Source organism: Gigantopelta aegis, unplaced genomic scaffold, assembly GCF_016097555.1.
Source record: "Gigantopelta aegis isolate Gae_Host unplaced genomic scaffold, Gae_host_genome ctg2707_pilon_pilon, whole genome shotgun sequence".
Classification (NCBI taxonomy): domain Eukaryota; kingdom Metazoa; phylum Mollusca; class Gastropoda; order Neomphalida; family Peltospiridae; genus Gigantopelta; species Gigantopelta aegis.
In genome coordinates this window covers 8,051-80,139 of record NW_024533004.1, presented here as the reverse complement: position 1 = coordinate 80,139, position 72,089 = coordinate 8,051, and the positions used below count along the sequence as shown (strand labels likewise).

Here is a 72,089-nt window from a genome sequence, read left to right as displayed (position 1 = left end):
GATGATGATTTTATTTATGATATTTAGATGATGTGAAAAGATTCACTAACCATGTTGCCTCCTTGATTGAGAAAAGAGTATGGTGTGTTTGCGCATGCGCAGATGGGTCACACGTGTTTCACCTCTAATGATGCGAAGAAAGGGCGCCATTCTCAACCCCCCAAGCCACTGCCTATACTAACTTCAGTAAGTAATCAGGCAACACATTCTAGTCTAGTTGTAATGCTTGGAGAAGAAGACGTTCATCTAACAAATGGAACTACAGCTGAAAAAACAGATTCCAGTTCCTTGAAGGCCATGTTAGTAATAATATGAAAAATGGATAAGTATAATTGATACTAAACAAGTATAATCAATGATTGCTTGCCTTTTTCATGTAAGATACCACACCAGCTTGCTTATTTCTGCCAATTTAAGTGTACTAAGTTCAAAGTACACATTGATGTGGCAGTGTACATGTGTACTAAATGTATATGGACATATGTAATAGGATGGTACATGTGTACTAAATGTATATGGACATATGCAATAGGATGGTATATATGTACTAAATGTATATGGACATATGCATAGGATGTACATGTGGGTAGTAAATGTATATGGACATGTATAATAGGATGGTATATATGTACTAAATGTATATGGACATATGCAATAGGATGGTATATATGTACTAAATGTATATGGACATATGCAATAGGATGGTATATATGTACTAAATGTATATGGACATATGCTAGGATGGTATATATGTACTAAATGTATACCATGTGTAATAGGATGGTATATGTGTACTAAATGTATATGGACATATGCAATAGGATGGTATATATGTACTAAATGTATATGGACATATGCAATAGGATGGTATATATGTACTAAATGTATATGGACATGTGTAATAGGATGGTATATGTGTACTAAATGTACATGGACATATGCAATAGGATGGTATATATGTACTAAATGTATATGGAACATGTTAATAGGATGGTACATGTTGTAGTAAATGTATATGGACATATGGCAATAGGATGGTATATGTGTACTAAATGTATATGGACATGGACATATGTAATAGGATGTGTATCTATACATAATGGGTATGTTACTTGTATGTCACTTTATAGAACACTTTCTAATGACAATGATGATTCTATGAAGTGTCTGATAGTCCAGTGACTAAACAGCCAAAGCTAAGAGAAGATCTTCATCTAATACTGCAGGCAGTACTAGCAAAGTATCTAAATCTCAAGGGAATTCAAGGCAGCTTGATATTTCAGGATATTTTAAGGGGTATAGCTATTTTTGTTCTGTTTATTTTATAACTATTGCTATTTTATTATAATATTAGTCCTCAGAAACGTAAACAACCTGATTTTGATGACGAGGTTGATAATGAAGGGAGTCTCTCTACATCTACAGTCAGTATATAATAAACCTATTTTGTATCAATATAATAACTACTGTGATATTAGTAACATTTAATTGCTGAATCTATGAATAACAGAATTTAAAATGCATTAAAATTTATCATAATTTAGTGCTTTATAATAAAGCTTCTTTGTCCATAGAATAAAATTTTAAAATTTTATCCTCTTTAGTCTACTGATCCAGAGACCAAAAAATCTAAAAGTGAAGAGACGACAGAAAATTCAGAGTCATGTGAAGTAGTTAATGATGTTGCCCCAGCGGTATAAACATATCTAACATAATGTACATGAATAAGAGGTCTTGTATTATTACAGGTTCCTATTCAGCCCCCCCAAATCATGTTGTTATTGTAGGCAACATTTGGATGATCCAAAATTAAAAGTTTTCATCGGTGACCCACCTAATGCTGTAAGTTCAAATCATGTTATTAATATTAACAATTATCTCTTTTGCTAGAATGAAGAATTTATCACACTAGCTGATTCTAGCCTATCTTTATTAAGTGGTGATCAGGAGAGTGCATTAGATGATATACCACAACACAAGATAACAGATTTTACGTATGTTATATAATACACATTATTGTTAATAAGGAACCTCTTTACTGAGAAATAGAAATAGCGTCTATCTGCTGTGGTTTTAAGGCCTAATTTTCCTAGAATTTGAAAAGTACATTTTTTTTCTTTTAGGCAACCACATTACCACATTAAAAAGATTATGTTATGACAATTTTATAACTCAGCACATAATAAATATTAGGACTTGAGGCATTTGATAATGTCTGCATTAATACATCATATTTATTACATATGTCAATGATTATTATTGTGATTTTATTTTGTGTAGTGTTTATGATCAAAATCATCATTTGTGTCCATTTGATACTGGGCTGGTTGAAAAAAATGTCGAGCTTTTTTTTCAGTGGAACTGTCAAACCAATTTACGACGAAAACCCTGACCCTTCAGGTAACAACATTTAAATTCATGTATACAAGTAATCCATAGCTTAGTCAGCATGCTCAACTAGTAACTGTGTTATGTAGTGAGTGTGTGTTACTGCTATGGTATATCATACCAGTGCAATACTGATTTTAAAATGGGTGGAGCTTTGGATCAAAACCCCACCTACTTTGATGACTTGTATACACGATTTCAGATTTTGTATACTTTAATGTACATTTATTAAAATTGTACAGTTCATTTTTATTTTAATAATTTATACATTGTATGTAGATGGTATACCTACTAAAGAACTAGGTCCTATCAATTCATGGTGGATTGCTGGTTTTGATGGAGGAGAAAAAGCTCTTGTTGGATTTACTACAGGTAATTACTAATTATAAACAGTGTTAATGTCTTAATATGATTTTGTTCACTTCAGCTTATGCTGAGTATATATTAATGGAATCCTCTCAAGACTACAGTGAAATAATGGCCTCTGTACAAGAGAAAATCTACCTTAGTAAAGTATAGTCACTACACATACACAGTACATGTATATACGCACATATTAATTAGTGTATGAATGTTTGTACATGCATTTTATTTCTGGTTCTATAGATTGTAATAGAGTATCTTGAAGAGTTTCCTGTAGCTACTTATGAGGATCTATTAAATAAAATAGAGACTACAGTCCCTCCTCAATCTATTGCTGTACCTCCTTTACTGAGGATGCTCTCCTAAGACATGCACAGTTCATTGTGGAGCAGGTATTACATAATACTATGGATGTGATGAAATTTGGCAACTGTAGGCAAGATTGTAAAATAGTTATATAATCTTTTTCTCTTACCTTTGATTAGTCTACTATATAATAATATTTGAAAGCATGTAGTTTCCATTAAGTGTCTCTGTTTATTTTCTTGGTTTAGTTGATTACATTAAGAACAAGTCAAAAATCATTTCATTAATTATTATCATATTCATAATGACAGGGTTCTACTTTATTTAGGTTGAAAGTTATGATCAATATAGTGATGAAGATGAAGATCTATTACTAGTATCTCCTTGTATGAGAGCTTTAATAAAACTATCAGGAGTCACATTAGGAAAACAGTTAGTTCTTACACTATTTATAATAGCTTTAATACATAATAAGTTAATGTTGCTCTCACAATTGATGTAACACAAGTTACATAAGTACACGTACACATAGGGGACAAATTGATAAATCTGCTCATTTTAACATTACTTTATCTGTAGTTGTTTTTCTTAGAAGATAGTTATAATTGTCTCTATTAACAGTACTTACATGTCAAATACAATAGAACATATTTCTAGCTATTTCTATCCTTGCTGTTGTTGATAGTTCTATTTTTTTTGATTAAGATTATTTGTTCTGATGTGTTGTTCTCATAGTGACCTTTCTATTGCTCTGTGAATTATAAACAGTGTTCATGTAAATAATTATTGGAAGCAAGAACTTAGCTATATATTATTAGCATATGTGGAAATTGATTATTGGCATATTACTCCTTTGTAGGAAATCTGCCAGGAGGTCAGCTAAGCAGCCCAAAGTGAAGGCATCCAAACATACTAAGGTATTCATATCACTGATTTCTGTTTTGTTGATATCTTGTAATAGGCTACTACAACTCCATTGGTTCGTAATATTTTTGAGATGTTTTTCAAGAACCAGATTGACGGCAAGTCGTCTAATTCAGCTCCTAGACGACGTCGTTGTGGTGTTTGTGAAGTATGTCAACTAACTGATTGTGGGAAATGTAATGCTTGTAAAGATATGATTAAATTTGGAGGAACTGGACGATCAAAACAAGCTTGTGTCCACAGACGGTAAGTTCCGTAACATATAGTTAACCAGTTAAGTATGAATGTATCAGCTTTTAACAATGGAGTAGTCTTTATTGTTTATTAGCACACAGTATCTTTATTGTATGATTTAGTCTCAGAATATCAACTGTCAAAGTGTCAACTTACATTAAACCAGCTCCCACTATATCAGCTCCCAAATTGACAACTCAAGCTCTTTCTTTCTCCCTAGACTTTAGACCCTAAACCTAAAAAAGAGTTGGTATCAAAGAATTGTCATTTAGTTGACATTGAATACCCTTACTGTAGATACACTATATAATATATTGTATTCATTATTTTGTCATTATTTAGTTGTCCTTATATGGCTATACAAACAGCTGATGAAAATGAGGAGATGGATAGTGACCTGACTTGAAAAATGCAGTAAGTACATCATATTGTAAATATGCACATTATAATTGGATATTACAGTTAAGAGTTAGAGGTTGTGATAGATGGGGTTTATAAATATGTACTTACATTGATATTTCTTCTTGTAGAAAGACATTAGATCTCCAAGTAAGAAAATTAAAGAAGAGAAGAAGATAAAGGTAAGTTCCTGCTATTATTGTAGTAATTAGTTGTATATTGTTTTAGACCAAAGTTGAGTGGATAGGTGAACCAGATTGGATTGAGGGACATCGCAAGTATTACTCACAAGTCCTTATTAACAAAGAAAAGGTAATACACAATGACATATGTCAATAGCAATACTTTATATGGAAACAATTTTGAATTAGAAATGACTGATGTAGTTGTTGTATAATCCATACTAACAAAATATGATTTAAAAATTAAAATATGAAATGTAGAGGTTTTATAGTTTTATTTCATTTATTTTAATCGTCTCCTTGTATTCTAACAGGTGTTGGTACATGATGTAGTGTCAGTGTGTCCTGAAGTACCTGATGATCCACTCTATATAGTACGTATTATGTCAATGTGGGAAGATAATAATGGAAAGAAAATGTTCCATGGATGGTGGTTTAAGTAAGTGTAGATATATTATTAATGGTGGTATAAATGGATACCATGTAGATATAGTGGTTAAATGTAAGTAAGTGTAGATATATTATTAATGGTGGTATAAATGTACCATGGATAGTGGTTTAAGTAAGTGTAGATATATTGTTATTATAATGGTGGTATAAAAGTGTACCATGGATAAGTACCATGGTTTAAGTAAGTGTAGATATATTATTAATGGTGGTATAGATATACCATGGATAGTGGTTTAAGTAAGTGTAGATTATATTATTAATGGTGGTATAGATGCACCATGGATAGGTGGTGAGTGATAGTGAGTGTACATGTAGATGTATTAATGTTTTATAATTGATGTACATTGACATGTGTACATGTAATCATTCACAATCATGTGAGTTTAAAAGTTAACATAATACTGAACTCACTAATGGAGCTGCTCTTCTTAATTGTAAGAAATTGACTTTAAACTTTAATATAAATTTATGTTTTTTAAAGTTGTTTTATATATTTTCCAATCTAGTCGATCTAGTGAGACAGCCCTCGGAGAGACTGGTGATCCTCGAGAACTGTGTTTCTCCTGGATGAATGTGATGATAATCCATTGGGAGCTATTATAGATAAAGTTCAAGTTAGTTATTACAAACTAGTACTCCCTCTTATAATAGGACACTTGTTCTAGTCCATACTAATACTTTAGTGTATTATGCAACCTCTATATTGAGGACACTTGTTCTAGTCCCATACTAATACTTTAATGTATTATGCAACCTCTATATTGAGGACACTTGTTCTAGTCCCATACTAATACTTTAGTGTATTATGCAACCTCTATATTGAGGACACTTGTTCTAGTCCCATACTAATACTTTAATGTATTATGCAACCTCTATATTGAGGACACTTGTTCTAGTCCCATACTAATACTTTAGTGTATTATGCAACCTCTATATTGAGGACACTTGTTCTAGTCCCATACTAATACTTCAGTGTATTATTCAATCAACTACTGATTACACACAGGTGGAGTTTCAATATCCTCCTAATAACTGGTTTATGATGGGAGGTGAGGAAGTCACTGAGGAGGAAGAAATAGAGGAAGATGGCAGGACATTCTTTTGTCAGAAATGGTATGATGTTACAACAGCTCGTTTTGAAGACATCCCTAGCAATTGTCGTGATTTTCAATCAAAGGAAGGACAAAGAATATTCTGTCCATCTTGTGATCGAAGGAAGACAGCTGAATTAGTAGGTTGCTTCCTTTTGTATAATGACTAAATCCTTGATCATGATTAGATCATGACTAGATATGATTAGATCATGACTAGATATGATTAGGTTATGACTAGATATGAATAGATTATGATTAGATATGATTAGATTATGACTAGATGTACATTGTACAGTAGACATTATTTTAATGATACTTGTTACATTTTTTAACGTAGAGCAAAATTGCTGTTGCAAAAGATAAAATCGAGTCCTCAAACAATTCTAAACATACTCTCTTTAAGTATGTAATGTATAGTGGATGCATTATATTGTGATTGTAACTCTTTGTAGCTCTTTTGTTCTTGACTATCAAACATATTCTGTTGGAGATTGTATCTGTTTATTACCAGACACTTACACCTTTTCTGTTAAAAAAACTACAACATTATCAAAGAAACAACCAAAAAAAGATGAATCTGTAAGTTGAATAATCACTAATTCTTGTTAAATAGTTTATTAGTGCCATTAATTAAGGAGAGACTCCTATATTATAGCCTGTAAATGTACTGTTTATTCACACACACACATACATGGAGTGTTATACCATATGTTGATATGACTAATGTTTTCATTATTAGATTGATGAAGAAATGTATCCTGAAAAATATCGTAAAATGTCAGATTATGTCAAGGGCAGTAACTCTGATTCTTCACCTCCATTTCAAATAGGTTAGTAAAATAATAATGAACTTACCATCTATTATAATTTACAGGTCAAATATTGGAGATATTTACCAAGTCCTCTATTAGTAAACTTATTGATGATGTTAAGGTTTACCTTAAAGTGAGAATGTTCTACAGGTAATGAGTTTGAACATGTACATGAATATTACATAATATAGGTAATTGTTGTACTTGTGTACATGTTATTATTGTACATGTTTTCATGTTATTATCATACTTGTTTACATGTAATTATTGTACATGTATGCATGTAATTATTATTGTACTTGTATACATGTTATTGTTATACATGTCTACATGCAGACCACAAGACACACACAAGAAGACAATGCTACAGATCAAGCTGATCTTAATCTTGTCTATTGGAGTAATGAAGGTGTGTTACTTTGAAGTACTTTGCTTATATTAACTGATGTTTTTATAGAGACTACTGTAGAGGCTAATATTGTATGTGGTAAATGTACTGTACAAACATGGGGAAGATATTGAAGGGGATATTGACTCCTACTTCCTGGGAGGACCTGATAGGTTTTACTTTTTAGAGGTTAATGGGTGTAGTGTCTAGACATGTTTGATGTGGTCTTTTATTGAAGGCTTACTGTGCAAAGACTGGAGAATTTGAAGACCCTCCCCTACAGGCCAGATCTAAGGGGAAAGGAAAGGTAATGAAATATCACAGATTTTAAATGATGCTCTCTCTCTTCTCTCTCTCTCTCTCTCCCTCTCCCTCTCTCCCTCCCTTTCTCCCCCCCTCTCTCTCTCTTTCTCTCTCTCCCTCCCTCTCCCCCCCCTCTCTCTCTCTTCTCTCTCTCTCTCTCTCCCTCTCCCTCTCCCTCTCCTCTCTCTCCTCCCTTTCTCCCTCCCTCTCTCTCTTTCTCTCTCTCTCCCTCCCTCTCCCCCCCCCCCCCCTCCTCTCTCTCTCTCTCTCTCTCTCTCTCTCTCTCTCTCAGGGTAAAGGCAAGGGTAAAAATAAAGGTAAAGGACCAGCTCATGACACACCAGTTAGTACTGAACAAGAAGAAACTCAACCTCCACCATCCTTTCATAAATTGAGAACTCTAGATGTCTTTGCGGGATGTGGAGGTAAATAGACTAGTTGTATTTTAATATGTCAGTGGTTACCTAGTTTTATTATTATTACATATATATAATGTTATTATTACATATATAATGTTCTTGTTCACAGGTTTGACAGAAGGATTTCATCAGTCAGGTGTAGCTGAGGCATGTTGGGCCATTGAAAAAGACGAGCCAGCAGCACAGGCATTTAGATTGAACTATACAAAGGCATCTGTCTTCACTGATGACTGTAACGCTCTACTTAAACTTGTAATGGAGGTATGATATGATACCACTATTTTACAATGAAACATAGACACTTTAACAATTTCATGTGACTAGATAAGAGTATAGGCAATGTCCTTTAATAAAGGGTTGTTCTATACAATTCAGTACTGTCATATGTATTGAGTGCTGTCTACTGTTAGAAAGATGCATTTATATAACATTACTTCTACCAAAGTCCTGCTCTATTTCTCTATATAAAGGGTGTAGAGACTGCTAAAGGGCAACGTTTACCACAAAAAGGTGACGTTGAGATGTTATGTGGAGGACCACCTTGTCAAGGATTTAGTGGAATGAACAGATTCAATTCTAGAGAATACTCACAGTTTAAGGTATGATCTCCTACTTTGTATGTTTTTGTAGGACTCCAATTTAAGACTAAAATCTAAGCTCATATTAAACGCTAATAACAGATAACTGATAACTTTATGATAAGTTGTCTTTGTATAATTTATATTACATATTATAATTTCATTCATAGTTTCTCTTCCTTTGTTTTAGAATTCACTTGTTATCTCTTATTTGAGTTTTTGTGAGTATTATCGTCCTCGTTTCTTTCTTTTGGAGAATGTTCGTAATTTTGTATCATTCAAACGAAGTATGGTCCTCAAACTAACACTACGTTGTCTAGTTAAAATGGGATATCAAGTAAGAACACTTATATAGTAAGTTATAATATACTTGTATTATTATAGTGTACATTTGGTGTATTACAAGCTGGTCAATATGGTGTCCCTCAAACAAGAAGAAGGTAATGAAATGATCTATATCATTACTCATGAAGTAATGTTTATTTTCAGAGCTATTGTTTTTGGCAGCAGCTCCTGGAGAGAAACTACCAACTTTCCTAACCCCACTCATGTATTTAGTCCTAGAGCTTGTCAGTTAACAATAGTTGTTGATGATACTAAGGTGAGAATGTCTGACATGATACTTATGATGTAATAAACCATAGTCCTCTAACTGTTTGTATGATTCTATCAGTAACAATATCATAGAGCTTTCTAATAAAACATAGTCCTCTCTCTAACTGTTTATATGACTCCATCACTAACAATATCATAGAACTTTCTAGAATTGTGCTCAATCTGTTGTCTACCAGTTATAGTGTGACGCTCTTAATTTTAAATATATTGCACATTGTTGCTTTCTTGAACATGATAGAATGTAATTTCTTGTTTTTTCTAGTTTGAGACATCCATCAGATTAGACTCTGCTCCATTTCGTACCATCACTGTCAAAGATGCCATGTCAGATTTACCTGATATACTATGGGTCATCAGCTCTTAACATGAACTACAATGGAGAACCACATTGTCACTTCCAACGTCTAGTAAGTCCCTTATTTTAATAATTGATAATAGTTTGTTTACTTTCTTAGCTTCGAGGTAAACAACATCAACCCTATTCTTCGTGATCATATATGTAAGGAAATGAACCCACTTGTTGCTGCTCGTATGAGATATATACCTGTTGCTCCTGGAGCTGATTGGAGAGATCTACCAAATATTGTTGTTAGATTATCAGATGGAACGTATGCTCCTAAATTGTAAGTTTACACTTGTTGTATATAATAGTTTGTACAAGTGTTGTTCTTTTAATAATATACTGAGTTATTGAATATTTTCAGTTTATTCATAGTGTTTTGTACTTGGATTAGTAATAAAGTATGGGGCACTGTTTGTGTCAAAATGGGAATATTATCATGATATGATGAATAAGTCATTATTTATTAAATAACACTCAATTTACTTCTTAATTATTTAATAAAATTATGTATTATTTAATAAATCAAGTGTTATTTAATAAATCACAAGTTATTTAACAGATAATGAGCATTAAAAAGTAAATCATAACATGTTAACTATACCATTGAATGCATTCAATTTTGGCACAAATGGCACCCCATAATAAAGTGTCTAAACATGATATTCCTTGGAGTTTGACAGGTTTTATACCAAAACATTCTCAGTCTTCATTGTTAAACTATTTATTCTAAATACAATATCATTTCTATTGTTAGGAGATACACTCATGATGACAAGAAGAATGGACGTGGTAAAAAATAAGTCTCTCCGAGGTGTATGTTCATGTGCTGAAAACAGACAATGTGATCCAGCAGATAGACAGTATGGTACATTAGTCCCATGGTGTTTACCTCATACAGGTTAATATAGATATCTGTTATATATATCTTAGTACATTGTTTATCTTACTATTAACTAGGTAAATTACATTCTTATTACTGTGATATATTTATAGGCAATCGACACAATCATTGGGCAGGTTTGTATGGTCGACTTGAATGGGATGGTTTCTTCAGTACAACTGTTACTAATCCTGAACCTATGGGCAAACAGGTTAGTTATCATTACAATAATATCATGTCCCCGTTTCACTACAAGACAATTTTAATTTTTTAAAATATTATTTCAATATTACTTTAGTGAAATTAGAGCAGTTAATTATGTAATCTTGTTATGTGTATATTTAGGGTCGTGTTTCTTCATCCTGAACAACATCGTGTAGTTAGTGTTAGAGAGTGTGCTCGTTCTCAAGGGTTCCCAGATACATTTAGATTTTTCGGTACTATATTAGACAAACATAGACAAGTATGTACATCAATATATCTGGTAGACTTACTATATTACTGACATATAGGTTGGAAATGCTGTTCCTCCTTTATTAGCAAAAGCTATTGGGTTAGAAATAAAGAAGGCTATCGAGGAGAAAAATAAATTTTCCACTCTATAACCTCTCAACTATAAATAAAATTAACTATTGATAAATTAAAGTGCACCTGTTTCAAAGAAAATATTGTTTTATTTTTGTATAACTAGATATGTGGGCCTTGTGACCATAGAGTAGAAAGAGTTAATAATAGCTTACTAGGTATAATTCTATTATTTTGGTTGGTATATATATGCCTAACTTATACACTTTAATCCTCAACTATTTGTACTGGTTACACACTACCTGCTCAGTGTAGTTCATTTCATGAGTATTCTTACAATAGAGTTTCCTATAACTGTTCTACAGATTTGATAGGTCAAGAAGAGCTTGTGTTGTGAACTATTTTGCTCTTCTAATACAAATGATAAATGGGATATATTTCAGAGATGAAGAAGAGATGATTCAGAATATTGCTGGGGAGTGGAGTACATTTATATAATAGATCATGGTTGGCACTCTAGTACAAGCCTACTAGATCAGTAGTCCTCTAATACTAGTATTACTTTAACTGATATTACTTATATGAATTGACAGAAATTACTTTTTACTGTACAAATTTACAATTTAACTTTTGACCTTATGACCTTATTTTTGGGGGTGTGTTTGGCTGGGCGTATAATCTGTATATGCATAAAGAAAAAATGGCTTCATCATCAGGTCTGTATATGTTGTTTTATAGTATAGTAGTTGTAAGTATTAATACTTTTATATCATAAACTCACACTTATCTTTCACAGTTGCTCAACTTTTCGTCTTGGTCTAATACAGCTCTTAGCTGGATCTAATAAAGCTACCAATCTTCAAAGAGCTACTGAACTTGTAAAAGAAGCAGCATCTAATGGAGCACAAGTCATTGTATTACCAGAATGTTTTAATTCTCCTTATGGTACCCAATATTTTCCTGACTATTGTGAACCTATACCAGGACAGTCTACAAATTGTCTAGCACAAGTTGCAAAGAAACAAAGACATATCTCATTGGTGGTATGTAGTAATATAATGTATACTTTTATTAGGGAATAAAGCTCATTTTACCACTTAATAAACTAGCATTATTTTAATGGCACTATATTTGCTAAACCAGAAGACTAAAAAAACCTCAGGTTGAAGCTACAATACTGCTCACATAAGCTTTCAAGCCTCAAATCAGTCATGCACAGTAGCATTATATTAAACTGATATGTTGCAATGAGCATCATCAGTTACTTTATTATGCTGGTTAATTTTCATTTGTCATCTTGAAGGTTGTATACAACAATATAATAAAGCATTGTGAGTAGCATATATAACTATCTATAAATACATAGTACACAGTCTTGGCCCTCCAAGACAGTGTGCCAGACAAATTAAATTATATAAGTAATACTGAATACCTAAAACTATAAACTAGTAATTTCACTTTGTAGTAGTAGTCTATTTCATTATGACTTTAATTATTCATTATGTCTATGACCTATATATGATCACTGACTGGTATAGTATGTAACATGGTCTTCTCCTTTATTGTTCAAAGGGAGTATACCAGAGAAAGATGGAGACAAGATCTATAATACTTGTACTGTGTTCAGTCCTGCTGGAGAACAACTAGCAAAATTTAGAAAAGTGAGTGTCAGTTTTATTATCATCTCATCAAATGTGACAGCTGTAACTGTTTACTATAAATTCTACCACTTTTAGTGTGAGTTTGACTACCTATTTAGTATATAGTTTGGTTAATATGCTTCACATATAAACAAGATTATGACCAACATAGAATGTTTGATTGTGAACAGACAGATGTAACAAAATATATTTGAGTATATCCAAATTAATAATTCTTATAAGATACTGTATTGAATGTGGACAGTCCTAATATTTATATAAGTATAGTCATGTCTTATCTCTTTTATTTGTATGTAGTGATATACAACTAACTATACCCTTTCTAACTTATCTATAAAATCTATAGATACACCTTTTTGACGTTTGATATACCAGGAAAGATAAGGTTTCAAGAATCAGAGTTCCTTAGTCCTGGTACTGAATTGCAAACATTTGACACTGGTAAGGCCAGATATTAATAGTTTAGTGCATTATAGTGTGTGTGTGTGTGTAGAAAGTGATGTGGCAATAATGATAATGGTGTTTTGCAAACAACTATGTTTGTATTACAACCAAATTTAATGCCATATTTGTCAAAAATATAATATTATGGACTTTTTGAATGTGTGTCATCATTTAAATAATATTGTTAGTTAGACAACACCAGGAATGTATAATGAGAAGAAGATAGTAAGGGAAAATGTCATGAATATTTCATACAATTGATTAAAAAACTAAGTAGAGCTCTTAGGAGTTATGTCACTATATTTAGACAAACTCACAAAAAATCCTTCCCCCGTAGGCACATGACTTACTAGTATATAAAATATATTAATTAACGATCTAAATATAGTAACACGACACTCAAGAGCTTTGCTTAGCATTTTAATCAATTGTGAGATTCACACTCTTTCTCCCTTAATCTTTTTCATTATATACTCTCCTGGTAATGCTTCAGAACGTTTTCTGAGTAACTCAGGAAATTCCCCTTTATAGATTATACTAACAGATATTACTATAGTGACCTATGAATTAAATAGGTTTAGTATAGGGTCTTACACATTTCCCTTCTCATTTAGAATGGTGTAAAAATTGGACTGGGTATCTGTTATGATTTGAGGTTTCCTGAACTAGCAGCATTATATGCAAAAAAAGGTAAATCTATACATATTGATATTAATATAAACAGTTAACTTAATTTGTACTATGCTAGATAAAATGTTACATGTAATATCAATAAATTAGGTGTCTCATAGTCAATGGTAGTGAGCTACAATCTCCACTGATAGACATTACTATTGATTTCTATTGCTGTTGTCTTTCTCTATTTGCACACTATCTTATATATACTTACTTCAAATGTTTTTATACCATTAACTTCTGATTTACCTTCTCTCCATACAATTAGATTGTAAACTACTGGTCTATCCAGGTGCTTTTTAAACATGACAAGTGGACCAGCACATTGGGAACTTTTGGTTAGGTCTAGGTTAGTGGTTAAAATATACCTTTATTATGTTGGCAACCTCACCCTATACTTTGTACATGTACACATGTATTGTATATATAATGTACATGTTCTTGACTGAAGTTATGTTATCTATTTATATGCCTTTACAGAAGACATACTTTTGGACTGGACAATACTATATGACATATTTTAAGGCAACTAATTTAATTTGGTGGATCAAGACAATTACTAAATATTAGAATTGTCAATTTTGTGTCATGTTAATGTAGTGATATTATTGCTGACTAACTTAGCCATTTTATGAAACCACCAATTTTAATGTTGCCAATTTAGCTGTTTGATGGCAATCCATTAAATTCCCATTGCCAATAAAACTTGCTATACGGTAGCATTATCATTTCATTAAATGTGTCGTATTAAAGGAGCATTTATAATATTGCTTGTTTCATTAATGTGACTATAATATAATATCTGTACTATTCTATCTGCTATATAGAGCTTTAGATAGCCAGTTATACACAGCTGCTTGTAGTCCAGCCAGAAATGAAACAGCTTCCTATGTTGCCTGGGGTCACTCCGCTATAGTATCTCCATGGTTAGTCTAATATATTTAGTTCACAGTCACTGTACATTCATATTAACATACAAGGATGCTTTATTGACTATGTAATTGGGGCTTACTCAGGCTTCTCCCAATAATAGAATGATTGGGTTTTTTTTTTTTACATAAGGGGTGAAGTTATAGCTAAAGCAGACGAGAAAGAGACTATTATATATTCAGACATTAGTAGTTGTTATAAGAACTGATATTGTTACTATAATGAGGGAACATGACAGGTTATATTCATTTGAATTGTCTTTTATAGATCTGTCTTATCTAAATGATGGTTCGACAACAAGTACCTACCACTTCTCAAAAGAGACATGACTTATACAATGTGACAGCTGTTTAAACTATATTTTGTGATATCTATAGATGACTCCCATATAAACAAAACTACATATATTGATACAAATAGCAAGATAGTATTTTAAAGCTACTAATGTTGTATTTGTTATAAGTCTACAGTCTTGATGTTATAAAAAAGGAAAACAAATATTAATAAACATGCAGCAACATCAGACCTGAGATATCTCTATGAAACAAATTGTCACACACCAAACCGCATGTTGATCATGTGCACATAATTATAATAAATAATATATTAAACTTATATTCTTATACAAATATAATTATAATACTATGACAAATAGTACTACTACTTGCAGATATACATTATTATGACAGTGCCACTGGCAGGTATGGAATAAAATTAATGTTCCAATAATGTAGTCTAGTGGTTGCATCAGTTCTAATACTAGAACATCAAGTGCACAAAATGACTACTTTTTCTGTATGAAATAGGAGGTAATGAAGTAATTGAGCCCAGTGTCTTAATACAACAGTCCATCTTGAGTGCAATCAATAGATCTATGGAGTTAGCTAACTAATGTAATACATTCAGTCTATGAAATAACATCAGTTGCTCAATTAATTTTTAATTCTGAGTACGGTATTGCATGAAAACTGTACTAAACTATATATACTGTCCAATTATTGATGTCTAATGTAGATACTATGTAATAAATGAAGGATTTAATTAAGAGGAACTATAGACCAGTCACTAATTGATTAGTCTGTTTTTATAGTATACTCAGTTGTATGTGGTAGATTGTTAATCCGATAATTAAATGTCACATGTCATAGTACATGTGACATTGGTATAACATAATTACAATTGTTAACCTTTCAGTTATTACTAGAGCTTGTTTCTAGATCTCCATGTAACCAGGTCATTCACTGGATTATGCAACATCACCAATGAAGATTCCCTTGACGTAGTCTCGTCCCCAGACCTACTCGCAAGCGAAAATTTCACTTGCGAGTAGGTCTCGGGACGAGGCTACCCTTGACCCTATATATACCTTTCTTTTTTTATATGTCAACATCCCATTATAGAATTAAAACAGTTTAGTATAACATTGTACATGCTAGGTAAGGAACTTTATGCCATTATCTACTTGATGCTAGCTTAGTCTAATAATTAACTTAGCTAGCAACCAAATTGTTGATTGAAGCACAGTGAGCATAAGACTTGGACTCACACAAATTATAACAATAAACCTTTTATGAGCTAATTGCATTACACAGATTACCGTTCCCTCTCTATAAGTATTACAAAACCTACAGCTTGCTGTAAATGAAATAAAATGGCCACTATCTAGATGCGTAGATACAGTTAGCTCTGAAAGAGTTAATTATTATAACTCGCGTGAGACCGAGCCTAGGCCACTGTGCGTCACCCAAGGGTTTGTCCAACAAGGGTGGGCTGCTCTCTCGAGAATTCTTAACTTCTGCTGATTTCTGGTAAGTAGGCCACTTTTATAGTCTTAAGCATCAGAAAAAGCGTATGTTAATTTAATATTCACACTTAGATTGTAGTCTTGCATCCAATAATGCCTGAAAGTATATATGTGTGTATGTGTGTGTGTGTATATTAAATATGTAAAAATGTATGAAGCCATAGTTATATATTAATACAATTTCCAAACTGACTTGCACTCTGTCTGCATATATTTACAATTTATGTAGACATCTTCGCATTGCAAATCAATCAGAACTTTTTTGCTCCTTAAAAATTAAAATATCACACTATGTATTTCATCTTCTGATCATGTTAACACTAAATCTATTGTTTTATTATTTATAGTTTAAAAAACCCTAATCACTGTGACTTATAACCTATCAAGAAGACTATTAATTTGAGTTGGAGGTAGTCATAAAAACAAATTCATTGTTAACAATGAATGTAATTTCTATTGTAATGCAATGACAGCTGTATATATCATCATTCTACATGTAAAATGTCTGACACATCACAGTCCACCTACTCTCAATCTATTATGTAAAGAACTGAAAGAAGTGTCTGAATGGGAAACAATTGGCTGTATATCTCAATATACCTACTGCTGAAATTAAGAATGCCAAAGCATGTCACCCAGATGGAGACATTCCAGAGCGCAAAATGCATATTTTACAAAAATGGCTAGAACAAAGCAACACTGTACATTCATGGCATACTGTAGCTGATGCAGTAGAAAATCTCAATTCTGCAGTAACTGAAAAACTTAGACAAAAGTATGCTAGTATTCTAGATGAAATACCTTCACTTCCCAACAAGGGTAGTGTAAGTATAGCAAAATAATAGCTCAACACCACAAGCTAATGCCACAAAAAAGAAATGGCCTACCACCTTGAAAAAACTGCTATTGGCAGTGCTTGTTATCTCAGTTGCTTGTTTTATTGCTTGCAATTTTCTTTTACATATGCTTTGGCAATCAGGCAGACCCTAACTTAGCTGACAGTGATGGCTGGACAACCTCTTATGGTAGCCAGTCAGGAGGGACATAATGATGTTGTTGAATTATTGCTTAAGCGGAATGTTCCAATAAACACACAAAAACAAACAGGGAATAACAGCAATTTATTCTGCTAGCGAGAATGGCCACTCTTCTATTGTTTCTACCTTACTTAGCAATGGGGCAGACTCTAACCTAGCTAACAATGGTGGTTGGACACCTCTTATGATAGCTAGTCAGAATGGCCATGATGATGTTTGTCAAATTATTACTGAAATGGAAAGCACTTATAAATACCCAAAACAAAGAGGGAGTAACAGCAATATATTCTGCCAGTTGGAATGGCCATTCTTCTATTGTTTCTACCTTACTTAGCAATGAGCAGATCCTAACCTAGCTGACAATATGGCTGGACACCTCTTATAAAGCCAGTTCCAATGGTCATGATAATGTTGTTGATGTATTACTAACATGGAAAGTTCCAATAAATACAAAAGAAAAGATGGAACAACAGCAATATTTGCTGCTAGTTTAACGGCCACTTTTCTGTTGTGTCTAAGCTGTTAAACAATGGTGCAAACCCAAAACCTATTAACAATGATGGTTGGACACCTCTTTATGATAGCCAGTTCAATGGTCATGATGATGTCGTCAAATTATTACTGAAATGGAATGTACTACTAAATACCCAAAACAAGAGGGAGTAACAGCAATATATTCTGCTAGCAAGAAAGTCACACTTCTATTGTTTCTATCTTACTTAGCAATGGGGGCAGACCCTAACCTAGCTGACAATAATGATTGGACACCTCTTATAATAGCCAGTACCAATGGTCATGATTATATTGTTGATGTATTACTAACATGGAAAGTTCCAATAAACACTCAAAGAAAAGATGGAACAACAGCAATATTTGTTGCTAGTTTTTACGGTCACTTTTCTGTTGTGTCTAATTTGTTAAACAATGGTGCAAACCCAAACCTAGTTAACAATAATGGCTGGACACCTCTTATGATAGCCAGTTCCAATGGTCATGATGATGTCATCAAATTATTACTGAAATGGAATGTACTACTAATAATACCCAAAACAAGGAGGAGTAACAGCAATATATTCTGCTAGCAAGAAAGGCCACACTTCTATTGTTTCTATCTTACTTAGCAATGGGGCAGACCCTAACCTAGCTAACAATAATGGTTGGACACCTCTTATAATAGCCAGTTCCAATGGTCATGATAACGTTGTTGATGTATTACTAGGATTGAAAGTTCCGATAAATACTCAAAGAAAGATGGAATGACAGCAATATCTGCTGCTAGTTTTAAACGGCCACTTTTCTGCTGTGTCTAAGTTGTTAAACAATGGTGCAAACCCAAACCTAGTTAACAATGATGGCTGGACACCTCTTATGATAGCCAGTCAGAATGGCCATGATGATGTTGTCAAATTATTACTGAAATGGAAAGCACTTATAAATACCCAAAACAAAGAGGGAGTAACAGCAATATATTCTGCCAGTTGGAATGGCCATTCTTCTATTGTTTCTACCTTACTTAGCAATGGAGCAGATCCTAACCTAGCTGACAAATATGGCTGGACACCTCTTATAAAAGCCAGTTCCAATGGTCATGATAATGTTATTGATGTATTACTAACATGGAAAGTTCCAATAAATATCCAAAACAAAGAGGGAGCAACTGCAATTTACATTGCTAGTAAGAGTGGTCACTCGTCCATTGTCTCTACTTTACTTCGCCATGGAGCAGACCCAACCCTAGCTAACCATGATGGCATAACACCTCTTATGATAGCTCATCAAAAACGGTCATGGTGATATCATTCGAATGTTCAAGTGAAGATTTTAAGACAATGTGATACAGATAGTAGTGATTTGCATTGCCATGCAGTTACTTTATGTAGTTTGCATACAACATTTCCCAAGAATAGATTTGTTGTATTTATAGAAAGTAGTTATGTCTGTTGTTATATGTTTAAATTTGAAATGTTACTTTCTCTCTGATTATATTATATATTATTATTGTTATTGTTTCTTTTATAACAAAGACCTTTCTTTTAGTCTGGTAATACTGATGATCACTGTTATAAAAACTGGTTCTTAATTGAGTTACAGAATGCTAAAAGTCATATCTTTACAGAGTCCTGGCTCAACTATGACTTTTCAATGCTGGATGGTAATCTGATGACTTTCTAAGACATACACCATTTAGCTCTAGTCTTAATGACTTTCATAAGCAATGCAGTCCAACTCAAAGAACGATCTCTTGGATAATACATTTAAACCTTCATCATTGTTTATGCATTAGAATTGAACTAATAATTTCATAATAAAAAATTAATTATGTTAACTCTCTTTCCTAGTCCCATTTCCACAACCTAACTAACTGTTGTTGTTTCTGTTGTATATAATTCTTACAATCAGTGACGTTGACACTCTTATGATAGCCAGTCAGAATGGTCCTGATGATGTTGTTGAATTATTACTGAAATGGAATGTTTCAATAAATATGCAAAACAAAGCAGGAATGGCAGCAATTTATTCAGCAAGCTGGGATGACCACAATTCTATCGTCTCCACTTTACTTAAAAATGGTACAGATTCATAACCTTGCAGTTAAAGATGGCTGGACATCTCTTATGATTGCTAGTGAGAATAGGCATGGTGATGTTGTTGAGTTATTATTAAAGTCAAATGTTCTAATAAATTCTGAGCGAAAGACGGAGTAACTGCAATTTACTTAGCCTGCCTGAATGATCATCCTTCTGTTTGTCTTCCTTGTTAAAAATGGTGCAAATTCTAACCATGCCAACAGAAATGGTTGGACACCTCTTATAGCAGCTAGTCACAATGGTCATAATGATGTTGTTAATGTACTACTAGAATGGAATGTTCCAATCAATATGCAAAGTATGGAATAGTAATAATTTTCTTAATAACTGAATATGAAAATGTTTGTAAACAATCATGTCTGTTATTTATACAAGTTAAAATTATTTGATTTGAAGATGTATTTTCTATGAACTGTGTATGTCATATTTTATTACAATCTTTATAATCAACAAAACTAAAGTTCAATTGGGTATGATAGCAGTGATACTGTGCACTACTTAACATGATTTACAAGTAAACATGTTTTTTTATATGTTCCTCTCTCTGTTGCTCTCTCTCTCTCTCCAGTTGGAATCCCCAGAGACTAAACTATTATTGCTAAAAGGGAACACCCTTCATTTTCTCTTGATCCCATATGGACACTTTCTGGTTCACAACAAGGCAAATATTTACGTATCCTTTTGTTAGTAGATAATATAATAGGACCACTCTATTTAGTAGACACTGTTATGATATCCTTTATATGAGAGTTGTCCTCCATTAGTAAATTATAAAGTGTTAGTAGAAAAACAAATGTCTTGACTGTAGACACAGTAATTTAAAAAAGACAAGTCATGTGACTATCATGTGATCAATCATGTGATCATGTCATGTACAGATTACAGCTAAGCATTATGCCATGATATCTTATAATTAGACAACTGGTATTGTCTTTAACATGATAGTGTAACAAAACTTTAAAAAAAGGAAAACTGAAGTAAAAACCTGACATAATGGATGGATGAATAGTTGAATGAATAGATGGATAGATGAATCAATGAATTCATTTATGGACAAATAGATGTATAATTGAATATAAATATGGACAGACTATTATGTTTATCTAGGCCTCATATATGATATGTGATAGCTATATATCAAGTCTGTGATGATCTGATAAATTATGTCACAATCACTAGGGAGAGTTGTGATGACAACAGATTAACTCAATTAGGATAAAAAAAGGGTATTGTTAATATTTTCACTGTAAATAACTGAGAACTGATATTCTAATTATTGTCTTTATTGATATTTAAAAGACAACAACATAACTTTTCATTTGTTAAACAATTGAGACAAATTAATAAATAAAATAATTTTCATTTTTAAAAGAATTGGTTTAAATAATATTGAAGTTACATCAAGTGATAGTATAGACATGTATAGGCTTTACTTTGAGGGACCTAACATTCAGAAAATATTATGTTCAATTTGAATCATCTTAAAAGCTAACTGATTTAGAACTATTTTTTAAAAACTTAAAACAAATAAAAATATAAAATGAATTTAACAAAAACTTTAAAAGTAATGAAATATAGTTACTATTTATTTGGATGTGGAATGATCCGACTGTCAAAGGTGATCCAGTCAGGATGGTTGTTCCTTTTAACAACATGTGTGGCATATGAGGAGCTGTCAGGTTTTATACCAAATAAAACACTAACAACAATGAACATTATAATGAGGTGACATACAATAATTAATGTAATCCTATTTTGGAAAGCTACATTAATCAATTAATTAAAATTAATGATATAGTTTTTTTGTAAAAAAGATATAATATGATTGAAATTAAAGAATTGTTTCTTGTAAAACTAAAGGAATAAATGATATATAATATTATGTTGTAATAACAATGAGTATAATTATATAATACAACAGCAATGATAAGTAAAACTCATTGTAGTTGCTTATTAAAGAAGTAATATTAAAGATAGGGTATTATTTAAGATAAAAAGTATTACAGTTTCAATTAAAGATGTATTAGAGTTTGAAAAGTTACAGTTTCAAAAGAAACTTAATTCTAATCTTATTCAAGAAATTGAATTCTGTATAATAATTACTTTTAATCTTTGAAACTAAAGTTAAGATTGACTTTTAAAAAATGTTTTTAAAAAAACAATTAATATAAAACTATAAAAGATAAAAGAAAAATAACAAACTAAAAAAACAAGCTATAAAAGAAATAAAAAACAGCTATAAATGAAATAAATAACAAACTATAAATGAGAAAAAAATAAATAAACCATAAAAGAGAAAATTGAGAAAAAAAACTATGAAAGAGAACAGCAACATTAAAAAAACCTTTGAAACTAAAGTTAATAGACTTATTTTAGTGAAAACTGTTTTTTTTTTAGAACAACTATAAAGATTAAAGACAAAACTATTTAAAAGAATATATAAAAGATTAAAGCAAAACTATTTAAAAGAATATATAAAAAATTAAAGACAAAACTATTTAAAAGAATATATAAAAGATTAAATACAAAACTAATTTTAAAAGAATAAAGAAAAAAAGAAAAACTTTTTTAGAACAAACTATAATGAAACTATAAAAAATAAAAAAATATATAAAAATAAAATGAAAATATTAAAAATAAAATAAAAATAAAAATTAAGAAAATATAAGATAAACTGTATCTGTAGTTGAACAGTCCCCAAGAAGTTCGTCTCCATCCACCAAGAAGTCCAGTGAAGGTCTCCAATTCAACAATAGTAGGAAAAAGAAGACGGAGAGTTCCCAAGAGTCCAGTCAGTCCACAAGTTGAGAACATAGAGGGAGAAAGAGAAAATAACAACTGGATACTAAAAAAAATGGATGAAAAGTGGGATGGATGGATGGAAAGATAGCTCACCTTTTCACCATTCTGCTCCTGCAGGGAAAGAAAAAGAGAGTAGTTATGAACTGATGGTGACAATGAATAGATATAGAGTGAAGAGAGACAGAGGAAGTGAAAAAGGACCACCAACCTACACACACACACACACAGCACACAGCACACACACACAACGCGCACCCCAGAGTCCCCCCCGCCACTCGGCGGCCTGAGACTGAGATATTAAAAAAAAATTTTAGGCCGCCGAGTGGCAGGGGGGGAAGATAATTTTTAGGGATTGTAATAAGTACGTGTATGGTGTATAGGCTGAATAGCCCAAAAAATATAAATCAAAATAAAAAGAAGAGGAAAGAAGGCTTGAGGAAGAAGAGAGAAGAGAATGGGCAGGAGAGCGACTCATCTTTTTCATCAAGAGAACAGAGAACAATCAATCCATTGGAGAAGTGAACAATCAAGAATCAATCCATCAGTGAACTGAGAAGAATCAAAATATCAGAGAACTGAGAACAAAACAATGTGTTGCTGATATTAAATTCGAAGTGTACTACAAGTGTCGTCAAGCAGAAGGGGGTAGAATGATTAAGTGTGAAGGCTGCAAAGACTGATATTATGAAGATTGGTGTTGAAGTCTCAAGTGCCACTTGGCAGACCAAGAGGCACATATCATGGATATGTGGCACTTGTGTAAAAACTCTTAATTAATTATAGCATTATAGTAACCTGTATAATATAACCTATAATTATATAACATATGCTGTCTTTATTTAGATTATATACTGCCAAAAGGAGACCTAGGACCAAATTTTGCTGCCGCAAGTGGACTTATCTCTAGGAACAACTTTTGCAGTATAGGTCTAAATTAGGCAGCAAAATTGGGTCCTAGGTCCAAATTTAATTTGCATAAATTGGACCTAGGTCCAATTCTAAACTAGGAACAAAATTGCCATGACAGGTTCATAGCTTCTCTCTTATGTACTTCTTTGTTTATTTAGAAGGAAGGCATAAGTTAGAGGATGTTATTTAGCAATCACAATTTTAACAAATTTTCAACTAATAATAATACAGTATTATTTATTCATTATATTGGCAATCATGTTAAGTACTGACTGGCATTCAGTACAGTTTGATATTTTGTACTGTAGAGCATTAATAATAATAACAACTATAATAATTTATAATTGACTATTAAATCTTTAACTGAACTAGGAGAAATTTAAGTACAAGTGGAAATATATTAAAACGTTTCCGCTGTGGGTGTGGTTAAACTGTATCTGGTATATATTCTCATAGACTATAGTGATCTCTTGCCCCAGTCGGCCACGCCCCAAGTGGATTGTAAGTCATTGACTTATTACTTTAAATCCTTAGTACTGTGTAATCCATTACAAAAGAAACATTTAACAACTTAAGCTTACATGCATTTGTGGCTAGTGTGTGCAATACTTGTTGTATTGGCTATAAGACTGATCTCACAGTCTAATCAATAACTTTAATCTTATGATAAGGCTAGTTAGAGCTCTTATGTTTTTTTATCCACTGAGAATTTGTATTGAACTTGTAAGCCTATATTTGCTGTTGTCTACCCAACAAATTATTTTAATTATCTACGTATGGCTAGGGTCCATTTGACTGTGTATGATAACTACGAAGCTGAGAATGGGCATTCCAATTCCTAATTCAGTCAAACAGGGTTATACAGAGTTGAGATGTCTGTCCTCAGCTTCCATAAATAACAGATCTACAATATTCAACCAAAATCAGAAACTCAACTCAACTGGAAACATCTCACTGATGCTTGATTCTAAGAGAAAGCTTGTGGTACTCGCGCTCTTCATTTTACTAAGTAACAAGGAAAGCATAGAAAAGGCGCACATGTCAAGAATCGAATAAAGAATAAGAAATTGGAACTCATCAACTGGTCATTAATTGGAATTTATAAATGTACAAAGATGCATGGAAGAAATAGGAAATAAGGATTGAAATGTCTGTCCTCGGCTTCTGTAAAAAATGATGTAGTAAGAAGTTTTACTTTACAATCTACTCAATGGCTTTCAAGTGGATCATTGCACCTACACACACACACACACACACACAGTGACACATATTATTTAATACGTGTACATTATAGTAATTATTCTCTTAATATGCTCATTAAATTATCAATACAGTCTTGCAAGCCAAGCTCCACTACCTGTCTCTGCAAAGTGATTGTGAAAAAGGGGAGTGGAGTCTGATGTGTGAGACAAGTTTGAATGATAGTTTGATTTATATAATCAATGCTATTTATATTATGTGTATAGTTCAACAATGTCAGATAATCTATATCCACCACTCTTAATTTACTCTGTGATGAACTGAGAGAAGTAGTTGAATGGGATCAACTAGCTATGTATCTCAATGTACCTTGGTATGTTATTGAGGATATCAGGCAACAATTCCAAGGAATATCACAGCGTAAAATGCATATTTTACAAAATGGCTAGACAAAGGAACACTGTACATTCATGGCATACTGTAGCTGATGCAGTAGAAAAAAGTCAATCCTGCAGTTGCTGAGCATATTAGACAAAAAAATATGCCTCTATTTTAGATAAAGAATTGACCAGAAATAATGATTCACAACTGATACCTTCCATGCAAGAAACATTTTATCAATGGTTGAAAATTGTTCAAAAAGTTCGAACACGTACAAAGATAGTAGCAATAATGATAGCTGTAATAGTTGTATATTTGTTGTTTCATAACTTCATGCCAGGCAATTCAAATGATCATGAGGAAATATTGCAATGAATGAAGTATCCAATTACCCATGGAAAAAAAGAAACACCAATTTTCATTGCTAGCCAGAATGGTCACTTCTCAGTCGTCTCATATCTACTTCACAATGGAGCAGATCCTAATATAGCTAATGACTATGGCTGGACACCTCTTATGACAGCAAGTGCTAATGGTCATGATGATGTAATTATGATATTGCTAGAATGGAAGGTTCCTATAAATACCCCAAAACAAAAATTGGAGAGACAGCAATTTTCATTGCCAGCCAGAACAATCGCTCTTCTGTCATTTCTACCCTACTTAAAAATGAGCTGACCCCAACCTAGCTAACAAATATGGCTGGACACCTCTCATGACAGCAAGTGCTAATGGTAATAGTTACATCATTAAGATATTATTAAAGTGGAGAGTTCTTATAAATACCCAGAACAAAAGAGGAGAAACAGCAATTCTTGTTGCTAGCCAGAACGGTCATTCTTCTATCGTTTCTACACTACTTAACAATGGTGCAGACCCTAACCTACTGATAAACATGGCTGGACACCTCTAATGACAGCACGTTCTAATGGTCATCATGATGTCATTCAAATATTGGAGACTTTTAAGAAATCAAAACATCAAGAGTAATCACTTTTGAATTGATCACTTTTATTATTTTTACCTCAGTCTGAATAATTATGTCTAGAACAAAGTCCATTTATTTTGCAGACTAAAGTATTCTTTGGATAAAATTATATAGTGACCCAACTTCTTAATTAATTATCAGAAAAAGAACAATAATTTTGTAAAGAATATTGAGAATCGTCTTCCCTTAATTTGCCATAATATCACTAGTTTATGTACATGATTCTTTTAAAAATTATTTTAGGAATATTTTTATTGAAGTAAATACTGACAAATCTATGTATGTTGTTGGTTTAAAGGATTTTGATAAAGACAATAAATGAAAGGGTTGTGCAAACGTATTGTAAACTAGATGGTGAGCAACAGGCTCAAAGTTTGTTACATATTATAATACACTGTTAATATCTGTTTACAGTAGAACATGGATTGTTGCTATATAACCTTTTATAACATAAGATCATAGTACTGTATCTTGATTCAGTGCTTAGTATTCATGCAATTAGACAGGTGGGAGGTTTCTGTAGGAAATAAATACTTGGACTTTTTATTTTCTGTTGAACCATTGCCACAAGGCCAATTCAAGCCAGCCCACACATAACATTACAACACTTGGAATTGGGCTGGACTTGTATATGCATGACTGCGGGTTTGCCCTTGTGGCTTGAAATTGTTGTGACGGTACCATTGTGTGGATGACTTTATCACAGCACTGTATATATTAATTTATCAGATACTGGACAGTGACATCATTTGAACTTCTATGGCATCAAACCATAAAACCCTTTTACCCCAACCTGCATATTGAATATAATATTATATTGCCACATGCATTATTCTGTACATGTGACATAAATAACCTTTGGCTTGCCTAAACAACCCCATCAGGCCTGCCTCCCTCAGAAGCTGTACCTCTGCTACAGTTAGTTTTTAGTGAATGTACATTATACAAGAGATAAATTGAGAGCTCATGAAGACAAAGTATAAGAGGTATTGAATTAAAATTGAAGGGACATAAAGAGCCAAATTAATATATTAGTCAAAGTTGATTGTGTGAATATGTGGCCATATTTATATATTATATGTATATTCCAAGTTTCATTGAAATATTGCTAGACTTTAGCAACATCACCAGAATCTAATCTGACTAGATCCTTTCTAGAATATTGGAGTATGTAAATGATGTACTCAGTTGGCTGAGGAATTCAAGTCTGACCTGCCAAGACTACATGTATTTTAGTAGCTACATCCTTCCTAGAATACTGGGAGTGTTATACTAAGTTGGAATTGACTGAGGAGACAAGTCTGGCCAGTTAAATTATATTTTATTTTAGTAGTCACATCCTTCCTAGAATACTGGGGGATGTTAATAGTTGTTCATCAAAAAAACTACATTTAATATCAACAAATACACCAAGCATGCATTTGGTCTATTCATTTAGTTAATGTTGACCATGTAAACAAAGGAGCGAGCTTTGAGCCTGTTGCTCATCATCTAGTTTACAAACCATTTGCAATGCAACCCTTTCATTTATTATCTTTATCAAAGCTAATTCTTTACACCAACAGCATATATAGATTTGTCAGTATACTTACTTCAATAAGATTATATGACTAATTGGAATTCACAAAGGAATATGCTGGTCATCAACTTATTTTATCACCAATGTGGGTGGACAATAGTTGTGGAAATAAAAAAATACTATAGTAAATGTAATGTGCAATTTTATTAACTTATAATTAGTTGTCTGTCCACTACACAAGCCATGTAACTATGTGAATGAGTATATAAATTCAAAGTGATTTAATTTTTAGTTTTTTTTCACATAACACCTTCTTGTATTTTTTTAATTCTATGATTAAAAAATTGGTTGTACATCTTAAAACTATACATTGCTACAATACACCTTATGTCACACTATAGATAAATGAGGAAATCTATCGTTCCAAATTGTCTTTCAAAGAATTAAAACAATGCACATATATAACTTATCAGTCACACCCAATCGCTCGCTGGAAAATGTAAATAATATCATAGGTTGTTACGTGCGTCGGCGTTTATTCTAATAAGCTGCAACAACAACAGAATACGAATCCTTAGACACTAGATGAGCACGTAGTGACAATAGAGAAGAGTTATGTGAAATAGACATACCACTATTGTATGCGCAGCCATAGATTGTATAGCTAAATGGTCTATGGCGCAGTTGCATATTAGAATTAGATTTGGTCACACCTCCTTAATTAAAGCCATATCAAAAAGATGAGTTTATATAAAGAATGGTTAAAAGTCACAGTTTGCATTCGGAAGTGGTTTGTAGACTTACTAGTGGATCTACTTAATCAAGAAGAGTATTCTACCATCTTTTGGACGGTGTCATTCCTGAAAATAACTTAGGTCAGTCTCATTGTGTTTAGGGGCGGCAACGCCAGACTACCTTATATTGCTGTAGCGTAATAGACTAATAGTGTCTTTATTATTTGCGAGTAATTACTCTACTCTCGAAACTCCATTCGTTCTAAGCAACGAAAAAGCTAGAGTCGGTCGTGTCATTATTTTTTGCTCTTTTAATTTCAGACAATTTTATATGCGATAATGTTTGGACTGCAACACTTACTAAAAAGACCAATCATTGGAGAGAAAACTCTTCTCATTTTGTTAACAGCACTAACTTTTTTCTCAACAATTAATGAAAATCCAGTAAACGACAAGGACTCTACTTTTATAGGTAAGCTGGTAGATTAATTTATACATCTCATTATGACACACGTGATCCTAACTTTGTTTTAAACCAGTGTGTATGTATTATAACTATACTAATAATACCATAATTATAGTTTATAAAATTTGAGGGGTTCAAAGTTTTTTTTTTTTTTTGTGTGGTTATAGATAAAAGCCAAACCACAAAAATTAAACCCATAATTGTACATGGTCTTCATACATGTGTTCAATATAGTGTGTGGGTAGGCAACACACGGGAGAATTACTTTTCCCATATATGTCTGGTCAACCAGATTATAAGGTGTGTCCAGTATATAAAGCTTATTGATGATTTGTCAGACCTACATTCCAATTTCTTACCAGTTTCAGATAGCCAGACTTTTGTTTATAAATGTGAAAGTCCTACATCACATATCTACCACAAGTAAAATAATTAAGAAACCATCCTTTGCAAACTTTTCTCCCGTAAATTACCAAAATATATTGGAATATCTTATTTCATTTCTTCATTAATTGCAATAATTAGGTTCCTGAATTATACCAACTATAATTATGGTATTACTAGGAGATACATTTAATGCAACATGCCTCCCCTGATACAAAAATAACTATATCACATAAGTAATATTGTCAATATTTTATTTGTGCATCCCAAAAAAACATCCCAACTTAACTCTAAGCAGTAAGATTTTTTTAAAAGCAGTTCAGTTGACTTGAAGAAACAATTAGTCTTTATAAAGCAACTTGTAGTTATGTTATATAGTGGTATTATGATGACTAGGATATGCCAGAAAATGTTTTATTTGACATCAGTAATTGAATTGCTTCTTATAATTAAATTTGAAAGATAAAATTGAATTTTTTTTTTATTATTGAGTTATGTCTGCATAGTAGCTAACAAGATATCATTAACATCTGAAGAAATAGAAGTAATATAAGATTTCAATCATATCAGTTTTAAATTTTAAGGATGTAACTTGTTGAAATTGAAAGTTGGCATGACATTTTTGTTTTCACTATCAATTATTTGCAAGACTTGATAACAAATCCACATTGCTCATTAGACAGACAAACCATTTTACACTATATGTAGTCACACTCATGAAGAATCCTTGCGGTTGTGGTGAGTTTTGAGAAAGCATTCCTAAGCATGACTAGTTTTCCTATGCAGCAATGATTACAATTTCTTGCCTCCAGATTCAACAATTATATATAATATTATTATTGAATGGATAAGTGTCAATATGGCTGGATATTATTGTGGGTTTGTAATATATTGGAGACTCCAAAGGACGAGTCTAATACAAGCAGGATTAATCCAATATCCAGTAATCCAATGAGAGGTTTATTGAACAGATAACCCTCTAATGAGATTTTTTTATCTCACAAGAATACAGTATAGTCAATGGGTTTATTACTCTCAAAATGATGTCCAAAATATAGATTAGTATTTCTTGCATTTATCCCCTACCAGAGGTCCAGTAGTGCTATGAACTGTTCTACAATGTTTACTTAGCTCAAATTGCTCTATATTAACACAACAGCTGTATTACAAACAATTAAACTATTGGTTTGTATCACTGTACCTGGTATGTATATGGCGTCATGGAAGCTCATTCTAAAGCAATAGTGCAAACATGGTTGTGTTCAAACATTACTTCCAGTAATTATAAACCAGCCATGTAGTAGGCAAACATGGTGTATTCTCCATTATGCTGTCATGTTCAGTACATTAAATTTATAAGAAAATATATGTAGGTAATGTCCATTTCATCGGTGTATGCCATTGTTGAGAGGAATCCATGAAATTAGCCTGCATAAAATAACCACGGACACTCATAGCAACCAACAAATATCATTACTTTTACAGCAAGTGCTTTGAATTGGACATGACAGATCAAGCTTCTGAGCTCTGTAACTTGAGAAACTTTTTAAACAGTATTGTAGTTTCTGCTAAATCTCTAGTCTTTAAAATTACTAATAATCCATCCAGTCCCTTAAAGCAACAACAGTACAATCAAATAATCTATAGAGGAACTTTTATAATTATAAAATTGTTTTAAAAATCATAGCATATATATATATATAGTAGCAGTGTGTATATAATTTGATTCATCAGCTCCTTTTCTTTTCACAGATTATTGTGAACCAAATTGTACTGTTGGCTATGAATGTGTCAATGAAACCTGTGTCAGAAGCAGGTAAGCTGCATGCAGAAAAAAGTACAACCATATTTCAAAATTCTAATCATTACAATGTATATCATTTTATTTCTCCCTTAGTTGTGATGATAAATGTCCTTCAGAAGTACAACATGTTTGTGGCTGTGATGGGAGACTTACTTAAATCAGTGTGAATTAGAGAAACAAAACTGTATTGATAAGACAAATTTATTGTGAGACACAGTGGAAAATGTCAAAGTAAGTGAAACAATCCACTAGTTTCCTATTGTTTCATCATTCATACCATCATTCATATCATAGTTTAACAACTCTTACAAACAATAAACAACTCTGACTGTATTACGTAACACACATTATGTTGTTAGTTAGACTATTAATATTCTTTTTTTGTCACTTTAGACTGTACAGAGTTCAAGTTAAGAGTTTTAAGAGATACTCTATTTCCTAATTTGTCAATTAGCGAGTATTATGTGAAGCGCTATGAGATTATAATGAATCTTGCTCGTCAGTGTATAGCACTAACTAAGAATCCTAATGTAACAATCTTAATGGCCTATCCATTTGAGCCATCCTGTTCTAAAAATGACAACCATATCTTCAATCCCTTACAAACAAATTATGTATGTGGTATATCATGGTGCTCAACAAATGATGGCCATCCTATTGAAGGAACTTTTACTGATAGTTATCTGAAATGTGGTAAGTACAACTGTTGTCTCTAATTGGACAAGTTATTATGGACATGTTGTATATTCACTACAGATGATGGAAATTTTGACAATAGTGATACTTCACAGTAAGTGTTACTCACCACAATGTTCCCTCAATCTATAAATGAAATGTATTGTGACCACAATCTGTTTTTGTCTTATACAGTCTCTAGCTGCTCTGCTCATCAAAGTCAAATACACTGAATTCTCTAATAATTATTGTAATCAGTAGTCAGTAGTTCATTATGTGCACAAGTCTCACTAATATTTATAATAACAACTTACTACATTCCAGTATAATTAAATATCATTTAAAATAATTATATTGTGTCGATAATCAATTAAGAAAACCTAATAAACAAATCACAGTACAATTTAATTCAAGATACGTTCATATTGAACATCAATTAACTCATAAAAATTCAAATACAAGAGGTTTGCATATTGTTTAGCCACTTCCACAGCATCCTTCAACTTGTCAACATTAATACCAATAGCTTGAGCATTATTGTCTTTTCCTCCTCCTTTACCATCAATTGGCACTGATACAGCTTTTACCCATTCATCAGCTTTAAGACCTTGATCTATTAGAACCTGTAAACAGGAAGAGAGTAATATTAGCTACTATAGTCTTTAACCAAAGCTAATCCAGGAAAGAGTAGTGTACTTGCATTAGCAAATATAATACTGATGTAGCAATGTAACCTGCTGCTAGCATATTAGCTATTGTATGTGCTAGTAATAGCCCAGTATTGTATATATAATATCACTACTATACATTAGCCAAATATTATACACTAATATTACTATACGTGATAGTAATAGCCCAGTATTGTGCATTTAATATTACTATAATACACTAACATTAGTCTAGTATTGTACAGTGTTAATACTACTATAATACACTACATTAGTCTAGTATTGTACAGTGTTAATACTACTATAAATACACTACCTTAGTCTAGTATTGTACAGTGTTAATACTACTATAATACACTACATTAGTCCAGTATTGTACAGAGTTAATACTACTATAATACACTACATTAGTCTAGTATTGTACAGTGTTAATACTACTATATACACTACATTAGTCTGTATTGTACAGCGTTAATACTACTATAATACACTACATTAGTCTAGTATTGTACAGTGTTAATACTACTATAATACACTACATTAGTTAGTATTGTACAGCGTTAATACTACTATAATACACTACATTAGTCTAAGATTGTACAGTGTTAATACTACTATAATACACTACATTAGTCCAGTATTGTACAGTGTTAATACTATAATAATAATACACAAACATTAGTCTAGTAGTTGTACAGTGTTAATACTATAATACACTACATTACAGGGTCAATAGTACATGTTTGTTATTATTTTTGTGGTGTCTGACCAAGTATTGTTATAAGACTTTGTGAGGCTAAGACAAAGTACACACACATGTGTTACAGTTGTCAAACATGCTGTTGACTTTGAGGTCATCTGATTAAGTTAGGAATATTGGTCTGGATTATTGGAGTCAGGCTTCAAAGAAAAAGGGTTGTGCATTAAAATCAGTGTATGCCTTAAATGAGTAATAATGTCATTATTAAATATGTCAATACTGCATATTATGTTGTAAAAACTAAATTAACATAGTACACAGGATGGGTGTGTTCAGCTACTGAAAAACTCAATGATAGAAATTAATTGTTTTTCCAAAAAATAAGTTCTGTGGGGTTTCAATTGTTAGAGACTCTCATACATTTTAATGTCGCTATGTCAGGAAGAACACCTGATGATATATCTCTTCACCTACTACTACCTTGTACTCACTCTAAACAACATATGTGTACACTAAATGATGTGAAATGTGTAGCTGGTCTCTTGAGTGCATATGTACAATATACAGGGAGGAGTACTTTTATAAAATACAAAACAGTAGAGTTAATAAAAAACAATAACAGGGAGGAGTACTTTGGGCACAGTATATTTAATAAAATAACAATATACAGGGAGGAGGAGTACTTGGGAAACAGGGGATATTAATAAACAAAGGTTGACCAGGAACAAAATAAACAGGTTGACAAACGTAGGACAAGACAGAACATTCAAGAAATTGTAGTTACTTTGAAGTGTACTATATACAATGGTTCACATACTATGCTAAATAATTCGTGTTACATGTAGTGAGTTATGTGAACGCTATTTGTATAACACTCAAAGCATGCATCACTAACTAATCTACCTTGACTTTATGCATATATGTGTAAAATATTGAGACTTACCTTTGGTACTTGAGCAAGACAAAGTACTTTCTTGTTTCATGATCCAAACTTAATAGAAGAGCAGCAGTTGATGGAGCCAGAGACTTGAATGTTTGAGAGCACTATCCAAAGCCTACAGGATTGTGTAGGATATAATAGAATGGGTCATTTACACAGAGACAGCAATAAAGGAATATGGTGTGGGTGAGGATTACTTCAAAACGACTTCAAAAATCACTTTATTGATATACCTTGGACAAACCTTCAGCTTCAAAAACTTCCACAACAAATGGTGTTTTAGATTGATCAATATTCGGTATTATTCTTTAGCACGATCAATAGACTACACAATATACAATAATCCAAATATTAATAATATGTCACTCTTTAATAATAATAGTAATAAAAAATAATAATAATAATAATAAATAATAATAATAATAATACCTTTTGTATAAGTAATGCTTTGGTAGCTGTATCAGCATCATCAACTGATTTTTAACATTTTTTAATTGTTCTCTCAGTTCATCTTTCTCCATGAGAAATCACAGCAGAAGACAATATCTAAATATGATATAATAGATACGAATTAGTCAGGCATATAATATACTTGATAGTACATACAAAAAAGCAATGGTCTGTAGCCTAAAGATATGGTTCTTACATCTCCTTGCTTGACAATGAGTTTGTTTGCTTCTTTGGCAGTAATGGAGCCATTACCTAACTCTTGTTGAATTTTAGAAATATCCTGTTCACTTCTTTTTCTAATACTCCTGCTCGTTTATGAGCTAAAAATATAATTAATCATAAAATATTTGTTAGGAACAAATATACTTCATGTAATACTATAATATTAATAACATGTTTCTGAGCCACACCCAATAGACCACTATTGGCACATCCAATAGAAAATCATCAACCACACCTAATAAAATACCATTGTCACACCAATAGAACATCAACCACACCAAATAGACAATCTTTGGCACATTCAATAAAATACCACTGCCACACCCAATAGAACATCATCAACCACACCAATAGACAATCTTTGTGGCCATTCAATAAAATACCAACTGCCACACCCCAATAGAACATCATCAACCACACCCAATGGACAATCTTTGGCACATTCAATAAAATACCATGCCATACCCAATAGAAACATCATCAACCACATCCAATAGAACATCATCAACCACACCCAATAGAACATCATCAACCACACCAATAGACAATCTTTGGCACATTCAATAAAATACCACTGCCACACCCAATATAACATCATCAACCACATCCAATATAACATCACCAACCACACCAAATAGACAATCTTTGGCACATCCAATAGAACATCATCAACCACATCCAATATAACATCATCAACCACATCCATATAACACAATTCCCATACCTAATAAGACACACCCTCCATAAAAAAACATCGTCAAACACATCAATAGAACCTAGTTGCCATACCTAATAAGACACCATTGGCTATACCTAATAGAACATCATAAACACACCCAATAGAATATCATCAACCACACCCAATAAACACCACCAACCACGCCCAATAGAGCACTGTAATTACTTGTAATCAAACAAGAATATCTTAAGATTGTTTAATAGTCCAACTGTTAAGTGTATTTCAATATTAACGAAGTTAAAAAAGCTGGAAGCACAAGTCTATAACAACAAATATCCTCATAGCACTCTACTAAGATAATTATTTTGTTGGTTGCGGTTGTGAACAGATGTGAAGTTACATTTTATTAATTGGCTTAGAAAGTTGAAACAAAATGTTATAAAAACACAACAAGTGGGATGGACTGTCTAGTATGCTTTGTGTGTCTGGCAAGAAATCTATAGCAGACATCGTTTTAGCAATTATTATTCTAACTCTCAAAAACCACAAAAAACTAGTTAGTGTCCGGGGGTAGTCAAACATTTATCGGTACTTTTAAAAAACATACATTGTTATTATTTTTGTACTTACCTTCACTGCCTCTTCACCAGTCAAAGCAACGATACGTCTAATACCTTTAGCCAAATAGCTTCTTCAGTAACAATAGCAAAAGACTCAATATGTCCAGAGAAAAGTAAATGTCTAATAAAACAGATATAAATTATTACTATTGTATAAAGAGACTTCATTAGGAGAGAGAGACTTACGTTCCGCCACAAAACTCAACAGAGTTATCAATAGCCCATGGACCAGTTGGATCTTCTGTTAATGTCTCAATTGGTACACCAATGCTTAGCACAGTACTGGATCAGGATATACCTACAATGATAGATATATGTCCTTTGTACTCATTCGCATTACACACACACACACAAACACACACTATTTTCACAGGTTCTACTACATGGACAATATGACTTTGTACTCATCATTAAACAGATATAGGTTCTAATACACCAGCAATTATAAATATTCTATTTAATATCTAATGTAACTTAAAAGCACATGTACATTTATTGTGCTGACCTCATCAAAAACAGCACGGAGACCTTGTATTTCTTTAGCTACAGGAGGTGGTGTCTCTTTAGCATAAACAGGATGATTAGCTTTGATGATTTTCTAGAGTGATTTTCTCACACCATCTTCTTGAATCTGCTCTGTTGTCATAGCACCCTAATATTAAAGACATACATTGTATTACAGTAAACAATGTCATTGTATCAACCATCAAAATAAAAAATTCTATATTGTTAAGATAGCAAAAAAATTTGGTTAAAATTTCTTCTAAATTATGTTAAGTAGGTTAAAAGAGACAAAGAAAGCAAGTCAGAATTGTGTGTGTGACAACAAACAATTACTAAAAAGCCAAAAAATCTCATATCAAAGTTTTCCACCTGGCATGTTCAGTGTGCCAGACATTCCTAAGATTGTTTTAACTGTTGGTATGCGTGTGTGTGTGTGTGTGTGTGTGTGTGTGTGTATGTGCAAATCCCATCACTTTTAACCACAAATGCACATTACAACCAAAGAATTTAATTATTGCTATTGCAAGCATTTGATTTGGATGTGGCCAATTGAGGTTATGTGATGAAAAAAAAAAATATCTTTGAATAGCACCATAGATTTCTCCAACCCTCCAGTCTTTAGACTTGGTAAACTGTAGTTCTTCATAGCAATAAGAGTACCATCAAAACGCAATGTAATCTTAGGATGATTGTAAATGATTATAATCTCTTGTTTTGCTATTTAATTATACCCAATGTTCATAGGTCATATCTGGTGCTAGCTAAGCTGTAGTAGTGTACTAATGTACCTTAGCTGTGAAGTCAAATCTTAATCTATCAGGAGCAACTAGAGATCCTTTTTGATCTGCTTCTCCTAGCTCCTTACGTAAAGCCAAAGTTGAGAACATGTGTTCCAGTATGGTTCTTCATAACATCACTACGACGCTCCTGAGAGGAGGGGAGGGAGGGAGGGAGGGAGGGAGAGAGAGAGAGAGGAGACGAGAGAGAGAGAGAGAGAAGAGAGAGGAGAGAGAATCACATTATTAACAGTAGCAGTCATCATAGACTTACCCCATCAATAGGGAGTGTGACTTTATCTCCTACTTTGAGATGTCCTTCAATTGATCCTACATGCAGTACATAACCTCCTCTCACTTGTACATCACGTACAATAAACTCAGTCTCCTATTAGACACATAAACAAGTAGATTAATATGTATGATTACTTAAAAGTTATAGGTCAAAGGTCAACAGTAAACATACGATCAGTTAGGATACATTTAATGTAATGTTAGATAAGGTTACCATAGTAAATGTAATAAGGTTACCATAGTAAAGAAGAGATTCCCAGAGGAAATCAACTATGTACAACAAGTCAGGTGTTTGAATCAACACATCTACTTCAGTCAATATCCAGTGTTGTACTTTAATATTTATTAGTGGGTGTGTCAAATGGGCATATTATCTATTAACTACTAAGTATGTGTACACGTAGTCATCTTTGTACAAATGAGAATATTCACACAAGAGGAGTATAGAAAGACCTCCAATAAACAATGAACAATCTTTTATATCCAGATTGAGCCTTCAAAAACTATAGCCATGCATTACAATTATAGTTTATAGCTATAATACTGTCTATTACTTTTGTCTTACATCATCTCCAAATTTGTTGATAAATCCCTCATCATATATTTTGTCCTCCTTGTTCAGCGTAGAAACAGGTTTGATCAACTAGTATACCAGCCAGTTGTCCTGACGTTATATCATCTACAAATCCTTTATTGTAACGTAAAGCTACAACAGTACCTTCACAAGACTGAAACTCTATAGAATAATAAAATAATAGCATTTATCAATTATTAAAAGTAAATATTGATGAATCAATGCATGTTGCTAGTGTAAAGGATTAGCTTTGATTAAGGCATTAAATGGAATGATGGTTGTCGACACAGCAATTATTAACGGGTGGTACTTTAATAAAGAGGTATATTAAATTGAGGTAAGCAAACAGTACATGTACAAAGTTAAAACGCTCAATATTAAGGATTGTATTGGGAGATACAGAGTGGTATTATGTAAGCTAGGTGGTTAGCCACAGGTTCAAGGGTTGTTACATACAACAGTACATTATAGTATATATAATACGAACTGTGCTATAAACATGCTGCATGTGAATTATGTCATAATACTGTATCTTGATTCAGCACTTGAAATTCTATGGTATCATATCACAGATACACATACATATTCATGTACCACATGAATTGACCAAACAGATTGTCTTAGCCCCTGACAGGCATGGGGTCAAATACATTGAATAGTATTTAAATACAAATACAAATACTCTCAAAATATAAAATACAAAATACAAATAAAAATACTTCTAGCAGGAATGTATTTCAAATACAAATACAAATACTTTGAAAAGTATTTAAATACTTTCCAAATACTTCTTTATACTATCCCAGCATATCCCCATTATTTGCTTTACATGTAATCAATTAATCATTACAAATTATTGATTGCATCTAATAAACATAAGTTTCTTCAATGTTTTGTTGGTTAGGTGACATGATTAGAGCGAAAACTTTCCTGCTATGCTGAATAGTCTTTCCACAGAAACAAACAATTTTAAAAAGCAGTATTTGAAGATTACACGAAGTATTTGAAATACAAATACAAATACTTTCCTGTTTCAGAAATTCAAAATACAAATACAAATACTCAAAAAAAAGTATTTAAATACAGCAAAATACAATACTTATGTATTTGACCCCAGCCCTGGCACCTGTACATATTATATATTAACAAGTAGCTATAGAACGTAAATCAGAAGTTGTACAATAAATGTATTATGTACTAATTTAATTTAAGTACTTTTGAAGCACTGAAAAAAATTTAGGTCAAAGCTCTCATATTACTTGTTTTTCACAGGCAAATTAGTGGCTGTAGTAAATAGGTTAGAGACCATTAACAAGGTCACTAACTATTATATAGTATTTTAATATCCAGTACATATATTGTAGTAATAGTACTTACTGTAGTGCCTTTATCATCAGCAGTGTATTTATATTTGGGAAGATCATTTGTTGGAGGAAGTCCCTTTGATTTTAATTCACTAATTGCATGAACATCCAAATTAACAGTTTCATCAACTCCACCTCCTGTTCCAACGAGATATCTCCTAATAACAACAAATAAAGAGCATTAGATATAACAAAATTAAAGAGTTATAATTAAAAATTATTAGATGAACATATTTGCTTACACACATGCAAACAGAATGAGGCTTGAAAAGGATCTTACATATCTATTTATAGTATTACCACAATTTACAAGATATTGATATATTGTGGATAGACTGAGTGGTGATATGGTATACTATATATTTGTCTTATATCAATATATGAGCTGGCTAATTTAGAGGCAAACTAAAACACTTCTATTTTACTGCTGTAGTTGGACACCCATCTCACAAGGTTAATTATTCATCATACCTTCAAAAGATGACTTCTGATCAAAATACAGGCAAGAGGCTAGCAAAATGTACAGACATAAAACCATAATATATGTGAGTATAAAATAGCATTGTTGTAGTTGTCAATTTTCCAGTTACTCAAGAGTAGAAAACTAACTGAAATAGATAGAATGAATGGGAAATAAAATAATCCAACTAAATTATGAATTAGTCTCATTTCCAGACCAATTCACCTCAGGTAGTCTGGGAACGAGACTATTATGATCTTTTATTACATCGTTATGTGAGCACTAACTTGATATTTTGTTTGGCTTTCTCATAGCCTTCCTATCAATTTGAACATGTCTCTCTTCAGCCATTATTTGAGTCAAAATCCACAGGGAAACCGTATGTGTCATACAGTCTCCAGGCAACATCACCTAGATAAACAATAAAAGATAATCGTAGATAACAAACAATTAAATGGTACTAAACATCACGTAGTAACAATAATTAAATGAATATCCTAGACAACAAGGATGAAATGACGATAAACTTACCTAGATAAACAATTAAATGATAATCGTAGATAACAAACAATTAAATGTACTAAACATCACGTACATAACAATAATTAAATGAATATCCTATATACAAGGATGAAATGACGATAAACATGACCTAGATAAACAATTAAATGAAATCTAAATAACCAACAAATTAAATAACCAACAATAAAGAAACTTAAATAACCAACAATTAATGAAATCTTAAATAACCAACAATTAAATGGCACTAAACATCATCTATACTTTAAATTAATATCCTATATAACAAGAATTAAATGACCAAAAACATCACAGATAACAATAACAATGACTATTCTAGATAACAATTAAATGACCATTAACATACATATAACAACAATTAAAATGACCCTTAACATAACATAGATAACAACAACTAAATGACCATTAACATCACATAGATAACAACAATTAAATGGCCATTAACATCACCTAGCAACGTAACCATTAAAACCACCTATGTAATGACCATTAAAACTACTCAAGTGTATATTTATAGGAGAATGTGAACAGATGTATTTTATAGTAAGTGTAGACATAAACAGTTGAGTAAATGTCAATTAGATTTGGTTTACTTACTTTGTAAATTATTAGAACTAAAATATGTGTGTTTGTATATTACTTGTAGTAAATAGAGTTGTGACATTTATTTTAATGATGGTTGCCTTCTTACCAGGTAATGTATTATCAGTCAGTTTATTGACAGTTCTCTCAAAATACTCTCCTACCACGAGAGAGTGTCTTCAGAAACTGTTTTTCCTCTTCATTAATAGTGTCCATTACCTGTATAGTATACAGTAATATACATCAAATAAAGAACATATTATAATTGTATTTTTTGTTCATTTTAACATGATCATAACAACATGTAACATTCTTGTTAGTTGATAAAATCTTACCATTTTCAGGATTCTTAGTTATTTCTGGAAATGCTTCACCCTGGGGAGAGAGAGAGAGAGAGAGAGGATTGTATATGTACACACATATTATCTTACCAAGATCTCTACAACATTTGGGGCACAAGGCTAGCAAACATTTCCCTGGTTGAGCATTGAGTTTTCTCGTAGAATAACGGACTCCACGTCTCAAAACGACGACGTAAGTATATCTAAATTGAAATAAACATTTTTTAATATCTATAAAAATGAAATTCAAACACTACTACTAACTTCTTTACACCTATTATTTTTTCTTTATAAAAATAATCTAGACTCAATCATAGAATATAGTCCAATGTCCAGCCAAACTTAAACTAAAGGTGATTTAGAATCTAAATTGCAAAATCTGCAATCTATATGCAGCTGTTCTACTCATGAAAAATATTGTATTTTACTTATAGTATTAAAGTGTACAAACTACACTATTGTCCTGCTATCAATGCTCCATGAAACCAAATTATTGACCACTCCCACAATGAATAATCAATTAGGTGAAGAAAGTCTGGGCATGCTTCGCAACCAGTAAGGGTTAATGTCATGTGGTAAGTACGCTCACACCATAAGTGGGCCCCAGTTAACAATAATAGCACTGTTTTTTGTCCCCCCAGACAATTCGAAGCATAACATATGGTCCCTTAGGTACCACGAGTGGTTGCTGTAGTCCGTTGTCCCTTTGCCAATGTTAGTCCCCATTGCAGTGATTACACAGTGAAAAATTCAAAAAATGCTTTAATAGTTCAAAGATGGATTTTAATGCCAACAGTTTGGTTGTCCTCCGAGAGACCATTACGCTGGCTTAATTCATTACATTTGACGCCATTACTTAGAAGTAAAAGGGAAGTTATTAATGTTGTTCAGTACACAATATTACTCTAAATCAAAACTCCAAAATGTTAAGATATGGTTTATACTCACTACATTTACCAATAACATATTAGATTATGTGGGTCTTTTTTTTAAGCAAGATAAAACATGACCACATCTCTTAGAATCATTGGTGAGATAACTCATAATCATTAATAAAGTCACAAGAGTGAAGAAAACACACTTGCATTGATAGAGACTAGAAGCAGAAATATTCTGTATTCGTTGACTTCATGAGGCAGATCAAATATGTACATTGTGTAACGAATGGTATCATACCAATTGTATTTTCTCTACTGCTATCTCATAAAATCTCGAGATATTTACTTGGTGCTATTGAGATTGTGACTATGACCTGTAACTGACTACCAATTTTAACTTCAGCTGCTTTATATACAGTATTATCAAACCTGAGACAGTTTGATATTTTTAAAAAATTTTAGCACTGCATGCAATGGCTATTCATACAACACAAGAGGACCATACTTCAATGAGATATTAGTACTATACCCTAGATCCTAAACATTTGAACCTAAATGTATTAACTTTGTATTAAAATATACAATTCCTGTACTATATGAATATTCAGGTACAATACCTCTACTATTGGTATATAAGTCTGATTTAACTATTAAAAGTACTAACAACAATTATTCAACTATATATAACTCTAATTAATAAAATAAACAATATTGTGCACAAAAACTACTTGTGGACAGAAGGGGACCTGTTGTGGTATGATAGATAGTCGTAGAGGGACTGTCTGTGGTTGCTATAATTTGTCCCTTGGAACCACTAATTAGGGAGGGGAGTACCAACGACATGACAGCTGCAATAAAATGATAACGACGCTTAAATTAAACACAGACTTTAAATGTATGAGGCTTAATTAGCTTAAACCCATCACTTATTCTATCACTCAACCAGTCACAAGTGCTATGACTATTTGTGCTTACCCTCTTCCAGTAGCATCAGGTTTACCCCCATCAGATATAGCAATAGTTAATGTTCTAATATGATCAGCTACTACGCGATATGCCATATCTACTCCATCAATGTCCTCACTGCCAACTTTACCCAGTATAAGCACGAATACCTGTTTCTAAGTGGAAAAAGACGAGATATATATAACTAATTATGTCACTTAATATAGTTTTACTACATGATAAATTCTACACCAACAACATATATATAGAATATTATATGTATGTATGTAATAATACTATGTATGTTATAATATATATGTGTGTGTGTGTGTGTGTATATAATATATATATAATAATGAAGACATTTAATAAACCCATTTTATTAAGTGTATTAATTTCATTGATTTATAAATATTTGTACATGATAAATCAAAATACAATGATAATGTTTACATGTGGCTCAGAAAATTATTAAATTTTCTAATTCTGATCTGTTTATTAAACACCAAGTTAGTTGCCACAATTAACATTAGTAGGTAAAGGTATAGAAATGATAGAGCATTGATTCTCTATAGCAACTGATCTATTGTTCAAGAGGAAGCTTATCAAATCAAAAGTTTAAAAATAAATATTATACTGTCAAAGGAATTAAAATTATGAATATACATTCTCATTATCTAACAGTTCATTTGTTGTTAATCTAATTGAGAAAATGGATAATTATTAAGTTTTATAAATTTTATAATACAAACTATATACTCTGTCTAGTTGAGAATGACAACTAACTTAGTGTCATAACTCTGGCTAGGAATGAACTAGAGAGAAATGGTTTGCCCCATAAAAGGTCTTGAAAGTCTGGAAATTTTATCTAAAAACTAGAATGCTAGCTATTTAGGAAAAGTTATAAATTAGAAATCTCATAAAAAGTGAATGGCATTCTTTGCTTTGCATCATGACCTGCATCATTTATATATCATTAACAAATGCTCATGCAAACATTCTCCAGCTTCACCAAAAGTTCAGAAACTGTTGAAAATACCTTTAATAGTAAAAGTATAATAGATTAAGAAGAAATAGTGACGAAGAACAACATAAAGCATCAGTGTGATTCACAAAAAAAATTTGTAAATACATTGTCACACCCAAATAAAATTGATGACATTGTCAATTCTACAGTCATTCTCAACATGAACAGGTATAGCATTCTTAGACAACGATATAATACATTAGAATACAATAGAGATATAAACATCATAAAACAACAGTACATATTATAAATCCAGTATATCAAAAAGTACACATCTAATAAGATCTTGTGTCCTGTCTTCTATTACTATCATGAACATTAGTATATAATCATATCTAATGGAATGAGTTACTGAAGTTCTTAGTTGTAATAACTATTGTAGTAATGTAGCCCTTTTAATGTGGTCTATGCTATAGAAAACCAAGCAAGAGGTCATAATAGTAGTTGTCATGGCTACCAGGATACTAACTGCAGTTCCTTATACTTTCAATGGAAGGGAAGTGGGAGAAATAATGAGAGAAGACCACATGTCAATATCAAGTTACTACCATTAGTTTACAAATAGAATACCCAATAGTTCCATTACTTAGAACACCCCAAAAATGAAGCCTTATTTATGACTAATTATCTCGTGAGTTTGTATTGTTAATGACTAATTATGTTGTGCTCTATTGTTTATGCTAGTCATACGATTGCTGCTTAAAAGTTGGCTTCATAATCAGAACTCTTATCTCATCATATTAGCTCTGTCATTTGTTCAGTTAGCTATTATAGATTTGTTTGTGTTTACCTAGACACAATCTAATACAGCTATTCTTTCAATATTAGTATCTCATGGATTTCAGTCTCTAAATCACTAAGAATGGGTTTTGAGTCTACAACTCAAAAGAGGATGGGTATTAGTCTTTAAAAGAATAGATACAATATTATTATTTACCTGTTGAATGGCTTCAAATAATGGTACAAACAAGTCAGTATCATAGTTAGACCTCTTGCCTTGTATACAGACAATATTCTCTCATATCCCATACCAGTTGTCCACATTGTTTTTAGGTAAGGGGAGAAGATCCACCATTGGGTTCTCTGCAATGGAAAAAACACAATACAATAAATTATATATGATAATCCTTTGTATTAAATTACAAACAAAATAGATAAAGTGAATAGTTGGATGTTTTCTACTGAAGTTGAATCCAAGTTTGAAATTAAAAGTAGATAAGTGTCCAGTTCAGACCACAATGATCATACAGTCATTTACACATCTTTCCATCCATATTACCAATAATCAGAAATCAAGCAGTTTAGTTTGACAAAATCCTGTTACAATAGGGTCTGACATTGAGATGATGGAATAATTGAAATCATAAGTTCAACAGACATCTCTTATCTCATTCAAGTTATTGCATTACTTATAATATGTCCCTAATAGGAGCAGTGTTTTTCAGTACACTCTATATCAACCACACCACCACCCACTGTCTATTAGAATAGCACTTTTTTGGTCACAAACAAAGAATCCACTACGCTATAGCCCTTTGCACGCATGATGCTAGAGTACTCTAATAATAATGATTATATAATGTTATGTAATGTAATATATTATTGTAATTTTATACCAACAAAGTTGCTATATTTGGTCAAAACTGACGCGACCTTCCTCGACATATCTATTGCATGTCTTCTGTTAGTAGGGTTACCATAGAAACTATTCCTTACATCACCTGCAGTATAGTAGTCTTATTGCAACTATTTTAACGCTTAGAAAATGTATTACATAAGACCACATAAGAATATAATCAATAATAACAATACATTGGTTTACAATGATAAACTCAATATCGGTAAAACACAACAAAAGCGACAAGATTCCTCAACTAAATTCCAGACATGTCTGGTATGATCATTTCCATAGTAACCATTGGTGATGCCTCTAACTGGATCAACAAGTCATTTGTCTTTATTTCCTTAAAATGTCAACATTGTCTGAGATCAAATGATTGCTAACTTGTCTAATACAGTTCCATACTGAAGACATCCAAGGCCAGTTTATACTATAATATAATCACTAATTGTAATGTAACTATGTTAAATAATATAAAATATAGAACTATCTAAACAGCTGGATCAATTATGATAGAATACTAGGTAGATGTCTATTCAAAATAGTGGACACAAATTCTGTGAAATAAAGTGGAATTTAAGAAGGCTATTCAATATTAGGAGACACCAAAAAGTTTATCAATACAACAAATATATCATGTCCATACTATTCAATTAGGAGACAACTATTGACATTTTTTCAATATATTCAATGTAAATTTCTGTTTAAATAGAGTGGATGGGATCTCTCCCTTGTTTTTTACAATTGACATTCTAGATTTGTGATAAACACTAAATCAATTATGAATATAATTATATTGTATCGAAAAGTCAATATCCCGACAAATTGCACTAAACCAATATATGACTAGCTATGAGTAATGAAATGGATCTTGTGAAATAATACGCAATATACATAATAGTTATCTCACATATCAGAGGTCACAAGATTGTCACATGTGAAAAATATAATGTTCTTTGTTTCTCACAATTACAAATTATTACCATTATCGTCATCAAACAATGGCCATAGCAATCCCACAACACTATATGTACTGAATCATAGCTGTTATGATATCTTTGAGAGCGTGACATATCCATAAAGATAGCTGTTAAATGATCCACACTTATCTACCTACATTGTGTGTACAATATCACAATCTCTATAAAGACATGTACATGATCATTACTATTACAAAAAACACCCATAAAAAAGATAATCATGGTCTTGTTTCAGGTCTATAGACTTTTCAACAATAATCATACATGGTTTTATGAGCAGGTAGACACTTAAAGGCATTTGTTATATTTTGCCCGTTCTGTGGGATTTTTGTCACCCTTATTTTATAACAAAACATAACAACTCCCCCACACAATACTAATTGTCATTACCTTACAAGTAACAGAGAGAACAATAAAGGTTATCAATAGCAATATTACAATTAAAGCTTCATCATCAAATGTACTATAACATATTGTCTGTCTGTAATTTGTACAATACATGCTTAACAAAAATTACTAAACACTGCGTTATATTAACAATGGCAACTCTTAAATTGTTAATTATTAGATTTAGTTTACTGTTACTATTTACAGGAACAAACCTACCACTTCAATAACATTGTTGACAACAAGAAAGTCAGCTATCACATAAAACTTCAATAAGTTACAATAATAAAGCTCATTAGTCAATACATGTACATGTAACGAATACTCTTGATAGCCCACAATAACTTAAAAAACATACAACCTCTCTCTCATACATTTGCCTCCTATTTCAATATATTATATGGACAATCTTGCTGTTAACAAGATAATTGCGTTCTTGCTTTGGCAAAATGAGCTATTTGTTATAATTTGATCATCCTAATTGTCTGTGCCTACCATTCTTTCAATTATCCATCACTAACAGACTTTAAAACTTTAACTTTTCATTTACTTTATTTATATTATACAAGAAATATAACATATAGTTAATGAAGATAATATATTGTACTATTCCTCATTATTGGTATTACTATATCACTTCACATTGACTTTTTAGCTTGTTATATTTTAAATACATCAATTACATACAAAATACAATATTTTTATTATGGGACATAATATACAGCTAAACTAACAAGATATGAATTACACATAATTACATAACTAGCGGTACTGAGATTCATGAAGAGTTTGTGTTATGACAAGTTAACATAACTCACTACAATTGAGGTGATTTGTAACAGTCCAGCAATTATACTAATCAGCATTATCTATCAGATATTATAGAAACCATATATTAAGGTAGTAACATTGGTGCATGACTACAGAGTGGGAGATACCAATAATCTGTTGAACAAATTAATAATCTAATCTAAACCATGGTAGCAGGCTGGGTTAACTATAAGCTATATTTTTGATGATAGCTATCATGTAGATTAGATAGATGCCATCAATGCAGGAGTAATATAATTATCATATTTACGCTTTCTGATAAGTTATTTGAAGGAAACTATTTGTATCCAAGTGACAACCCCTTAAAAGTTTCACACTAATATGATATTGAACACATATTGATTCATTTAGTACATATTTCTTAGGGACTAGCTAGTAGGAGTTGATGTGTTTCAAAACATGTAAATTGGATCTAAATAAACAGAGTTAGAAAAGTATGAAATAACAACTGATCGTTAACGTAACTCAATAATTACAGGGGCACAGAGAAATATCTCTTTCTATCATATATCACTGAAACTATATGCACAGCTGCATATCATGTAAATAAGATATTTAAACAGCTAAAAAGAAAGAGAATAAAGAGTACCATCTCACTAAGTTTACAAGTTTGAACTATCATCTCTTACATGATGAAAAGACAGTTGTTTGAGCTGTCAATACATCATGGTATGTTGCATCTAGATATCTAGCAAACAGCAACAAATGAATGTATGAGGAGAGCCTAAAAATTGCCCATTGAAATGTGACAGTAAAACTGTCAAACAACATGTACAACAGTACAAACTGAATAGACTAATATAATGGTCCATTAAAATTTGTTAGCAAAAAATGCTCTATAATTTGTCAAATATATTGCAGTAAATATATATATATATAATTATATATATATATATATAGTATATATATTAATTGTGTATGTATATTGTAGATCTGCTAAATCATACAGGTCTATGGTAATGATAGATTGTTCAACTGGTGTTTGAATGTATAAAATTTCTAGACAACATAACAATAACTATTTCATTTATTTATATAGAAATATTATGCATTTTAAATTTCTAGAGAATGAGATACACACATATATGGTTCATATAAGTGTGATTGAAATCCAGTAAAACAGAGATGAATAATTTCTATAAAATAACAACAACAAAAAATGATGTTTTATGGCATATTAGTGTCCCATTTAAACACGTATTCTAGACAGATCAGATTACCAGTAATTACTAAATTCTGATTTTTAGTCAAAAATCTTACATATGTAACATTAGTGGTGATTTACGTAAGTAGTAAAGCACAGCAAAAAACGATATCGACAGGTATGTTTAAATATGCTACTACTATAACTGTCAATACTAGTTTAAATGCATGATTAAATAAGGTTACTACGCCCAAAGAGGGGTATAGTGTAAAACTTTAACCTTTTCAATTTGATCTAACAGAAATAGGATAATATGCTGTCAATCCTTCATGTTAATACGAGTTATTATTGCTATACTACCCTTGAATAAATGTGTGGTATCTTTTGAAGAGACTAGCAGTCCTACTTAGTATTACACAGAGAGATCATTAGTGTATTAGTTAGTGGTATATAAACATTTTATATGTATGGTGTATGTTATGTATATTAAGTAGTACCTTTAAGACACAAAGTCATTGCTTCAAATTGTATACAATTGATAACTGACACAACCTTGAGAGTTTGTTGCGTACAATAGAGTTGATTTTTATAATGACTTCACTTTATTTTGGAGCCTTTTAAAAAGTAATATATATACTTAAAAACAGCTACAGAAACTAACGTAAAATAATCAATAGTAATATCAAACATGATATTAGTTTCTGTGGTCAGTAGTCCTTATGTAATGAATGAGGTGCTGATTGCAGCAATGACAATGCTAGCTAAAGAATTAGTCACCAGTCTACAGATAATGCAATTTATACATAATACATTCTTTGTAATATGATATGCACAAACATAGTAGTGTGTATACTAAACACACTTATCAGTATAACATTTCATCAGACAGCCTGCTCTCTCCATGACGCTTAAATTATAATACCATAGAACAGCTAACACAACATTTTACAAATGTTTATCTTCAATGTTATAATCTATATTTTTTGTCTCTGATGCTCTCATTTTTCTATGACGACTTGCTTCATAAATGAAATTCCTCCTACACTTCCATCCTACAAATAATGTTGAGTATCTTTATGCCATCTTACTACAAAATAATAATGATGCACATGATCAATAATTCAGTTACATGATCTGAAAACCCCACACAACACACACACACACACACAAACACACACACACGCATATATATACTTCAATATCAACATATTTATATTCCTTCAATCTAAGCCTCTATATTCATTAACTTCAAAGTACTTAGCAGTTAAAATGCTAGATATTACACAACAGATTTGTTAGAATAATTGTTAATATTTATGAGTAATTAATTGGTCAATCCTAACAAGTCTTTCTACCAAAGTACAATTAAGGAAATATACATCGTTCTACTTTTACTTCTTCCTATAATATCATCGTGTGATTGCCTCAGCCAGGGCTAAGGAAACCCAACATCTGCACGTGTTGACATCCAAGCCTTATTGTAAAACTTGAAGTCACCACTAAACCATATGGTAGTCTAGAAACGTTTTTGTTAATCAAATAGCTTGAAAAATTGAATCAAAAAGAATAGTAAATTCAATAGTTATCATTTATTATCCTTTTTACTACAAATAGGCCCTCTTCTTTCTGTACAGAAACCTAAAGCTGTCAGTTCACACATAGAGTGAAGTAAAATGGATTTACCCTCAAGGTAAGTAACAGGTGAGATAAACACTTTATTAGAGACTTATGGTCAATATGTGTCATATCCAGATTATGTAAATAAGACCCAATGGTAATATAAAAAAGTTAAGATTCAGAGAAAACTATTAATTTTAAAACCATTCTATAAGACCATTTTGTATAATCTGATATAGTCCAGGAAATAAAAAAAACACATTAGACAACATTATAATAGGAATATGATGGACTATTAATTATTGAAGGCAATTTAAAGCAAAGCTGAAAACACTGAAAATAATGTAGCTAAGGTGTGACAGCCAAGAGAAGGTTTTTCTCATCTTTATAAGATCTTTGGTAAACATTGTCAGACAAGTTTGTTCACTTATCAGTAGAACAAAAACACTGGAAGACTCATCTATACCAAAGTGCTCATTCATCGAGAAGTCTGTCAAGTGGGTACATTAATTAACACAAACTTAATTTGTCTGGTGAGTAAGTTCAAGCTTTTCCTGAGAATATGAGAAGACCTTAAAGTTTGTCATCAGTTATCAATAAATGTCATCATTTTTGTGTCATCAATGATGTCATCACTTGTTATCCTGGTTTACAGGAGGGATTCCCTTATGTGTTAGTTATTATGCAGTTGATAATGTGTATGGTTTAACAGATAGGAAATAAAAACACTACAATTGCAACCACTTAATCATATCACAATATCCTAGTTCTGGTTGTTGAGAAATTCTTATGAGATTGCTACAATAATTTTATATGCAACAGGAAATAGATAGTACAATACATGTTATACTATCCTTATTTAGATCAAGTCATTGGTAAACATATATTGTCATGGCATAACAACAATAACAATGAAATCTGCGTGTGATAGGAATTAACACTATTTAATAACATAGAAATCACAACATTCATAAATTATTTCAAATCCAATTACTATAATGGCTTTGATATGAATACACGCTTACATATACATCATAAAAAATGACTGAGCCTAGTAAGGACACACATGAAAATTATAAGCAATTAAAATAATTTCCAAACATTAGAAGCAAACTTAAGTAATTATTGAAATTTGAGTATTACTAAACACTGCACCAAACATCATAACAATTAGCCCAGATGGTCAATAGATTATACATATAACTTTATTAAAGTAACCAAGCATGTTCATCTAAACCACACTATATACAAGAGAAAAATAAATTTTACTACTCAAGGTTCGATCAACTTCTTAAATGTATTTCTAACTAAGTCAATCCTTAGTTGAGCTGGCCACGTGTCCTACCCACCTACACTGTATGGTTAGTTATACATCATCGTTCTCCTACTCAGCTCAGTCAACATATAACCACAGTCTCTAAGAGCCAGGATCATAGTCTATAGAACAATTAGTTGATAATACAATGTTAAAAGATATAAGCCTAGGTATTCTCCCAACTTATCTATTCCCAATTACTATGTTCAAAGGTAGCACTTGGCTATTAGAGTGTTAAGGTAGAATAAAAAAGTCCACATAGATCTGTTTAATATGTGATATAAGACATTTCTTATGGCAACTACAGACAGTTCCATGAACTAAGATATATATAGATGTCACAATGTCTACAATAAAAGTATTTGTCATAAACAACATTGTTGAGCACTGACTAAATTGATCACAGATGTTTTTTTTACATCAACATAGACAAAACAATGAACTATCATATATACAAATTGCCAACAGAAGTTAATAAGATCACAACATTAAAGACAATTTTTAACACTATTGCAAAAACAAAGACTAAATCACCTTGGAGACAAGAGAGTGACATACACAAGATTCCATAAAGTGTTGAGAGGATGCCAAGGGAACAATGATCATAACACAAGTATTAAATCTCACTCTGGAGTTTGACAACACATGAACCATTTTAATGATCTCAGCCTCTCACACCTGGGGACACACACATCTGATTGCACCTGTTCTACTTTCTCCCCATTTGGTAAAACTTTGTATGGTATTGCAATAATATAGCATTCATTTGTCATCTTCACTATAATGTTGAGTCAATTGAAACACTATCTAATGCACTGAGAGAGCCTTTACTATACTAGAACCAATCTCAAAAAAGGAAGTAAATAAATATCTTTACAATAAGCACAGCTATTGCGTATTTAATATGTAATGAATCTACATTGAATTTACATATAATTTACATGCACTATTTGTATACATATGTATGTACATGTACTACCTACATGTATTAATTCCATGTACTACATGTATTATTTCCAATGTACTACATGTATTAATTCCAATGTACTACATGTATTTATTTTCAATGTACTACATGTAGTATTCCAATGTACATGTATTAATTCCAATGTACTACATGTACTATTTCCAATGTACTACATGTATTATTTCCAATGTACTACAGTACTACCCCATATGTAATTTATACCTAATATAACAATACATGTACTAGTGAACATAACAACTATTGTTTCACTGAGCAACCTTATACTACAATCAATGACCACATTACTGACCAATCTAACCGCTAAATTTCACCCAGAGATATTAGAGTAATTTATATCTCTATAAGCCACAAAAACCATCAGTGACCCTGGCAACAGGTATCAATATTTCATTATACAAGATTACTACTACAAAAACAAAAAAACCACACACTCCAGTACTGTTTCACAGAGCACAATAATATGACAAGACAATGTCCATTACAACTTATACGGATTGATAATATGAGCATTTTAATGACTTCTAGTATGTAATATTAACAACTGACAACAACAGCCAGTAACACTCAAGCTACAATCATATCAATTAGTATTTCATTACAGTGAACCTTATATGAGTTGATATAGGTCAGTATAGAATGTTATAACCGAAAATATTGGCATGAAGTAACTGTAAGAAGGAAGTAGTAACAATCATAACAATTCATATAATGATTTGAATATGAATTCATGTCATACCAAGTTTTCATACAATTTAGCAGTGATTACTTTGCTGAGTTGGCAAATTGTGAAAGTTAAAGCTGTTTTAAAAACTAGCAATGTTTGGATATGAAAATTTGTTGAATACATAAAAAGTTAAACAGTTTGTAAAGTATAATCTATTGTTATTATGATAGCTAGTAGCTTATGCTAACATAGGAAACAAAGAACTGTAAAATGTTTGCAAAGTAATAAAGTTAGGATTTCTACAGATTTGTAATGTTTCAAACCAGTTGAACCCGCTCAAACTTCTGTATATACTACATTAAATGTTCCAATTGTATGAGTAAAGGTGTCATCAAACCAGCGTGTTTACCAACTAATTTTTGATCTTATTAAATTAGAAGAAAAGTATAAAATATAACAAAATTTGTTGGTAATGGTCTGGTTTGCCTGTTTTCTTGAGTTATAAAACAATAGCAGTTTAGAAATGCAATCAGCCATACCCATATTAACACTTGCAGTAGAGACAAATTCATTTGATGGGATGCAGTGCATTTGTAGCTATAGTATACAGTATAATTAATCTCCATAGTTACCATACATAGTGGTTTCCAAACAATTACAAGACTGTCTATCTCACCCAAAACACTCACTTATTGAATTGCATGAATGCCATGACAACATTCCTAACTCCAAGACAATCAGGATCATCCATGTTAACAAGATCAGCTGCAAATCGTCCCCCAATTCGATCAAAATGAATCTCAGAGCAAGGTCCACATGGTCCTACTTCACCCATCTCCCAAAAATTGTCAGATACGCCAAAAGGAAGAACCCGATCTGAAGATAGTCTGTTAAGAGAATAGATAAAAATATAGTACATAAAAGTAATGAATGAAAACACTAATTACTTCAGTTAGTTCGTTACGTAAAAAAATCATTTAATAATATTATTGTGCAACTAATGATTGACAGATAAAATAACTCAATTAAATCAGCTAGATTATATTAAGTCATTTCACGCTTAACTATTATGCAGTTCATCAGTCAAAACTGACTTTAATGATTTAAACTTAATTGCACAATGAACTAAATTGTGAAAGACTATGAACAGAGATATATATATCCTATATCAATATTTAAATCTAATACAGGTGGCAATGACATAATTCATAATTAGAGTGGGAGTAGCTCTATCTTCCCAGAATGATAATTCCCAAGAACATATGTAACATGCAAGATACATTAAGAAGATCTATAAATACAGTGGTTTGACACTATAACTATGGCAACTAAAGGGATGTTCATGTACATGATATATATATATATATATATATATATATATATATATATACATATATATATATATATACATACATACATATATAATCTTGAATGATTTTATAAGTAGTATTGAGTATAGAACAACCGTCTTTAAGTAGTATTCTTGAAAATGGGAACTAATACAAGGTGGGCATTGAATAGAATGCAATAGAATGAATAGAAATTCTTAGAAGATAACTATTAATGCATAGTCTAAACACAATCTAACTAAATAAACGTAATGATATTCCAGGAAATATGATGTTCCAAACTTAATTTTAAAGGATTCACAAAGATAAGTATAGTAATAACAATACTAGTATCGATTGTGTACTGCCACAAGTTGTAACAAGATAAATCTCTATAATAAATATACATTTATCTGCCTGAATGTTTGTTTGTCTGTTTGTCTGCTTGTTTTTTTTCTGTCTAGTTTGTTTGTTTGTTTGTTTATTTGTTTGTCATTATTGTCACAGAACAATTCTATCTATACATTTCCATGGGAACCTAATCTATCAAGGCAACATTTACTTAGTAAACTACTAACTATAAATTCTAAACAAATGCCATATTTGATAATGTACATAGCTACATGTGAGATTGGATTCCATATAACAAGGTATATGTTTTACAGAGTCCTAGCTAGTTGAAAGACTATACTTATGTTCAGTTAGTCCTTTTCTTCATTGATTTTCATTGTACAAGTGACAGTCCCACAAGTCCACTTGTAGAGATTGTATCACTAATTTCACATCGAGAGTATCGTATCTCTGTGGTCAGCTAGCGGTAACCCTTATAACTTATTTGTCATAACAACAGTTAGCATTGCTTAGCAACTAATTTCTCTAAGTCATGCACAAATAAACTAAAATTAAAATATAGACCACATACTAGGAAAGCTATATCTGGTAAAAATACATACCTTTCTAATCATCACGTAAAGATAAACAACGATAGGGTCATACTTATAGCTATACCAATCTATTGTGATCACACTAAAGTCAAGCTAATAAGCTTGGCCTGTGATTATAGCAGTTAGTAGCCAATGAAAGATTATAAGTCTAAAAATAATAATTACTTTATCTATGATCAATACTTTAATGGAATTGTTGGCCATATAAAATAACTTATTATCATTAATGTGTTCTTAACTTTACTATCGAATTATCTTAATTAAATTCTGTAAACAATTAACATGTCCTAATTACATATGCATCATTTGTTATGGTATAATTTGTTATGCTATATGTACATGTAATTATAATTATTATTGTTAACACTTGATTTACGCCAATCGTCTTTAATAACTACTGATCTAATCAGCACTAAAAACAAATAATAATATACAATGATCCATCACAACCTTTCCACACACACACATTAACAAAACTACAGCTCCTAATATATCCATATTTACTCCAATTGTATACAAGCAGTAATTATCATAACAGCTTAGCACACCACTTGTTTACCTTGTAAATCAAGAATACAACAACAATGAGAACTGACACTCTACTAACGAAAACTTTCCAGACTGGTAGTTTTTCAAAAAAATACTGACCTATTATTAAAAGTGCATATCTTACACAAGCAACTTCCCTTACCTACACTGAGAAGACATAATCTGGGGGACAAAACAAGGTCTATATATGTATATATATTTCCTGTAACAATCTTATAGTAATATAATCATTTTGTGGAACTTCATCAATTAGTGTGTAGAAAGAAGCCAGTAAAAATATATTATAAAATTTCAAAGAATACATGAGTGCTCTCTGTCTCCTATACACTCCTTGCTATTCCACAAACTCAGACCACCACCTATATCCTATAATAATTCACAAACCACCTTATAGTGAAATCAGAATTAGAATCACTAAAACTATTAACCATAGACACTATGTCATCATAATACATCACATTGCATTTATTTTCAAGAAAAGTACATTTTAACACAGATACATAACAAAAGTGTATAACAATTTCTTATGAGAAGAAAATCATAGTTACTGATATGCTAGCAAACAGATATTTAAAATCACTATTCACTATGAATGAAACAGACAGTAGAACTTCTAAAAATAAGACAAAAATTTAATTGTAGTTTTTGTTTGTCACTGTTTTACAATGACTGTTATGTACCTCATTGTTGATATTGTATTTGATAAGTTTATAATACAACTTAAATACAACAATACATAACCAAAATTAACTTTCTCCCTTAAAACATATCTTTGTTTATTTTTCCAGTTATCTATTCCATTCAGTACTAACTACCTACCACTCACTAATAGTAAGTAATGTAAACAGAACAACTAACTACTTCATAATCTACTAATTCACTGTCAGCTGTTCATACCTGAACTTCAACATTTACATCATCACTTTGAAAATGACATCATCACATCTAATTAACCCCAAGGAAATGAGATATCTGAATAAGCTACACCTGTTCATATATGATCTCGTAGTATCATATATCAAACAGCATTTATATAGGTATGAACTATCTACTTACATGGACTACATATTAGTTATAATCTCCACATCAAGTAGATAGTTTAACTGCAAAGAAAACAAACATCATAAAAGAACTTGTTAGGACAAAAGGTGAGGCCTCAAAACTATCATAACAACCACAAAAATTCATTCCCTTTTGTCAAATCAGACAGAAAAACAACATGCAATATGAATCTATTTTACTGAACAAAGTCTCCGAATAAAATTTTAATTGTTGGTTAATTAATGGCTTTGTAAGCCTTTTGTTTAAAGTGCCAAAACAGCCCTTGTACTACTATTGTTATTGTTATTTTTTCATTTACGCTGGCTAATAAAAAACTAACAGAAGGGAAAGAAGACAGTCTGTGTACTCTGGACCAACTCACAACCTCAAAACAACCACAGCTATGCAAAGTTCAAGGAGCATCTAACCTCATGTTTGGATATTAAAAAGTGGGCCTTGAAAACAATTAAGATAAAAGGTTGCCTTAGGCTTGATGTTAGCCAGGAATAATTAATTTATTGAAGTACAAAGAGAAGAACAGATGTTTACTAAGTGATCTTCAATACTTCTAGGAGTTTATAACTTAGTACTTATTTATAAGTACATTCTTTGGGAAACTATAGAAATGTAAATTACGTAAAAAAACACGAAATTTGAATTTAGAAATTGGGCGTTCAAAGGAAGGATGTGTGTGTTAGACAATGACGAAAGAGTTTATTAAACACTATTAAAGTTTGATATGTAATGTGCTAGTGTTAAATTGTTTATGTAATGACTCATGGCACTAAGACAACAAACTAAGTGAGAAAAGTGACTGAGCATAGCAAACAATAATTTAATAAAGATAACTAAACAGTAACATATTAAAATATAGTAGGATGTTTTGTACTAAACAAACACAGACAAAAGATAGCTTAACCCAATACAGACAACTTTCCAGACAGTTTGTTAAGAAACTTAATTATCCTACTCTTACACATATACCCTGTAATAACCACTGATAATGGACTCCCAAAACATTTCAGTATACATTTTTACAATACCAGCAAATAAAATTTATGGATATCAGTATTACCATCAACAGGAAAGAAACCATACTATATAAAATCACAAAACTAGAAGAAGTGACAGTTAATCTTAGTTAGTAGCACATTCCAATTATGACGTTATCAGGGAAATTACCAACAGGAAAAAACTGTCAGCGAGTAAACAAAGAATACCTGAAAGCCAAATGTTAGTCAGTGTCATGCACAAGGCCTATAAAGTGTAAAGGAAACTGTCATTAATGTGTAACATCAGAATTTAGAATTGTATCATAGTAGTTCACTGTTGCTTACTTCCTAGTCCTGGAATTTGAAAGTTTTCGTGAACCAATTCAGGATTTCCATATGCAATATATCATATGACCATATATGGTAACTAAAAGCTGTAGTTACAGAGATCACATTAAAATATGCTAATATAATAACAGATACTATATACATACATACAGACAGACATACGAACACATATATGTATGTATGTATGTATAGAATTAGTTTGAAGTAAAATAACTAATACAATGACTACTAAAGAACACCACAATAAACTTGAGTACAATTTGCTTATAAAGTTGTATATAGAAAATGTCTCAATTACAAAAATTACAGATGTTAACAAATCATTGTCAAATAAGTTCATTTGTTGGCATACTATTAAGGAAACTAAATGTACATGTTTTAAAACATGTTATACAATACAGCACCTCTGCAAAGGACAGTACATTATAGACATTACAGACATCAGTTACCATCTCAAGAAATTCTGAACACCCAGGCAATTATATAATACAACACAAAGATAAGATGAACAGTCCCAATGTGTAGTTCATGTAAACATGTACATGTATATGTGTACATGTACAAATGGCAGTAGTTTTTAGTTGTACAATCTATCATGTTTACATATGACCATTGTCTCTAATAAAAAAAAAACACTTGCACTCATCTAATTGGGAGCAGATGTTACTAAAACTATACAAAGAAATCTAATACCTTCAATTGAATCAGTTTATTAACAGAATGCTCTACTGACTTTTAGTTGTCATGGTAACTGCATAGTAAATAGATTGGGGTTTACGAAAATTGACCATTAAAACCAAATGTCTACACTTGTAAGTCTGTAACTACTATATAGCATTACTAGACATGTACACATCATAAATGAAGCAAATTCCAATTTCATTACCAAAAGACATAACTGGATTTTAGTAAAACAATAGAGACTCCCTGTCATACTCAAAAAACAGACTGTTATGAAATGACTTACCCCTACTTTGAGCCAAATATCACGACACTCATTATCAGCAGGAAGACAAAGTTTCTCATCACCTCCAAAAATAAGTCACATAAAGCCTGTCTGAAGGTAACTTTAATACATCAGTGAGAAAAAACCCCATGCCATCTTAATAGCACCTTCCTGTATAAAAATAAGAACTGTATGAGGAGTGACTAGATCACAATGAAGTGTTTAGCTATTGAAAAAGTATGAAAATTCTCTTTAGTTCTTATTATATTGAATTTTAATAATCTTTAGAATTATTGCATTGGAACAATACATGACATGAATAGAATGATCATCACTCTATTGAATAAATGATGTAAATTATTGAAATGATAAGATCACACAAAGCATTATTTATTCAACAATAGTTTTAACAGCAGAACTCTTTATGATGAAATTCTATAAAAGCATGTTCTATATTCATTGGTACTAGTTCCATATTAATAATATTCAAGAATGGAGTATATCTAGGTAGCAAACAATGATATTAAAATGCCATTACTATCTTTGCAATACGTATGCTGATATATCTCATAATTCAGTGACCAAATCATAAACAACACCTGGTGAATTTCAAGTTACATATACTCGTGCAACCCACTAATGAGATAATTCAAGGTGCTGTAAATTTTCCCATTCACTAGACAAAAGAAGTTTTTGTGATTTTTTTATCGTTCTTTTGACACAAATTCATCACATCATTCCAAACACTTGCTCTCTATTATAGAAATACATCCAATTTGCCTTGAGGAATTTCATCATTTAGTCAACACATAAACACGTACGTACATACACAAGGTTTCTTTCATATGCAATTACGATGTGTACTTATAATTAACTACATATCTAGTACATAGTCATGTACTAACTTGACTTCGCCCAAAATACCATCTTGTTGCATAGCAACATAATAAATGAGGACCCCACCAGAGCTTTGCAGCCAAAAATCTGACAAACAGCAGAAATCATACAATAGTACATACCACACAAGACTGACTATGTCCTACGAATTTAGCATATCTAAGTGATCACCATAGTGAGAACATGACCATCTGTTAGTACAAGTAGAGTGCGGCAATATGATACACCACTTCTATTAACGTAACTTAGCATGCTTCATATATTAATCTACTCCCTACTGGAAAAAACTATCCCAGTCAAAAAAAAAACTTGATTTGTGGCTGGTACCTAATAGCTTATGACATTGATCCAAATGGTTATAGTAACCAATACAGTAAACAGTTATTACTCAGTATAATCCGTAAGACCCACATAAACAACCTACACTAATTTCTATCACCCATCTTATCCTTTATCCTTACAGGGAGATATCTCTTCCATTGTAGGATGTCATTAAATAAATTGTTAGCATTTATTGATCCTACATTACAAACAAACAATACTTCTCTTGTTTACTTATTTCATTAACAAAATGCTTATAGTAATCCAAACCAGGTTCCAACGTACTTCTCTATCAAAACAATCCATCTCTACCGGATATATCCTACATACAAGACTTTAAACATTACAACCAAAAAGGTTAAGCTATGAAGATTAATAACTATGATAAGACGATATTCATACTAAACTCAAATTACCAATGTTAATATTAACAGTTCAACACCACATCATTAAAATTGATGGACTCCATAAGCGCTTTCAAAAGAAGCATATTTTAACATACTTACCATAACAGTCTTTATTAGTTCCCAAGGGTGGAGGACCAACATGTGTAGGACAATTATAACATTGTATGGTTGCCATGATACTAGAGCAAATGAGTAATAATACTATGATGGAAATGCTATCAACAAATTACTTAAGGCACGCACTAGATAATGTCATGGCAAAGAATGTCTTTAAAACAATCAATATAAAGATAACAAGTAAAGAAATTCTATAGAGTTTTGACATTTATAGAAACAAAAGAAGAACAGAACCAAGTAACTAGACAGACAGACAATAAGGACCAGACAACTACATAATTGTAACTAGACAGACAAACAATAAGAACCAGACAACTACATGATACACAGGCAGACAGACAGACATAATACACAGACAGATAAATTACATATACATCTTCAAACATACCTTAATTAAGAACTACCACACTATGGTTTCTTTATTGTAGTTATAACATATGATGCTAAAAATCTCATCTACACATTCAAATACCATAATACTCAACTAAAAAGTATGGCTTAATACAGCGTAATGTCTTCCTGTATATTGCAAATACATTAGCTAGAGAGACCAGCTGCAAATAGCAATGTAATTAGAGTGCATTATTATGGTCTCAGTACAATAAACACACATCTACACATATGTGGTTTAGAGTGAGTACAAGGTAGTAGTAGAAGAGATATATTATCAGGTGTTCTTCCTGACATAGCGGCATTAAAATGTACGAGAGTCTCTAACAATTGAAACCCACAGAACTTATTTTTTGGAAAAACAATTAATTTCTATCATTGAGTTTTCAGTAGCTGGAACACACCCATCCTGTGTACTCTGTTAATTTAGTTTTTTACAACATAATATGCAGTATTGACATATTTAATATGACATCATTACTCATTTAAGGCATACACTGATTTTAATGCAAAGCCCTTTTTCTTTGAAGCCTGACTCCAATAAATCCAGACCAATATTCCTAACTTAATCAGATAACCTCAAAGTCAACAGCATGTTGACAACTGGTAACACATGTGTGTGTACTTTGTCTTAACCTCACAAAGTCTTATAACATACTTGGTCAGACACCACAAAAATAATAACAAAACATGTACTAACGACCCAGTAACGTATGTATATAGTAGTATTAACGCTGTACAATACTAGACTAAATGTAGTGTATTATAGTAGTATTAACACTGTACAATACTAGACTAAATGTAGTGTATTATAGTAGTATTAACACTGTACAATACTAGACTAATGTAGTGTATTATAGTAGTAATTAACACTGTACAATACTAGACTAATGTAGTGTATTATAGTAGTATTAACACTGTACAATACTAGACTAATGTAGTGTATTATAGTAGTATTAACACTGTATAATACTAGACTAATGTAGTGTATTATAGTAGTATTAATACTGTACAATACTAGACTAATGTAGTGTATTATAGTAGTATTAACACTGTACAATACTGGACTAATGTTAGGTATTATAGTAGTATTAATACTGTACAATACTGGACTAGTTAGTGTATTATAGTAGTATTAATAACTGTACAACATTGGACTAATGTAGTGTATTATAGTAGTATTAACACTGTATAATACTGGACTAATACGAACAGCAAGTAATATTGCTGCATCAGCATTATATGCGCTATGCTAGCACACTAACCCTACCTATATAAACTGTGGTTAAAGACTATAATTAATTGTAACTTTAGGCATCCGTCTTCGGTCTGTTTTTGTCATTCTTTGTATCCTAGAACACCATACCATGGCTACAAGTAAACATGTCCTATATATGATTTCTTTAAATAGTGCCATAATTCAATGATTTCCTGATACTGGTATTGAAATCAGTTTTCGTGTTGATAAAGTCATTATGAATCTAATTGTGTCAGGAGTTTACCCATACACAATTAGTATGATAGTACAAAAATATAACTATGTTACATTAATACAACAATACAACTCATTACATCCCTTTACCTTGAAGTAGTCTCCAAATGACCAGTTACCCAACATCTCAAAGAACGTATGATGATAAGTATCCTTCCCTACATCATCAAGGTCATTGTGTTTGCCTCCTGCTCGAATACACTTCTGAGAATTTACGGCTCGAGTAAGACGACCAAAGTCTGATGAAGGATCTACAGTACCTTGAAAGATTGGCTTGAACTGAGTGAGAGAGAGAGAGAGAGAGAGAGATGAGAGAGAGAGAGAGGAGAGAGAGAGAGATATGCAAAGATGCATAGAGGTAAATACAAATGTAAGTAAACAATTAGACAGGAATAATTATCATAACATGGAAATGCAAATTAATGCATTCAGATCATAATATCAATTAAAATTCTTGTAAATAATTTGTGACTATACATTTCAACAATCCCACTAATGAAAATAAGTAAATAAAAAACACCATTTGTACCAAAATCATACATTAAAAAGATACACCAAATTATACTATAAATCAGAGCCACCCTAGAGTGGGAAAACGAAAAGATATGTAATTAACAAATTGGATTTAATATATCGAATTAATATCACTCCAATTGGAATGACGGAGGAATAACTACAGTAGTAGCAAACACCCACATACTACAACTAAACGACCGCATGAGGGAAAGTCAAGGTCACTAAGTCATCAGTAATATTGATGGGTCATCATAATTCACATAAAAATACATCTGTTGTTTGTTCTCTCCTCCATAAGTTAGCTTGAATATAAAATATAATAAAAATACTACATTCTCCACAACTACAGCACTGGGTTTGTTAATGCAACAAATAGTTATATTAAAACACTTCATCAACAGTACTAACTTGTTGCTTGATTAATCATCTTAATAGAACCTAGTTAAATTATATCTAACCTATAGTAGTGTGATAATTTGATATCCAGCTGTCTCAAACATATCCTAGTTGCTTAGCAATATACGTACTAGTATCATTAATAGAGGTGGAACTAATAATTGTAAATTAATAGTTTGGTTACAATCTCAGACATTGGTTACACACCATTACAATAATACACTCTTAGGTATCTAGGTGACAAGGGATAGATCTGACTAAGTCTGGTTCCATAAAAAAGTGATTAGTTGCTAGAGTGCTAATAGACCACAAGTTTGGTCCAGAGCACATGATCCATTTTAATGGCTTTGGACCATTACAGAAAATAAATGACCGCAGTGAGTGCTAGGCTCTAGTAAAACCATAGTGACAACCTTAGGAATTGTCGTTATAGCAACAACCACCTGACTGTAAAAGTAGAGAGTACAAAGATACTATATGATTATACTAGATTGGCTAACATCTGTACTGATATGTTCAAATATAAAAGACATTAAATTAGTATTATTAAGTTGAAACAAACCAACATCATGTAACATTTATGCTAGTTATGTGGAAGCTTGCAAACTTATTAGTAGAGTTAGATAACAATTTATACTACAGATCCAATAATTGAATGAAGACAATTAACAATTATTACAGGTGTTAATTTATGCTGACAAGAGAGCAGGTGGATATGTAATTCCATATAAATGCTAGGAAACACATATAGCTTGAGTGAAGAATCCAATTGACTGCAATTACAGATGTTACTACGATAGTATCATCTCCTGTGTGAGTGTGTCAATTAAGAAAACATTACTAATCCATTCGTCATAGACTAGTAAACTGATAGTTTACGTCACTAAAAAATATAACAATTACATCTATTGTATGTGCACAGAACCCTTATATATGAAATAATCGATTTAACGTCAAATAATCTCCATCAAGTTCCTTATAACAGACATCACATTACATCATAATGTTCTTATTAGCTGTGAGAAGGCAGCATGAACTATTAATAAAGAATCATGTGCTTATGTAAACATCTTATTTCATTAATATTTTTAATCTACGAAACCGGCAAATTATACAATATAGAGTATATAGTATAGATATATCTCAGGAGTACATGTACATGTTAACATATTTAGCCTCTCTTTAGCAAAAGCATGTCTAAAACTATTGTTTATTATTCGAAGTTTACCACTAGCACTCTGCACTGTAATAGACATGTACGTAGGACCTACTATCATATTACTACACCATTTCAAACCTATTGGAGTGTAATATCACCTACAAAATGCAATTAAAAGGATAAGGTGACAACAAGTCTACCAATGGCTAGCTACAGATAGAGGCAGAGGCAGATCTATGGGGGAGGGGGGGGCAGGCCCACTGTAAAATTTTGTCCCACCCATGTTACTTTATTACATCAACCATGTGTACAAACCAAAACTACCCACATCTGTTTCAAATTTGGGGTACTTTAGCAATAGATAAGGAAGTAGCACAGCAACTGGACTACAATAAGATAATTGATGAATTTGCCTCTCTTGATAAGAATAGACGTATTGTTTTGTTTTAGTGATGATTGATAAACCACGCCTTTAATTAGTTAAGATTAACCACACTTCTATGAATAATTAGCCCCAGGCCCCACCCAAGAACTTTTTCCTAGATCCGCCCCTGGTTATAGGTCTTCCGTACAGTAACTGTGGGGAACATTGTTATAACAGCAACCACATGGGACATATAGCTTATAAAAAACAGACTAAACTACTACGTTGATTCAAAGGATAGCAAATACTGGACATTGTTGGTTATTCCCTATAAAAGGGTCAATCCTAAACAAAGTGTTTAGACAATAAATTCTTGGTATTCATATTAGATATTGTTTAATTATGTTTCAGTGTAGGAATGGAGGATATACAATAACTATATTGTCCATTTTAGTGACCATGTTTACTATAATCATGTTCAAGTGGATAGTTTTCATACGTCAAACATATTATAATAATTACATGTTCATTAAATGTATTGGGCATGTAGATCAGAAAGACAGTATGGTCAAAGTATGTGATTTGGCAAGTTTAGGAATTTTACTACAGATTGCTAAATTTCCATGAAAAAAGTCAACACAACTATTTTTATGCTTGCCAATAATTCTTGCTATACAGTGCGTGTGTGTGCGTGTGTGATTCATATACCTGATTCATTCCAGCATTTGTGAACAAAAGTGTTGGATCATCTAGAGGAATTGTCGATGAAGATGGTATAAAAGACATGATCACGAGCACAGAAGTAATCAATAAACAATTGACGGACTTGCTTGGCAGTTAAATTAGAATCCATTCTTATTTGATAATTTGAATAGGTCTAAATATAATAGACAAAGACAATAAAACATAACAATGGCATAATTATTTCCTAGCTATCTTTAGCACGCACATACACACCCCACGTACAGCTGTCATAAGTCCAAATAGTTCATAAAGTTCACTATACATATTATTTATTAACACGATTGTCTTGTACATGCTCACAAAAATAACCTTATATTAAGTGAATAATTATATTCACTCACACACACCACACACACACATATATATATACAAAAATTTCCATTCACAATCATGTATATATCATGCCTGTTACTATTCAAGGAGGATACACCTGCTACTAAGTATATAGAAAAAACTTTTAAGGGCTACAGTTTGTGTGGCATCCAATTAAAAAATAAGAATAGATTAAATATTCAAATGTAAATATTTTCTTCTGGCAACAATTTAGCACATTAGTACATAATGTGCTATAATTTTCATATATTTATACCACACCCCACTACAATATACAGTATCTGCTCTAATATCCTCAAAAAACTATAACAATACATAACTTTATGTCAAAACTTAGAAAATACCAAAATTATAATAGATTAGTATAGTAAATATTGACTCTCTCTATATACCTGTTATAGCTATCTTGGCACATAGATATTACAGTTTCAGAAATAGCCATTTTGTATAAGATTTCCTTAACGACACCCTTGGCTATCATAACCACAACATATTGAAATGTTATCATCTCCATTATAACTTGGACAACCACTAGATGTACATAACGTTCCAAAAATACTAGTTACTCCCTTCAAGTGTATGCTAACTGGCAATCCTACAGACTTATTATCCTACTCAAGTATATAATATTACAATGGTAGGCATTATCCATAAAAATTGAATACTTTATTATATCATGAAAGTGATCCTTAAATATTGTGTGTGGTAAGCAATTGACTGTGAAGAGACATTCATCCACCCACCCATATAATTAAAGAGCAATAACAAACACAAGATCTCAAAATTATAGGATTTGTTTAATTGACTTTACAAATAGCCTCAATTATTTTTTATGCCAATTTTGTAAAGAGGATGTTTACATAACATATATATATATTGATATGATTGGTATACAATGTTTGTGCACAGGTCCCACTTAAACATTTAATCAAAATAACTAGTTATTAAACTAAAAAAGATTCAATTAAAATGTGTTTAATATTATGCAATAGAAAAAATGTATCAATGTTTTAATGTGTTACAACCTAAAGGCTATTATTAACTATTCATTGTTTATTTATTTATTTAACTATAAACATGATTATTTTACAAGTATGACATGTTTGTAATCTTCAAGTCTGATAAAACAAGCTTTAATTTAATAACTTAATTATAGGGACAGGCCATATACTTAATACATTGGGTAAACATAACAAATTAGGAATTCACAAATTGGTACCTTTCACAACGAAGTAGGTTTCAAGTGACAAATTTGATGATATCCATCATAATTACAAACCTACAGTAAAATGGCTGATCTTACCCTGAAAATACCGTGATAAATGGCTTTAGTGGTTCTAAGACACAAAGAAAGAACCATACATCAATAGAGAGGGCTGCTCTCAAGGATTGAGGATGTCAGCATGGGACTGTGGCGCAACACACGTAATTACAATTTGCCACACCCCTAAGCCATACCAATATTGAACTCGAGCTTCTTCCAGATCAGTTAGTATATAAGAATGGCTAAAAGTCACAGTTTGCATTCGAAAGTGATTTGTGGATATACTAGTGAGTCCCACTTAATCAAGAAGTGTACTTCAACATTTGTGGAATCGTATTTATTTACTCCTGAAAAATAATTTAGGTCAGTCTCATTTGATTCTGTTTTAAGTCATTTGCTGCATGCCCTAAAATGTTGAGCTATTGTTGTAACGTAGTAGTTGTCATTTTATTGTTGCAAGTAATTACTCTACTTTCGAACTACTTCTGTTGTTTCTAAGCAACGCAAGCTAGTACGGAGTCGCGTCGTTATTTTTTTTGCTTTTTCAATTTTTCAGGCAATTTATACTCAATAATAAGCGATAATGTTTGGACTACAATACTTACTAAAAAGACCAATCATTGGAGAGAAAACTCTTCTCATTTTGTTAGCAGGACTAACGTTTTTTATCACTAATTAATGCAAATCCAGTAAACGTTAGTAACACTACTTTTACAGGTAAGCTGGTAGAAATCAACAATATATTATATATAATATTATTATTTTAAAGTCATAGCTATATAGCAGTGTGTAGTTAATTTGATTCATGCTCCTTTTCTTTTCACAGATTATTGTGAACCAAATTGTACTGTTGGCTATGAATGTGTCAATGGAAGCTGTGTCAGAAGCAGGTAAGCTGCATGCAGAATAAAGCATACAAGACAACCATATTTCAAATTCTAATCATTACATGTATATCACTTTCTTCTCCTTAGTTGTGATTATAAATGTCCTACAAAAGTACAACATGTTTGTGGATTTAATAGCAAGACTTACTCAAATCAGTGTGAATTAGAGAAACAAAACTGTATTGATAAGACAAATATTGGTATAAGACACAATGGAAAATGTCGAAGTAAGCAAATTATTTCACTAGTTTCCTATATTTGTTTCATCATTCATACCATAATTTAACAACTCTTAACAAACAATAAACAACTCTGACTGTATTATGTAACACACATTATGTTGTTAGTTAGACTATTAATATTCTTTTCATCACTTTAGACTGCACAGAGTTCAAGTTAGGAGTTTCAAGAAATACTCTATTTCCTAACTTGTCAAATGCTGAGTACTATTCTAGGCGCTATAAGATTATAGATAATGTTGCTGGTCAATGTAATGCACTAGCTATGAATCCTAATGTAACAACTTTAATGGCCTTTCCATTTGAGCCTCCTGTGATGACAACCATATCTTCAATCCCTTACAAACAAATTATATATGTCGTATATCATGGTGCTCAACAAATGATGGCCATCCTATTATAGGGACTTTTACGTATGGTGATTTGAAATGTGGTAAGTACAACTGTTGTCTCTAATTGGACAAGTTATTATGAATATGTTGGTATGTTCACTACAGATGGTAGAAAGTCATGTAAAGTTGATAACGCAGAATACAAAGATGGTGATTCCTTTACAGGAGATTGTGGAATATGGTAAGTGCTACTCATCACAACATTCCTTGATCTATAATCATTATTAAATGAAATATATTGTGACCACAATCTGTTTTTGTCTTATATAGCTTCTGCTCAAATGGTACAGTCAAATGTTTTAATGAATATTGCGGTCAACCAAGGCAATCTGTCAAATAAAACACTTGCAGCTTTAAAAAATGACATCTTGCAAATGTTTGTCTACCAGTATAATAGTAACGAACACAGCAAATTAAACTTGATGCATGTTAGAGAAAACCCTATAGGTGAGACATTGCACTTTACATACATTGAATTCCAACAATTAGAGGAATGGAGCAATTTTTAACATTATTGCTTCTTTTCACTCATTTATAGATATTCACCCGATGATACTACTTCCATTAGAGGATGGAAATTCAAACACTATGATTTGAGTAATGATGGAAAATTGCAGCACTCTGAACTTCTACACTTACACACTGAAATATATAAATTCATAGGAACAACATCTTTTAAAGTTCAATTCGAACAACTGTTAGACTCTGACATCAACAACATTATCTCAAAGAAAAGATGGGATAACTATTTTACCTTATCAGGTAATTAAAGTTAAGCCTTATTGCCCAAATTATAATTCTGAATCAGCTAAATTATTATCTTCTTTCTATTACTTGTATAGGATCAAATTCCAATAAAACAAAGAGACGTATTCTTAGGAGGCTCCGACATAAATAACTGTGGTGACTTAATCAATATAGAGGAATTATTTTTTGGCAATCCTTCAACACTTTTGTAAATTTCTTCCTTATTAAATTATTACTTGACATCCAATGTTAAGTTAAATTTTATTCTCTTTTATAGTTTTATTATGATGTATAAAAAATTAATCAATTAATATATTATTTATTATCCTCAAACAGTGTATCACTTGACACAGTGTTCATATGTACATAGGAATGCTCTATATATTGTTAATTATTTATTTATTATTTATTATAACATAACCTTTTTCATTAAGTTCAAAGCTTCTCTTTCAAAAATAAACATTGCCTCACTTTAATTGAATTATTTTAATCAATAATAACGAAAATCAGCCCCACCCTAGTTAATAGAGACCTCACCCACAAAAACAAAACAAATGGGACTAGACCGTTCTCTCTTTATCGATGAAGTACCAGCAGACTGTCTCTGTACTATATGTCAGGATGTCCTGGACAATCCAAAAGAAACATTAACATGTCAACACGCTTTTTGTGAAGAATGTATCACGAATTGGTTGAGATAAACACAGATCATGCCCTACATGTCGTTGTCCTCTATCATATAATGATTTGATCACTCTGCATAGAATATGGAAGAACAAACTAAACAAGCTTCAATTGCATTGTCTTAATTCTTATGTCGGTTGTAGAAAAGTGATGCCATTACATGAATTGGAGAAGCATAAATACAGTGTGTTTGTATGTAAGAGTTTCGTGTCCACATAGCCCGTGTAACAAAATCATTGAGCGTGGTCATATTCAGGAACATGTAAACAACTGTAGT

General features: G+C 31.7%; 1 protein-coding gene and 2 pseudogenes across 1 annotated transcript; 1 reads left to right on the top strand and 2 right to left on the bottom strand.

The window, feature by feature from the left end:
• Positions 1 to 150, bottom strand: part of LOC121391602 — a 2,387-nt pseudogene extending 2,237 nt beyond the window's left edge.
• A 72-nt stretch (positions 151 to 222) lies between these two features.
• LOC121391601 (DNA (cytosine-5)-methyltransferase 1-like) lies at positions 223 to 18,621 on the top strand (the record flags this gene model as incomplete). Its single annotated transcript, XM_041523172.1, is given in 36 exon segments — positions 223 to 299; positions 1,788 to 1,842; positions 1,891 to 1,994; positions 2,281 to 2,347; positions 2,349 to 2,400; positions 2,668 to 2,760; positions 2,816 to 2,901; positions 2,995 to 3,096; positions 3,099 to 3,143; positions 3,386 to 3,489; positions 3,917 to 3,974; positions 4,746 to 4,796; positions 7,080 to 7,170; positions 7,215 to 7,302; positions 7,489 to 7,508; positions 7,511 to 7,561; positions 7,610 to 7,653; positions 7,655 to 7,729; positions 7,779 to 7,847; positions 8,136 to 8,268; positions 8,372 to 8,523; positions 8,733 to 8,861; positions 9,031 to 9,177; positions 9,225 to 9,280; positions 9,330 to 9,441; positions 9,718 to 9,797; positions 9,799 to 9,862; positions 9,911 to 9,931; positions 9,933 to 10,078; positions 10,553 to 10,589; positions 10,591 to 10,696; positions 10,792 to 10,889; positions 11,024 to 11,032; positions 11,034 to 11,141; positions 11,191 to 11,266; positions 18,575 to 18,621. Coding segments are annotated over 36 exon segments (2,853 nt in total), but the record flags the coding sequence as incomplete, so codon positions are not given.
• Positions 18,622 to 31,455: 12,834 nt separating this feature from the next.
• LOC121391600 lies at positions 31,456 to 67,375 on the bottom strand (annotated as a pseudogene).
• Positions 67,376 to 72,089: the final 4,714 nt, after the last annotated feature.